Raw genomic sequence first — 72089 nt, forward strand, 5'->3', positions numbered from 1 at the left:
CATACTCTCCAATCCATTATCCCAGTCACTAATGAAAATATTGAATAGTACTGACCCAAGACAGACTCCTGTGGGACAGCACTAGATATGTTTCCCCAGTTTGACGGCGAACCACTGATAACTATTATTTGAGCATGCTAGTTTTGCACCAACCTTATAGCAATTGAATCTAGACTGCATTTCCGTAGTTTGCTTATGAGAATGTCATGTGGGACTCAGAGTAGCAGTCGTGTTAGTCTGTATTTGCAAAAAAGAAAAGGAGTACTTGTGGTACCTTAGAGACTAACAAATTTATTTGAGCATAAGCTTTCGTGAGCTACTGCTCACTTCATCAGATACATTTGGTGGAAAGGTGCCACAAGTACTCCTTTTCTTTCATGTGGGACTGTGTCAAAAGCCTTACTAAAATCACGATAGATCACATTTACAGCGTGGCCTGTCCCTCCCCACTGCCCATCCACTTGGACAGTAATCCTGCCGAAGAAGAAAATTAGGTTGGGTTTGACATGATTTTTTTGACAATTCCATGCTGGCTATTCTTTATAACCCTATTATCTCCTAGGTGCTTACAAACTGATTGTTTAATGATTTGTTCCAGTATCTTTCCTGGTCTCAAAGCTAAGCTGACTGGTCTATAGTTCTCCAGTTCCTCTTTGTTCCCCTCTTTAAAATAGGTACTGTCTTTGACCTTCTTCAGTCCCATTGAGTTCTCACCCATCTTTCATGACTTCTCAAAGATAATTGCTAATGGTTTCAAGATCGTTTCAGCTGGTTCCTTATGTACCTTAGGATGAATGTCATCAGGCCCTGCCAACTTGAATATATCTAAATATTTTCTAACCTGGGTTTCTTTATTCTTCCATACCTCTGTGAGGTAATGTCAGATTATATTAATTAATGTCTGTGAGGTGCTCAGGCACTGTGGAGATGAATATTATTGAAAAGTCAGTAAATGAGATTGTAGTCTCCTTTTCAATTTGTTTTTTCGGAGAGCCATACTTTAGGGAATATAAAGGTATTTGGATGTGTTTCTTTTTGTATTCTGCAAGTTACTTTTCTGCACCTTCATTTTTCTACAAATAATAGGTGAACTTCTCTCCTTGGATGCATACATGGAGTTCAAGTGGTGCTCTGTGAACATGTCCAGAAACAGTGTTTAGCCCATCATGTGCATAGGATCAAGAGTTATGATGTCTGAGTTATCTCAGAGGAGTGATGTCTCTTTCTTCTCAGACAAGTTCTTATTTACACTGGTATGAAACCAGGGTAATGCCATCTATGTTGTTGGAGCTAGTCCAGTTTCTCATCTTTGTGAGAGCATGTCATACTCCAGATTTCTTATTTTATTTTGAGTGACGCACCTGTTTACTTTTCCCTAGCTTGCTACATTAAGGCCTGATCTTGCATCCTTTATATTGTTTTCAGAACTGGTCTTTCCCTGAATATCTGGAGGCAACATGAGAGGCTGTTAGGCCCAGATTTTTAAAGATATGTAGGTCTTACTTTGCTCAGCATTTCAAGGCCTACATTTCAAGGCCCACTTTCAAAAGTGACAGATACTTTAGAGACTGATTTTTTTTATTTTACATATAAATATATGAAATTATATGAAAATATAAAAATACAGGAATGACGACACTGTTGGACAAGTAATGGTGAGATCACATAACTAGCTGAAATTTGTTTTATGACTGATTACCAAAATGTCATAGTTTCCATTGAACAGATACAAAAAATTACACCTATCTCTTCTGACTCAGTTCTGTTAAACTTGATTTTTTATTAAATTTATTTTGAGTGGGGAGGGAGAAAACCAGAATGAAGCATTTTTGTTATGTTGAAATGACCTGTTTTTGACACTTTTTGGAACAGAATGCTTCCATTTCAAAATGCCTCTTTGAAAGAACACATATTGGTACTTTATATAAAAAATTGAAGTTTTAAAAGATAGAAATCAAAACAAAATAATTCCATGCTTTCAAACAAAAATATTTTAATTGACCACCCTGCCTCAAACTTAGTTTAGTGGAAACTTCTTTTTGTTGTTGTTGTTTTTTTTATTGCAGAAAAGAAAGCTGAACAAGAACCAGAAATTCTGTGATTTCAGAATATTCTATCTATAGTAAAATTATGCTCACTGTACATTCATTTATGTAAAAGCACTTTCTATTTCCCCATGGTATTTTCTCACTATTACTCTATCTGTTGGATTTCACTCTATGTTGTGCATTCTTCTATATCATGTTCTGCTGAAACTTTTTTCCTGCTTTTTTCCCCCCCTTTTTTCTCACATTTTATGCAAAAAGTCATTTTCTATATTAATAGATCTATTTAATGATTGACCCCTTACACATTTATGTCCAGGCACTGTAGTTGGGTAAGAACCTTTGCACAGAAAATTACTTTTCTCCCCGCTGACTTTTTGCTAGCTCCCTTGAAGGACTAAAATGACTAACTTTTCACCTGAAGAATTACATTACTGTGACTTAATTTTTTTAAAGCTGGAAGTTGTATTTTATGAACTTCACTTCTAGTAGAGTTGACTGTGAGTTGCAACATTCTCATCTGGATATCATCCCTCTCTCTCTACTCCAAAGGGGCATTTGGATCCAGTTATGATTGACTCCGTCAATAATCATCACAAGAGTTGTGAAACAAATATCCCTCTCTTCTTCTCCAGGGTCCCCCACTGCCTCTCTCTCTCCATTCTCATCTTATCAACCTCTCATTAGGTTCCCATCCCCTTCAAATTTCTTTATTTTTCCACCATGCCCCTCTTTTTGTTCCTCCCCATGGCAACATCATCACTCTCCTTCATCCCCTTAGTTGAAAACTTTTATTTGTTTTCTGCATCCCAGTTTCTCTATTCCCAAACTGTCATTAGAAGGTCATTTCCACCATGCATGCGTACGCTGGGTGGTAGGGGAATTGTCTCCTTTGTATGGACTCTGTACAGCTCATCAGATTTTACTTTAAGTGGAGTCTGACAAAATGAAAAACGCTCATTCAATCACATGTGTTGCATTGCCCTAAAACCAGCACGGATGGGGAGCTGGAAAATAAAAACTCATTTGGTGAATTTTTTGAAACAAAGGAGGAAAATAGGAACCAAGGCCACAAAGGACATAGAATTGCTGACTCTCTCTGAAGAGAACAGGCGTCTGGGAATGCTAAATTCTCTTAAGTCCTTCTGCTCTCCCACAATGGTGATGTCACACTTGTAGGGAAAGCAGAACCACCATCAATAGACCTGATGTGTGGACCAGAGTAAAAGTTAGCCCATAAGCCCCAATCCTGCTAAGAACTCTGAATAGGTGTTTGAAGAACATGACAGGCACGTGTATTAATTTTTATGAAGGTTATTTCTCTGTGGACTTTCAGTTATTGTATCGCTGGTTAAAAGGTAGCTAAGAGTTATCCTGAAGGAATGGCTGTAACACTGTAATGAAACATTGCCTGTAGACAGAGCCCAATTCCTTGCGCCTCCAATAGGCCACTCTGGGAATGAAAACTTTCTCCTGCCCCCTCTGGAGAAATGTGTAAATCAGTTTGCTCAGGTTCAGGAGTCCTGTTTGAAATCTCAGGAGATCTTTGGGGGGAGACTGCCAAGCAAAGGATCTTTGACATGATAAAAGACAGCCTGTGTCCTGAGGGGGAGACTGACTGGGGGAAACGTCCCTCAGAGAGGCAGAGGCTGCAGCCTGCTTCACTCAGCCCCAATGCATAGGAGGTTCCTGGGTCAAATGGGATCTTTTTAAACTGGCAAGGGATGATAAGATGATTTGCATTTAGATTTTTGTTATTTTTAACCCTTTTGTCTCTGCTTGTGGTGTACATAAATAAATTATAGTCTGATTTGAACAAGCTATTCTCTTACTGAATTCTTCAGCCTGTCCTAGTTCCCAGAGAGGATTCTGAATCATAGGTCCAAACCCAGTTGGAGCTGCAGGAGGTAATGCAGATGGGGAAATGGGAAATGTTATAACCTGGTGATCCAGTCAAGAGTGGGGTTTATTGCTGGACTTCACTCGGAGACAATTTCAGGTATAGGCCTGTCACTTGTAAATGGCCAAAGATAGACTGAGGTACAGGTACAGCTTATCTTCTCAACTGTAACATGATGGGAACCAACTGAAGTCACTGCAGGACTGAGGATTTGATTCCTAATTAGTACACCTGTGGTGCTCATAATGGATGAAAAAGTATATCCTTATCACAGTGCACTTAGTACCAGCTACCTGTTAATAAAATGAGATTATTTTATATCATTGCAATCACATGAAAATAAACAATTTCCATCTTTCCAATAAGCAAGAAGCAGATTTTTTAAATGTAAACTTTTATATACAAAATTGCTCGCACAAGTTCATTTAATAATAGAATCACATTTTATAACAGTAACAAAATCACAATATCTATATATATTTTTCTGCATTAACAATTAACTCTAGATAATAAAAATATATTACAACATTTGATATGTATTCACAAAGCACAAGCCGCTGTGAACAGAACAGACAGCAGAGGCCTCTTGTTCAAAAATATGTAAGTAAGTTAATTACATTGCTCTTTAATCTTTTTTTTTTTAATTCAAGGTATTATTGTAACAGAGTTAGGATGTCTGTCAATCTGTCTTTACACAAATGATTCAGTACATCTGAAACATAAATAGGACAAAATGAAAAAAGGAGTACATCATTTAGCCTACCGGGAAAATTGGTGTTCTTATGTACCTAGCAGTCTTGTTCTGTTTTGTCGCTCGACATTTATATTGATGTAAATTTTCTCAGTGAAATTTAGAAATATTTTATTTATTTAGCTATTTTTCTGAATAAATAGTCCCTATAAACACACAGTATTATTGATGAAAAAGGAGTTTAAAGAAGTCCAAATATAAATTTAAATGATATGGCACATTTTAATGCTGAAGTAGTCAATATATTCTACAGGTACAGTAGCTGTTAACTGTATTTCAGAACTAACTTACATCAAACTTGCTAGGTACCAGTAGACATGGAAATAATCATCTTTTATATTTATTGAAACATAAAGGCCCGGTCCTTCAAACCTTTAGTCAAGTGGCTGAATCTTATGCATCCAAGTAGTCCCACTGGGTCTTACGTAAGGGTTTGTCTGATCGGTCCCATAATCATTGTTGATGATTGTTTGGCAAAAAATCTAATCCTGAGGAAAAATTTTTTTTTACTGAACTGCATCTGGAAACATTGGCAATATGTTACATTCCTTTAAGAATTCAGAAGTGATTCACTAGTGACTGCCAAGTCTATGAGATTTTGTTTTCTAAAATGATCTTAAGAAAATAAAAACATAGTGGAAAAAATCTGATATTTAGAAAAATGCCCTGTATCTAAATAAAGGTAAATCAAGGCACCTTTTAGTTATATATTTCTCTTTTCCAAGGCAATTTGTGATACTGAATTTTCAAATATCTGCTCTGGGGAAGCCCCCTTGATTCTCTTTAGTATAGCAGCTCCATTTTCACACTTTCTGGTTAGAAGGTTTACTGGGATGAGCTTGGGGTTGGGAGTTAGCATACCTGGGTTCTGTTTCTGCCACTGCCACTGATCTGCTGTGTAACCTTGGGCAAATCACTTAATTTTGTTTTGTAACAAGTGACCATCCATTGCTCTGGATCCTTTCACAGTTTAACATCCCTGGGCCTCAGTTATCACATCTGCAAAGCAAGGATAATAATACTTTGTAAAAAGCTTTGAGATCTGAAGATAAGAAAGCTCTATAAGAACCTGATACAAAGACCATTGAAAGCAACAGGAGTCTTTAAATTGACTTCAATGGGCTTTGGATCAGGATCCATAAGAGCAAAGCAATTAAAGTAATGGGACTATCTGTAGTGTAAACAGAATCAGGCTCTATGTTAGTATTCTTATTATTAGGGTTGTGTTTGCATTTTCCTTGTAAAGCACTATTTTAGTTTTTCTCTAGGAATTCTGACTGGGCTGAAACCAAAGAAGTGGTTGGTGGTTTTCTAGTATTCATATTATTTTTAAAAATGCCGGATTTTTTTAAGCTCTAAGTATACAAATAACTGGAAGATAGTTTTCCAGCATTTAACAATAATTACAACATTAACATTTTTTTCAAATACAGCTTCTGTAGAGCATTAGTCAATTATGTGGACTTGTGCCTTTTGGGTACATTGAAACCATGTGCGATAACACTTCTTAAACAAAGTTTCATATTTTTACTACACAGAATTACTGCACATGTATGGTGTAGTACACATGATATATTACCAACCATGTATTCGCTTTTCAATACACACATTCTTGACAGTGCAATTAGTCTATCCAGCCAATCATCTTCATTATAAATATAGATATATATGATAAACCATAACAACCATTAGCAGTTTGTTAAATCAATATGCCTCATTTAGAAAAAGTAAACCCTAAATACATATTTAAATGATACACAACAATGACTTTGGAGGCCAGTAGTAAACATTTTGTACAGACCTTAACAGCTCTTTCTACCATGTGAACTCTTATACATCTCCTTGAGGGACATCTTTCTTTTTTTAGCAGTAGATTTTAATCAAAAGTTCACACACAAGGACTAAAAATATCATCAGTGGCCTGACATAAACCATAAAAAGTAATTTAAAAAAGAATTAAGGCTAACACTTTATCCTTAGCTCACTCCTATGGGTCTGAGTATTGGAGAGATTGCTAAAGATGTAGGCCTTGATTTTGCAAACACTTAAGCACATGGCTAGTCCCTATTAAAATACATGCATAAGTATTTCAAGAATCAGGGCCTTACTTGAGCTTTTGTATTGTATTACATGCTCAGTAATAGTGATGGTGGGGTGAATGGAGTCTCTAGCTTTTTTTCAAAAGTTTTGTTAGATTATCTGAATTTAATTTTGGCTGATGATTCCAGTACTGAGTGGGCAGCAAACAACCTCCAAGAAGTTGTGTTCAATACACGCATTATGCAAGTTGAAAGTGTATAGGACTAGATATTCAAAACCTTGGATGCTTGTCATACTTAAAACTTGTGTAGTAAATTAGTGGGAGGAACAACAAGAGTTTGGAGGTTGAGTTTTAGATAAATGTTTGGCTGTTTAATCAGACTGTCCTAGCCACTTGGGTTTAAAGAATTAGTCTGAAAATCTCTGGAGAACAGATTCTCACAAGACCAAAATGTTTCTGATCCTCAAAAGAGGGCTTGGTTTGGCATGTGAGAATAGTTTTGGTGGAAACTTAAACTCACCTGAAAACATGGGCCACTTGGGTCCTCCCAAACTCCCTTTATATAAATATTCTATGGACTTGAATCAATACTGTTTACACAGCCTGTGTCTTCTCCATGTACTCTTCACTAGATGGATATTCAGGTCAGGACCTCCTACATTTACTATTAGACAATCTTTTGAGGGTTGAGGAGTGGGTTGTGAATGACCTCTTCCAGGTTTCAATAGGGAGACGAGGTGACACTGTCCTATTGCAGATATTGGGAGCACTGCCAGGAAGGATCACTTTCAGAGAACTTTTTTTAATATCTAGTTCCAAAAAAGTTGGGAACTGCAGCCTCTCATAGCAGGTCTGATCTGGGACCACTGAAATTAGAGGAACCTTTCTCATTTTACTCTGTGGGCCCAGAAACAGACCCTACATACCTAGGGCCAGATTTTTTTAAAGTATTTAGACCTTAAAGATGCAGATAGATACCTAGTGGGATTTTCAGAAGAACCTAGATACTTATCAATGGAATTAGGTGCCTAGAAACTTCTGGAAATGCCACTAGGTGTCTATCTGAATTTTTCAGCACCTAAACACCTTTAAAAATCTGTCCACAAGAAATTTTATGGTTGGGTTAAATAATATCTAACCAATCATAAACAGGGCCAGATCCTTACCTGATATAAATCAGCATAGCTCTATGGAAATGAATAAAAATATGATGATGGTTATGCCAGCTGAAGATCTGGTCTTTTTATTCACTGGAATGGTCAGTTTCAATCTCTTATTGTTTTTCGCATTATTAACCCAAATACACCCATTTATATGCTATAAGTGTCCGTCAAAGGACAATGAACATAAAAGAAGCTCATGCTTTTAAAAGGTTACATACCATATTGGGCTAAATTTTCATAAATAGCCACCCAAGTTCTGTCTGCAAAACACAGAGTTGCACATGGGAAGATAGGTAATTGGACATGCATGTGGAAAATGGATATAGAATATTGAATTGCGAATTTAAAAAGCAAACTGTATATTGTAAAGGCAGTTATGCAACTTTTGTAGATGTAATACAAGGTTTACTGAGCACATTTTATGCACACTTTAAAAAAAATATTTATATAGTTTAAAATAATAACTGTACATAAAACTTACATACACAGTTGCGCTTCCAACAGGAAGACTGCAATTCTGCTTCATGGTGAGAGATAAAGTATTGTGCATTCCATTTGCCATCATTATTCTAACTCACTGGAGCGAAAGTATCATATAGTGTATGTGATAATAGACACATAGTAACTTGCATGTACATTCATCACTCAGGCACATATTTTAGAAAACTTTGCCCATTGCCTACAAGAATTTCTCTTAATATCTAGAACTTAATGAGCCACTGAATCATATTTCTAGCATCTTATAAAATATCAGCAAAATGTTCAGATATTACTTTTATTTTCTATATTGAATCAGTTTATTGAGCACCAGCATTTATAGCTCTAGCTTGTATCCTGTGCTAGAAATATGGTAATGTGTCAGATATCTGTATCAAGTTTAAAAAAATGCAAGTATGAGAAAATTAAATTTGCTTCTCTTATAAGGTTAATTGTAGAAGAAAGGCACCATGAAAGAAAGATAAATTGCTACTCAACATAAAGGGGGAGAGATTTATTGCTCATGATGACACATGAATCAACCAAGGACTGAGTGTGACAGTTGTAATAAAACAAACCTGTCTATATTCTTCTCCATCTTTTACTAGCCACCTTAATAGTTCTAGTAAAAGTTGGCTCGGAAGTCATCTCACTCTTTTTGAATGATTGCTCTTTTTAAAAAGTTAATCTCTATGGGGACAGTATTGAATATTTAACCAGTCCTATGGTGGTTCTGCATGCAAACCTCCTATTGACTTCAATAGCAATCCCATGCACAGACTAACAACAGGAACAGGCCTTAAGACAGCGAGTTGCAATTTACTTAAACAAATGTGATCACTGTGGAACATACAATTATCTATATTATGCCCTTTACAATTTTTAAACTGACTATCAGCCGTTAGTCATTCTCCCCAACTCTTGTCAGAAATACAATCAGGCCATTAAAATAAGTCCTTAAGAAAGAAATATTGAACAGGATGTTTCTACTTATTTCAACTGAGAAAATCATGTTAAGCCAGAAAAAACAAATTATTAAGATGAGGTAGACAATTTAATTTGGGGGGAAGGGGCTAAACTTGGGGTGTTGGATCAGAGGAAATTTATTTAAATTCCCTAACATCCGATGAAGTGAGCTGTAGTTCATGAAAGCTTCTGCTCAAATAAATTTGTTAGTTTCTAAGGTGCCACAAGTACTCCTTTTCTTTTTGCGAATACAGACTAACATGGCTGCTACTCTGAAACCTAACTTTTTATGTAGTGATACAATTGATTTGACTACTATTAATAGTTAACATGAGAATTGATAGCTACACTGTAAATAAATATCTCCCTTGTTTAATATTTCATTTTTAAAGTATGTGAATGTTTGTTTATGTACATTTCACTATAGAAGAGAGACCTTTATAGAGCAATGGCTAAATTCACCATGGTTCTTTGCAGGCAAATACCCACATGGATACATGGGGCCTGATCCAAGACCAATTGGAATTAGTGAAAAGATTCCCATTGACTTCAATGGGCTTTGGATCAGGCTTTTGCTAAAGCTTCAACAATAGACATTCTTCCAAGATGCAGGAGATTGAAGAAAGCAGCTAGAACCTCCCTTGTCTGGGTGGGACAGCTGTAAGGGACCAGTGTTTCCAAAAAGTGGACAAAGCTGCTTGGTAAATGTGTATGGCCATACCACCTGGGACAATACCTTTAGCCTATCAGCCTCTGCTAATGGAGCCAATAGATAGGAATAAAGTTCCCCTCACATAGCAGAAATATAAGGGAGAGCAGTACCATTGCCTACCTTACTCCAAGAATGAATTTGAGACCTCCAGTGCAGAGGGCCTCATCAGCTCAATATGGCCCTCAGTTTCATATTTATCTGCAGAATATGAACAGAGCAAAACAATTTCAATCTCATCAAGGACTTGAACCATTATTGGAAGATGCCAATCGTAGAGAGACGTCAGTCATATGAATGACGGTATCTCACTATATTCATTCAATTCCAGGTGTATTCTGGGCACAAATCTGCAATCATACCATCACCAAAACATTCAGCTGGTTTTGTGGAGCAGACTACTTTAGACTGAACACTATCCAAATCTATTTCTTGACAATTTTTGTTGTGATGTAATTATGCCTTTGTATTAAGTTTCTGAACTGTAAATCACTTTCTGGAGATAAGTGTGCAGATCTGAGGCAGAATTTTGTCTCTTTATCAGAAAAATTGACTAAAATCCACCAAGAAGTATTATCTCAGTATCAGAACACTTTGGTTACTGGCACAAAGAGTGAGTTTATAAAAATCTTTTTGATATATTTAACAAACATATATACCATGTTAAGTTTTTGAAACCAACTGTGCTTGACTTAAAATTAATCTTGTGTCATAATGAGGACATCATGTGCTACCAATTAACTTTAAAATTACAGTATCAAAAATGAGGATTGATTGATCATTGTTCTTGTTTTTGTTTTTTACATATCAGTTAACTGGCAAAACATTTGGAATGTACAGAAATAATCTTATGTCACCTTGATTTTCATTGAATCAAAAGGACAATTGCTGAAAAGCTGATAAGATTCAAAATGATCAATGAATATAATTCTGAATGAATGGCTGGATGATGGTTTCAGGGTCAGATATGTATGTGTCACTTAATTATGAAGTCATCTACTGACTGTTATAATTAAAGGATAAAGTCAACTGAATAATACTTACAAAACGGAATTGTGTTGCCCTGAACTATGATTCTCATGCTAAGTACTGAACCAAATGTAACATACAGAATGAAGTCCCCATAGAAATATTGTACACAGGATTATCTTAATTTTGTCTGAATGTTTTGCCAATTTGCATATCTGCATTAACAGCTGACTGAATTGAAAATGCAGTGATTGCTAATGACAGAGCTGTTCATTAATAAAAGACTGAGAAGAAACATACCTCTAAAAGAGAAATGGGATTAGATTCAAATCTGGGTTCAGACTGAAGTCTGCAGATTGAATCCAGCTCTATAAGGGGCTAAATCTAATACCCTGAAATTTGGGAAGTTCCGATCTTGATCCAGAGTTTGGACCGCAAATTAGGTAGAATTGGATCCATGATATTTGGCTAAATCCATTTCAGTTTTGGGCCTATCTCTACTTCAAACAACCTCCTACTTCTCCCCAAAAACAATTAACCATCAAAACTATAACAATTTAAAGCTTTTCATGATTAATAAAGTTTCAGTGAAGAAAATAATTAGACACTCTAAAAACTTTCTGGGAAATGAGTCCAGTCCTGAAGTCATTGGGTAAAATCTTCCATATCCCTATACAGTTCAGACATGTAGGAAAGGGAGTTGGGGGAAAGGGACATAAGTATCCTGACCTCTTATCCCTGTATACCCTTTGGAAAAGTCCTCTAGAATTTCTTGGGAAGGAAACCAAGAAGGTTCTATAGAAATTACTCTGAGGACCTACAGGATTAAATAAGGAATGATGGCCTTAACTGAGCCATCCTCTAGCATTCTATAGAAGACATCATTCTCTATTCAGTTCTACAGGATAGTTCAAAAAAGCATATAGAAAAAGGACCTCAGATACTACAGCAAAGGGGCTATATAGGTAAACAGACAGATAATTTTCTATTAAGCTTTAACAAGATTTTCAATAGGAACCTACTCAAGCAGCCAGGTTAGAGTCATTCTGTAGTTCTAGCAAGGGGGATCAGGTGGAGCATCATATAGAGCCAGCAACATGTGCAAGCCAGGGATGCACACTGCAGCTTTTTAGAGTCATTTTAAAATGGACCCTGCAATGTTTTGCTCCTGCCACTTCTATGGCTCCCTCAGATAAGGACAGGGTTTGACCTGTTATGGGTGCATCACCCTGCATTGAAGTCAATGGGGTATTTGTTTTTGGAGAGCCGGCAGGTTCAGGTATAAATTACAACACTTCATGTGAAAAGAAGGACATATGAAGCAGCCAGCTTCACTCTGAAAGTTGTTACATGGGCTGCTGATGAGGTGCAAGCTAGACTGTGAGCTTCAGTGAATAACATTCATGACCATTGCTAGTTAATGATAGCTACATGTTACTCTCCCCCAACCCCTTTGTATTCTTCCATCTTTCGTGGAGATTCTGTGCCAGCTTCCTCATTCAGTCATTTGCAATATATTCTGATTGTGCGATTCGCTTGTGAGGGCTGAGGAATTTATGGAGCTTCTTTTAAGAATCTTGTTTATTATGTCCTTCCATGTCTTCTTGTACTGGTGTCGTAATAAAGAGTACACAAAAGGGTCTGAAACAGCTTTGCTGTAAGCCAAGCACTTGGAAATGACTCCCCAGTGAGAATTGATGGGGACTACAGATGATAATTCTACCAGTCTGCCAAGAAACAGGGAAAAGTGTTACTGAGAGAGAGACATAACAGTACAGATGGAAACAGAGCAAAATGCTAGTGGTACACCAGCTGGATCAGGGAGGGGAATTTTCTTTGTATTGTTCAGTTCTTATCAGAGCAAGGGACTACAATTTCAACATATTACATTGGTTCTACATACAGCTGCCTTTATTATAAATGGAAGTTACATGCCTACCTCCGTGTGCAGGTTATTAGAGGACTATAACTGGATGACCAGTTCTGTGCACAACAAAACAAACCAACACAGACCAAGTACCAGCTGTACTGGTTTTTATGCAGTGGTTCTTTATTGTGAAAACCACATTCTACACACAAGCCATTACAGCTGACTTCTTGGGATCTTGAAATTACTGAATGATAGCATCAACAAGGGAAAAAAGCATGAGCCCACCTCCCCAAGATTTTTAAACTAAATGCAGAGGCCAAATTCTCATGTTTTACTCAGTCCTTTCTCAGATAAGCCTGCATTTAGTGTAGTCTGAAATCCTGAGGAATCATCTCTGGATCTGACCTGAGCAGAAATGTTTACTATATTGGGCCACATACAGCCAGCTGTAAGTAAATGCATTCTACTGGCTTCAGTGCAGTTGCGTCCACTTGCAGCAAGGCTATGTTTACTATTCAGGCTTGATTTTTGGAACTATTGATATGAACATGACTTTACTTGTATGAGCTCTCCCATGTCTTTTCTAGTAACAATGAGAAAAGAAAACAAAGAAGGTACTTCCTGTTGACTTAGAGCAGGTCCCATTCAGCGTGGGTCTCAGACTGAGCATTTAGGGACCTCACACAAGTCTTATGATACATACCAGATATTTAACAATTATTCTTTGACTTGCTAGGCCATATCCTATCTGTATGCCCCTCCTGAGAAGGTGTAATGCTTTCTTTGATCTCTACTGGGATGCTTATCCCTATAAGGTCTTGGTCTAGTAAAGGAAAGCATGAATTTACACTTGACTTTTTTTCAGAAATTATTTTGAATAGTGGTGTATCATCAGGTTCATGTTTATTATTTGTTTTGCTTAGTCACAAATTAATTAATTAAATGAATACAGTCTTTACTGAAAATTTCCTATTAAATATCATGCTATTATCACACAATCACTTGTGCGCAATAAATTAATCTCAACTATTCAAGAACCTTTTTCCAAATTGTATAAAATAATTTTCTAAATATTGTCCTAAAACCTTTTTTAGTGTGCTCGAGTTCAACACCGAGAGGCGTGCCATTGCTCAGGCTAATGGATTGCATGTGCAGAATATTAGCCATACATCTACACTGCAAAACAAAAACAACCGCCCCCCCCAACACAAAGAACTACTGCAGCGAGTCCGAGCCCAGCTAAACTAACTGGGGCTTGAACTATGGGTCTAAAAATATCAGTGTATAGGTTCCTGCTCAGACTGAAGCCCAGATTCTGAGACCCTCCCTGCTCGATGGGTGTTAAGACTAAGGCTCCAGCCCAAGTGGGAATGTTTACCGTGCTATATTTAGCCCTCTAGTACAAGCCTCATGAACCTGAGTCAGTTGACCCAGGCTCTGAAACTTGCTGCTGCAGGGTTTGTTTTTGCAGTGTAGATGTATCCTAGATCTTGAAGGATGGTAGCTTCTGTAATGTTCTTGATAACTTTTGAATATTAGACATTTTGGAAATCTTCCTGTTGTCACAGAGGAACCATATACCTCTTCCTGTTCATCTGGACCAACTCTTGAGCAGCCTGGCTAATGACCCTAGATGGTAGCAAGTATCATGAGTGTTATCTGGCTCTAAAATAATCGATGACCCATCCAATTTCTATTAAATCTAATGGAAAGATTCCAATTGTCTTCATTCAACATTTGATCTGTCTCTAAGAAAAGGGGGCAATGTAGGAAAATTCATCACTGAGAGATCATCTGGAAGCTAATATTAGAGAGATGTTCTGAATTAATAAATAGTCATTTAATGGAATAAAATATACATTTGCAATATAGCAATGCAAATTTTTCAAAGCAGCAGTAAAAAAGAATTTCTCAGCTAAGTTACTTCAGTTTGTGCTGATTCAAATACAGATACTTCATTTTGTGATATTTCAGGCAATGTTGACAAGACAATATTGACTATAGTGCAAGCTTTTGTCTTGCAATGTCTTTGAGAAGCACTGAAGGGCAGTTCTGCTCAACATGTGTCCAAAATTGTTGAAAAACAATTGATTTTTCCAGAACAGTGTTTCAAAAGATGCATGTACTGCTATGTGAGAATAAAATGCCTTGATTTGCACTGGGAAATTAAATCTTTGCTGAAAGTTTTCAGCAGCAGGTCCCCCTGAACATGAACAGCAAATGGGTTTATTGCTAGTGTTCCTGCAGGGGAAAAAAATGTCAGTACCGTTTCAGAGAGTGTGACTGAGTCGCAGTTTATGAAGCAATATTAAAAGTAGCTTTGTCTGACTCAATCATCTTACAAATGTGTATGTCTTCTCCCTTGATTTCTTAATATTTTGCTTAATTCCTCTCTGAATCATGCTTTTTGAAGGAGAATTGAGAAGCGGCATGGGCCAAAGTTTACGGCACTGCACTGGGACTAAGGAGACCTCGGTTCCTTAATTGGCTCCGCAACGAGCCTTGGGCAAGTCACTTCACCTCTCTGTGTTTCTCTTTCCTTTCCCACCCTTTGTTTGTCCTGTCTACTTACACTGTAAACTCTTTGGCTCAGGAGCTGTCACTTAATGTGCCCTGGTATACACTATAAAATCCACACCCCATAGCGATGTAATTATACATACCTAATCCCCGCTGTAGACAGTGCTGTGTTGATGGGAGAGCTTCTCCCATTGGCATAGCTACCTCCTCTCAGGGAGGAGGAGTACCTATGCCGATGAGAGAAGCTCCAGATAGGCGTCTTCACGAAGCATGACAGAGGCACCATTGCAATGCTGTAAGTGTCGACAAGCCCTGTTTGTTTGTACAGCACCTAGTTCAGAATCATAGAAATGTGGGGCTTGAAGGGACTTCGAGAGGCCACCTCTGTGCTTAGGCAGGACCAAGTATACCTAGACTATCCCTGACAACCATTCAACCTGTTCTTAAAAACCTCCAGTGACAGGGATTCCACAGTGTCCCTAGGAAGCCTAACTGCAAACCTAACAGAGCCTAATGACCTTTACAGAAAGATTTTTCTAATATCTAACCTCAACCTTCCTTGCTACAGATTAAGCCCATTACCACTTCTCCTATCTCCAGTGGACATGGAGAACAACTGACCATTGGCCTCTTTATAACAGCCCTTAATGTATTTGAAGACTGTTATCTGATCCCCTCTCAGTCTTCTTTCCACAGTGCTAAACTTGCCCAGGTTTTTTAACGTTTACTCATAGGTCAGTTTCTAAACCTTTTTTCATGTTTGTTGCTCTACTCTGAACTCTCTCCAATTTATCCACTCCTTTCCAAAAGAGTGGCGCTCAGAATTGAACCTAGTTCTTCACCAGAGGCCTTGCCAGTGCCAAGTAGAGCAGGGCAATTACCTCCTATGTCTTACATGTGACTTTCCTGCTAATATATCCGAGAATAGTAGTTTTTTTCGCAACTGCATCACATTGTTGACTTATATTCAATTTATTTTCCACTATACCCCCTACATCCTTTTTGGAAGTGCTAGCATCTAGCCAGATATCTCCCATTTTGGAGTTGTGTATTTGACTTTTCTTTCCTAAGTGCAGTACTTTGCATTTGTCTTTATTGAATTTCATCTTGTTGATTTCAGAACAATTCTCCAATTTGTCAAAGTCATTTTGAGGCTGTATAATGGAGCCACGATCTCACTTGGGGCCTGTAGACATTACTGTAATGTAGATTTAAATGAAGAAGTTCTATGTCTTTTACACTAGCATTTAAATACTATTTTGTATGGGTGGGGTGTGTTTGTTTGTATGAATGGTAAAGTTTCTTAGTGTGATCTTAGATGTGGCAGGAACTGTGAAAGAAAGGGAATTAAGGAGTGACACAGCAGAAAGGTGGACCCCATGATAGAAATTCAGGTAATCCATAGCTGGTCATCATGAATTCAAGTGAAATGTTCCCAAAATCAAACTTTACATGTGTGTTAGCTGTACTCTCCAACATGCCAATTTTCATATTTTTTATTTGCTGTGAAAACCACTTTTGCTCTCATAGTTTCCCAGTCAATATCATGATGATAAACCTTTCATAAACCACAGGGGGACTTTTCATTTTAAAATCACTTGACAAACATGCCTTCAATGTCTGCGCATTGCACAGTGTAATTACTTGCATTCTGTGAGCTGTTACTATCACCTGTTGCCAATACCATGAATGTTTAGATTTTTATGAATTAAGACTTAAATTAAATTAAATTAAATTAAATGGAATCATTGTTCACGGACAGCAAGTGAACACAATGTTTGGCTATTGAGTTTAAACCAAAAAGTGCTGTACTGTAGATTAGTTTCCCTTTCAAATAATTGCATATTGGCTATTGCAAGTTTCAAATGGAGTTTTCTTTCCATCACACATAACCAGGACCCCTTCATGTTGAAGATTCCCATTAACAAAATTCTGTTCAGGTTCTCTAATCTTTTCTTCATATAGCCCTTCTAAAATTGTTTGGTAACAGGCTGTATACTTCTCTATCAGACAGAGGAAATGCACTAAAATGTGGACAGAAGTCAAGAGATCATATAGGAGGAGAATGAATTCAAACTCTAGTAACTACAGAATACTTTACTGGGTGAGACATTTCATATTCTGATAGAGTTTGATGGAACTTCATTAAATTCAGCGGATGCCTTCAATAACCAAGATGTGAACTTTGTATTTGACCCTGTGTCAATCAATTCCATGAATTATAATCAATCTTCCCTAAATGCACATCAAGTAGACAGCTGGAGGAAGCAATCCAAGATTCTCTGCTTTTTTTCCTTCAATGATTGAGACCTATTAGAAATCCCTCACTTTTATCAACAGAATTTTAGTAGTTTATTAAATTATATGTAAGTGTCCTTGAAACTTACAATTTGCATAATACATAGCACATTATTTTTGACAACTATATATATATATATATATTTCTATGCCTGTGGTTTTATTACAGATGTAACATATGTAATAAAATCCCAGGCATAGAAATGTACACAGAGCCCAATGCTGAATGTTGTACAATGCACAGACAATTCCATGATGGATATTCAAGGCATATTGTATTTGTCATCATCTTTGAAGGAAGATTTTGTTTCCCATTGATGAGGGACATTCTATGCATCCAGTTTCAATTTTCATGACACATTAGAGCCCCAAAGTGACATTTTCAGTGAAGTAGCATTAATATTTTAGTGTCATCTATAAATTAAATTCCACAGCATCATCTACATAATTCCAAATGCCTTAATGCTTCAAAGCTGTAAAGCTGTATTTCTTGTAATATTTTGTTAATATTTTAGAATTTTATAATTATTAGAAAGGATGTCATGTAGATAATAAACCTTTTAACTTGACATCCAGTAAACAGGAGATAATGTTTGTTTAGTTTGAGAATTAAGACATTAATCTCTTAGGCACTCTAATGAAACCCCTTTGTATTAAAGTCAAGTCAGTGCATGCCTCTGTGTCTAAACATTTGTTGTAGTGAAAGCTTTTACTACAAACACACTAAAGAAGCTTAGACAGTGATGTAGTTCCAACATACTTGTTTTTCAGTGCTGTAATTTGAGAACAGTTATAGGAAAAACACAGTATAGAACAGATAGTCTCAAACATTTTATCATTAAACAGTGAGACAAAACAGACATTTTCTGGGTCTTAGATGATCATATCAGAACAAATCCATTCATTTTCCAGAAATTTGGTTAAGACTTTCTCTAGTGTATTACCTCCATTTAGCCTGAATTCTTATTGTTTTAGTATACGTAGAAGTACTAAGGGCCAATTTCTGCTCTCAGATATTTGCACACAACACCCATTGACATCAGAATTTGACCTGAATAGTTTCTGATTAAATATATTATACTGACGAGATCTTTATTTTCAAGGCTTTATCAGAGAGTTTTGGTGCTACATGTTGATTTCTGTGTTAATTGTTGTAAAGCAGCTCTGGGCACACAGCTCTTCACCTTGTTGTTTGGTAAAATGGGAGTCTGTTAGCATGATGACCTCCTTTTGACAAAGTGCTGTTTTAATAGCCACTGCACTGGATAACCTCCAAAAGCATGAAAATGACTGCTTCTTAGTGATTGTGAGCAGTCTTATTAACAGTCAGTCTTGCTTCTTCACTGTGTTTATGTATCATGACCTGCCATGTTCTCCAAGGAATCAGAGTGACGTGAATTCCTATAACCTGACCTGTGAGCCCCAGAAGCCATTTTTTCTAGCCATTGTCATATCTCCACTTCACATCAACTAAGGCTTTCAACTGAGACTAGAAGGCTGTTTTTTTTTCAAAACTGGCCACCCAAAATTGATTATAAAAATCACATTTATATGCACAAACTAGCAAGTGGGAACCCCTCAATGGAATTCTGTACCCAACTACTCATTTGTACAAACAGGATTTTGTGTGCAAAGATCAGACAAGCAGGTTTGAAAAATGTGGCATTGTTTGTTTGTCAAATGTTTCATGATGACATAAGCGAATTCTTACCTTTTTTGTTTGAGGATTTGAGGATTAATTTGTTAGGGCTAGTTTTTGCTGATATTATGGGATAATTTATTAATTTGGGGTCTGATTATGGACACAGAATTTACTCACATGAGTAAATGTTGAATATTATGTAATAATATGAAGGGCCTAGAGTCTGCAATAGGTGCCAAAAATTGAAATAAAAATATTTTTATTTTCCTATTTAAAAGCTACATAGAGAAAATAAAGGGATGTGTGAGAACATTATCTCACTAATTTTTTTTAATAGGCATCAGGTTTAATACAAACAAGGGGAAGTACTTTTTCCACACAATGGCAAGTTAAACTGTGGAACTCATTGCCACGGGATGTTGATGGCCAAAAAGTATAACTGGGTTCAGTGAAGAAAGAGATAAAGGACGGTATAGCTAGATATCTAAATATAAAGATATAAGGAACGGAAGCATGAACTAGCAGCATTATTGCAAATCAAAGTATATTAGTATATAAATTAGAAAGGTACAGCTATCATATTATTACATTAGTAACTCTAAAAATGCAGACCAAAGTCCTTCAGAAACAAGGAGTATTGGTACATGTCAGTGACTGGAGCTAACGAGGTTTGTTATAAATTAAAGGGGCTTATTCTTAATAAGCATTTAATCACGTTTCTACTTCAGAGCTAAAAACAAACAGTTGCCTCCAGTACTGGTTTGAATCACTGAATGTACTGGTTTTTAACTCCAGTTAGATAAGCTTTTACCCGGCTAAACCAAAGAGTTACTTTGAGATCACCTTATTCTAAACCCAGATTAATCATCACATCTCATGATTTACAGTTTCGTGGCCTCAATTCAGCAAAGCATTAACCCACATGCTCCATCCCTACACAGCATAGCACGTAAGCACATATGTAATTGAAGCATGTGGTTAAGTGATTTGCTGAATTAGGAACAGATTGCTGAAAGAGGGCCTGAGTGATTAACTTTCTCTTTCCCTGCATACCTTATATTCACTCTTTGTTTAGAAAAATGAGTGGGCGCTCAATCCTGACAAGTGTTCAGAACTCTGTTCCCAATCCAGGAAAATACTTGGATATCTGCCTAACTTTGAGCACTCGATAGACCCATTGACTTCAACAGGATTACTCACATGCTTAAAGTTAAGTATGTACCTAATGAGCTTTGCTGGATTTAGGACAGACTGGTCAGCACCTTGCAAGATTGAGCCATAGGCAACTATGGAGAAGAAACTTAAAAATCACCTTTCGTCCTTAAGTGCAAAGCTCTAGTGTAAAATGAAGTTAGCGTCTTAGATTCATAGATTCATAGATACTAAGGTCAGAAGGGACCATTCTGATCATCTAGTCCGACCTCCTGCACAGCGCAGGCCACAGAATCTCACCCACCCACTCCTACAAAAAACCTCACCTATGTCTGAGCTATTGAAGTCCTTAAATCATGGTTTAAGGACTTCAAGGAGCAGAGAAGCCTCCCTCAAGTCACCCATGCCCCATGCTACAGAGGAAGGCGAAAAAGCTCCAGGGCCTCTCCAATCTGCCCTGGAGTTAAATTCCTTCCCGACCCCAAATATGGCGATCAGCTAAACCCTGAGCATATGGGCAAGATTCACCAGCCAGATACCCAGGAAAGAATTTTCTGTAGTAACTCAGATCCCATCCATCTAATATCCCATCTCAGGGGATTAGTCCTATTTACCCTGAATATTTAAAGATCAATTACTTACCAAAATCCCATTATCCCATCTCCTCCATAAACTTATCGAGTAGAATCTTAAAACCAGATAGATCTTTTGCCCCCACTGCTTCCCTGGGAAGGCTATTCCAAAACTTCACTCCTCTGATGGTTAGAAACCTTCGTCTAATTTCAAGTCTAAACTTCCTGGTGGCCAGTTTATACCCATTTGTTCTTGTGTCCACATTGGTGCTGAGCTGAAATAATTCCTCTCCCTCTCCTGTATTGAAATCAAATACTCTAGTGCTGACATTGTAAAGCATGAGACTGAAGGCTAAGTGATTGTAATAATCTAAAAAGTGTCACAATGTGTTGCCTAGAAGATCTTATTACTGTTATTAAATGGAATTTATCAATAAATACAGTCACTAATTCTGTCACAAATAAACACCATGTATTTAATGGTCATTATTGTCATGGGCATAACATCATGAATGACACTCAAACCTCCAGTTCTGCAAGAGATTTTAAGCCTTTTTTTTAAAAAAATATCAAATATCATAAATATGCCAAAAAATTAACTTAACCTTTTAGGCTATGCCCACATATGTTGGGTCTGACTGTCCAATAATTTATTTTCACTAGAACAACATTAAGTAATATTCAGGAAAATATTTCTCTCTCCAGTTCTGCACCAGAATTTTTCTGGAGTCCTTTAATAAAGAATGCAAGCTGTACATTCCTTTCCAATATGTGTGACTTCAGAATGTTTATCTGGGTTACATGCTTTAACATTTTTTATCTTATAGGATTAATTTTGTGCTTCCTATAGGACCATTTTCAAAGATAAGATAGCAGATGGAAAATGGCATCTGATCGTAAATCACAAGAATTTTTGTTTTAGCTCTGAGCCACGAAAGGTTTGATATTCTGTTTATGACTAAGAGCTTTATCCAGTCAGACAAAATTCCCATTTAAGTCTGTCGGCCAGATTCTGATCTCATTTGACCAGATTCTGATAGCTTTACTAAGGCTGTGTAGTACTTTACTCTGTAAGGCGTCCCACTGAAATCAGTGGGACAATTTGTGAAGTGAACTAAGTATTAATAAGGACAGCAGACCCATCTGACCCACTGACTTCCGTGGAGTTACTCCTGATTTACTCTGATGTGTATGAGATAAGAATCCTGGTCTACTTGGACTTTGAAATCAAAGTCTGGCCTGTTGCCTGACTGAGAATTGGCCAGAATAAGAACTATAAAATATGTACAATACCATTAGTACAGTAAATGCAACCTCTGTCATAACAGTGGAAATGTTTGACAAAAATTTTGAAGAGAGTAGGAGACTTGTGGATTAATATTCTGTTTTCTGATTCATTGATCTAACTTTTCTGAGTTAGTGCATATGGAATTTCAGTAGGTAGGTTTGAACTTACCTTGTAATTACATAAGGTGCAAAACAAAGTATAAAAGTACCAATAAAGGTACTGATTTTCTTCGTTGCTCGTTGCCTCCGTCTCTTTTGTTCTTCTAGACAACGCTCTCGTACACTGTGTAACATTTAACACAAACAATAACATGAATCACAATACCAAATAGCAAATTTTAATGGTTTTACTCCTGGAATGATTTATAAAAGCCTTCCCAGAAAACATTCTAGTCATACAGGACACTACTATCTATTAATTCATTGTATCCCTTAACTTATATTTCTCCCCACCCCAACAATAATTACTGTAAGAATTTTTTTCTTTTCTTTTATAATGAGATTGGGTCAAATTCAGTTCTGGTGAAAGTAGCTATAACTCTCATTGGAATCAGTGGAAGTTGTACCTGCTTACTTCAGGCCTGAATTTGGCCCTTTCTGTTCAACAGAATTTGGAAAAAAACCAAAATGGTACATATGGAACACTAGTCTATAGAAAGAACGTTTTAAACAACATATTACTGGGAAGGAGAAAAAAGGAGATTTGAACTTCCCAAAGCGATAACCAATAAATATTTAGTATATTAATACCTTAGTTAAAAGCAATAAAAATGTAACTGGAAAAATACAACATACTGTGAAAGTTTTGTGTGACATTAGAAAGATCATTCTATCACATAGATATGAATTGTATGGCCATACGCTTTGTAATTACTTGTAAATTTCTGTGCATAATACTAAAAAAAAGTTGATGTAACTTTGCAAAACAGACAATTAAATATCATGTCTAAATAGCTATAACATCCTTAACCCTGGACTGAAACCTGCAAGCTTGTTTATACGGACTGACTAGACAAATAGAAAGAAATTAACTATATATTTACTTCAGTATAATATTTGCCATTTTAGCACATGAACTGCTCCTTAAAACTCACATTGGGCCGGATCTGGAGGTGTTTTCTGAAATCTTGGTTCTATGAGCCACCTATGAGTTGCTAAGGAGCTCGACTCAGATTGAAATTAATGTGAGTGAGGATCCTCAGCACTTTCTGAAGTGGGCCCTCCATTTTACTTGGCAAAACTTCCACTGAACTCAATATCAATTTACCTAAATTAGGAGTGAGTGTATTTAGGATCCAGTTGAGGCCCATTCTGCACATCTATACATGGAGAGAAGAGCACTTTCTCAGGGCTGTTACATCTGCACTGTGCATGTGGGTTGAAAGGGGCAGGGAAAATGCCCCATCTCCCTCACTGTCCCAACTAGCATGACTACATATGCTACAGCAGGTACAGGGCTGGCAAAGGTACGTTCCCTCTTGAGCAAGGGAAACCAGGAGGCAGACTGGGGCTCCGAGTCAGTCTGTTCCCTCTGTGCTCCTGGGGCAGCAACTGGAAGCTGTTCCATGCACAGGACTAATGGCAGAGCCACCATTGATCCTAAGTTAGGACCTCACAGTCTGAGCCAGGAGCAGCATTTCTGTAATTATTGTTTATTAATAATTTTATTGGTTTCAGAGTAGCAGCCGTGTTAATCTGTATTCGCAAAAAGAAAAGGAGTACTTGTGGCACCTTAGAGACTAACAAATTTATTAGAGCATAAGCTTTCGTGAGCTACAGTCCAAATGCATCCGATGAAGTGAGCTGTAGCTCACAAAAGCTTATGCTCTAATAAATTTGTTAGTCTCTAAGGTGCCACAAGTACTCCTTTTCTTTTTGCAAATAATTTTATTGTAAATGCATTACTGGTTCTCAGTTCCAAACATGTATACAGTAACAGGCATAGGGCCTACTACCATCTCCTCATTCTGATATCTCTTAAGTCTAATGGAACCACAAAGATTTTCATTATCATCTAAGTGTCTAATTCTTTTTTGAATCCTACTAAATTGTGTGCTTCATTGCTACCTTGTGGCAATGAGTTCCAATGCTTGTCATGGGTTTTGTTAGAGAAAAAAGATTTCCTTTTATCCGTTGGAAATGTATCCTTATATTGTCAGCTCCCTGGGCATCTTCAGTCACTGTTTTTAAAACAAACATACCAAAAAAAGGTATCTTCCTCCCCTGAAATATGTGATCCCCACCCCTATTCCTCGAAAAAATAGTCCTGCTCAGAATGGGGAGAATCATATCTCAACAATGCCCCATGTTCAAATTCTCTTTTTGTTTTATTTTTTGTTTCTGTTTTTCCATCTCTCCAAGGGTAGAAGTTGAATTTTTATACCTTTGGGAAAAGGTTCCACTGGAACCTAGGATTTGCTTTCAGTCCTGAAGGAACTGGGAAATTGGATTTTAAATATGTGGCTTTTTAGATATAGACTATCCATTTTAGGTTTGTAGAAGTTTTTGCTTCCTCTTTCCCCTGTACAGCTGGACTCATGGCAACTGAGCCACCTGGCTTTATAGGTGAAGGGACATAATCCAAAAAACCACAATTCCCATCAATTTTTTTAACTCTCTAAAATATTTTTTCTCTGTGCTATGTCGCATATTTGGAAGATTTAGTATTCAGGTTTTATTAGCACTCAACTGGGACACTGCATATCTCACTCAAGACTTCCACACTGGTGAGTAACACAACCATCCCAAAAGCATGTGATAAACACATCACATAATATATTTTCTTTCACTCTTTTTCTTAGACACATATACATGTATTTATGTGTATATGTATATTTCCATATGAAAATACACTTATATGTATATTAGGGCTGTCAAGTGATTAAAAAAATTAATCAAGATTAATCACACAATTAAAAAAAGTAATTGTGATTAATCGCGCTCTTAATAATAGAATGCCATTTATTTAAATATTTTAGATGTTTTCTACATTTTCAAGTATATTGATATCAATTACAATTCAGAATGCAAAGTCTACACTGCTCACTTTATATTATTTATATTATTTTTATTACAAATATTTGCACTGTAAAAAACAAAAGAAATAGTATTTTTCAATTCACCTAAAACAAATACTGAAGTACAATATCTTTATCATGAAAGTTGAACTTACATTAAATATAAAAATGTAAATTTTTAGAGCCTGCAATTCCACCCAATCCATTTCTTGTTCAGCCAATCACTCAGACAAACAAGTTTGTTTACATTTGTAGGAGATAATGCTGCCCACTTCTTGTTTATAATGTCACCTGAAAGTGAGAACAGGCGTTGTAGCCGGCATTGAAAAATATTCATGTGCCAGATGTGCTAAAGATTCATATGTCCCCACATGCTTCAACCACCATTCTAGGCAACATTCATCCATGCTGATGACAGGTTCTTCTCGATAACCATCCAAAGCGGTGTGGACTGACGCATGTTCATTTTAATTATCTGAGTCAGATGCCACCAGCAGAAGGTTGATTTTCTTTTTCAGTGATTCAGGTTCCATAGTTTCCACATCGGAGTGTTGCTCTTTTAAGAGTTTTGAAAACATGCTCCACACCTCATGCCTCTCAGATTTTGGAAGGGACTTCAGATTCTTAAACGTTGGGTCGAGTGCTATAGCTATCTTTAGAAATCTCAAACTGATAACTTTTTTGTGTTTTGTCAAATCTGCAGCAAAAGTGTTCTTAAAATGAACATGTGCTGGGTCATCATCCAAGACTGTTATAACATGAAATATATGGCAGAATGCAGGTAAAACAGAGCAGGAGACATACAATTCTTCCCCAAATAGTGCAGTCACAAATGTAATTAACACTTTTTTTTAATGAGAGTCATCAGCATGGAAGCATGTCCTCTGGAATGGCAGCTGAAGCATGAAGGGGTATACGAATGTTTAGCATAGCTGGCATGTAAGTCCTTGCAATACCGGCTACAAAAATGCCATGTGAATGCCTGTTCTCACTTTCAGGTAACATTGTAAATAAGAAGTGGGCAGCATTATCTCCTGCAAATGTAAACAAACTTGTTTGTCTTAGTGACTGGCTGAACAAGAAGTAGGACTGAGTGGACTTGTAGTCTCTGAAGCTTTACATTGTTTTGTTTTTGAGTGCAATTATGCAACAAAAAAATCTACATTTGTAAATTGCACTTTCAGGACAAAATGATTGCACTATAGTATTTGTATGAGATGAATTGAAAAATACTATTGCTTTTGTTTATCACTTTTACAGTGCAAATATGTATAACAAAATAATATACATTTTGATTTCAATTACAATACAGAGTACCAGATATATGAAAATGTAGAAAAAAATCCAAAATATTTAATAAATTTCAATTGGTATTCTATTGAGTGTGATTAAAACTGTGATTAATTATGATTCATTTTTTTAATCGTGATTAATTTTCTTGAGTTAATCGCGTGAGTTAACTGCGATTAATCAACAGCCCTAATGTGTGTGTGTACACACATATACATATGTTTTGATAATGATAATAGAACTGCACTCATAACCTACCTTTCATTAATGTTTCTTCAGATCACTGAGATAATTAATTAAGGAAATATCACAACTATGCTATACTATGTTGGAAAGCTGGTATAAAGCACTTCATTCTAGAGTGGAAAGTTTATGAGATACTGGACTTTCAAATAATCACAATGTGATATATAGAAGCTAATTTGTGGGGTAAGGGAGGAGAGAGAGATTTCTAAATTTTCTAGCCATCTACTCTGGCATATAAGGCAACATGGCTTTATGAGTAGAGAGATGAAAAACAATAGTAATAAAAAATTTAAAACATTTTAAAGGTGTGCCCTAAACAAACATATGATCATGTGAGGTGTTTTAAAAGTTTTTTTGGCACTCATTTTGGATGATCTTCAAAGATTACCTGTTGCTTTACAATTCAGGAATAATGTGACCATCCTTTCCAGCATTATACACCCTTGCATGTACAGCTATATATATTGGTACATAAGGTCCCGATCCTGAATTATGAACCACAGGGGGATGTGCGGACATATTTCTCAATGCAGGATTGTGGCCTAAATATATTCCATCCAAAAAGAGGAATTGGGCACCGGCAAGTCAGGAAATGCTAAGTAAAGGACAGACTCTCAGCTTGAACTTTGCATCCCCATTCACATTCCTTAAGATATAGTCTCAGATAATGCAATAAAAACTGGGCTTTTGTATAAATCTCATATGCAGGCCATATACTCTACCATATTGTACTGCTGTATAACACAGATGGTCCAAGATTTTGGGAAAAGGATCGAGTGGGAAGAACCCCTTTGTATGCTGGGGTTCACCATCATTTTCAGTACAAAAAATTAACATTTATAGACCAGATTAAGGAGGCAGAGGGGAAAATGAATATTTGTTATGGAGAATGAGAGGTAGACAGAAAGGGAGGGGGACAGAGAGGGACTGTGGGTAAGGAGAAAGAAACTGGAGGACAGACATTATGGGGAAAACGTAGGTAGAAAAGGGGTGATTGGGAGCATGGAGGATGGAGAGTAACTGGTTGAATCAAATGAAGATTGAGAGATGTTGGGGTTACAGTATTAAAAAAAACTGAAAGGACTCTGTGTGTAATGATTAAGCCTTGTATTGTGCCTACATTGTAGCTGTCTGGAGCTCATACTGTCTTTTTGTTAGTAGTTTGTACAGTGCCTCATAATGGTCTCTTGAGTATGTTGGATGTTTGAAATGACTGTATTTTCCATATGTAGTGAGCAACAGGTGAATTATTCAGGTCTTGCCAAACAAGTGGCAACTAAATATAAAGACTAGATGACACCATTAAATCTTTGTGCCTCCTATTTAACATCTTTTAATAATTTCTAAGGAACTTCCTTTCTGTGGTGGGGGAGTTCTTGCTTTTCTTTCCTTCTCTGTCTTTATTCCCTTTTGTTGTCTCATTCAATTGTCTTCTCAGATCCAGGTATTTCCCACTTTTATATTCCTGCTATATTTTTTCATTTCCCAATTTCTGTATATTGTTTTTTTCTCTTCCTTACTTGCTCTACATATCTGTTTCACCATACATGTGTTGTTGCTGTTAATAGAATTATTACTGTTATTAATATTGAGCCTAGGACCCATAACCAGGGATTCTTGAAGTTTATAGGTGTTACAGTAAGAATAATAAATGCGTTATCTAGTGAATGAGGATTAGCTGGAGATACACAGTATATTCAGGACAAATTCAGAATAATATTATAGGAGTGAAAAGTAGTTCATGGTTATGTGTGTTATAATTTGGTGATGTATCAGATATAATTGGTTTCTAACTTGGTTTCTAACTGTGGACCCAGAATCCTATGTTAAAAACTGCAGTTCAAAAGAGTTCATTAAATATATGATGTATTTATATTGTTTTATTCCAAAAAGGGTATTTCCTACCTCTGAACCTTTTTTAAACTGTTAGAAAATAACTACCATATATTATTTTTAGTTCACCACTGCATAAACTGTCAGAATATAACTGCTATATTCTGTATTTTGTTTTTCAATTTTCTTAACCAACTAAATAGCACTATTTTGAGGAGAGTAAATAATAGTGCTGTCCCTTAAAAATTGCAGATTGCTTTAGATAACTGTAAAGTAGTTGCAGTATTCAAGATATTTCCCACAATAAATATCAGAAAGCACAAGGGAATATGGCTGATACTAAGGTAACACTGTCCAATTATCTTGTTAGAACTGGAAGATTTTGGGGATTTGGAATTCTAACTCCCACAGACTCCTTTAAAATCCCATCCTACTTTCTTAGGTCTTGATCCACAAGATAAATCAATAAGAGAACTTATGTATTTAAAGTTATGCATCTGCTGACGTGCTTTGCTGGACTACCATTTTATAGACATATGCAGAGATAAGAGGGTTTTTTTTATAGGCTTCATATCATAGGAGCTGTTCCAGTGTATAACTGATTCATATACAGTAATTCCATCCATTTGTTACAGCAGTGCTGGACAGCACAGCTACAGATCAAAGTCAGCCAATGTTTCTGTTATTTGCAACAGGATTTTTTCTATGCAATGTTCAGGAATTTGATATAATGAATGGATTATAATTATCACTAATGGACATGATGTTCTCCATGTTATCTTATCAGTTTGCAAGATAAGGTGTGTAACATGAACAACCACTTTGGATCAACCCCTGGTAACTAGAAACCATTGTTTCAATGTTTTAGTGCAGAAACATCCTCAAGTTAACCTAGGCTAGAGAAAATCACAATAAGTTGTATTAGCAATGAGAAAATTTTTCACAAAACAGAAAATGCTTTGTTTAGACACTTATTTTTTTTGTCTTCTAAATATTGTAGAAACTATTTTAGGGCCCAATACTGCCAAAAGAGTCAAGAACAGCGATGACTATTTTAATTGGTCCCAATGTTGACTACGGCACTGCTTATGGACGTAACCATTACATCTGATAGTGTTTGCAAGAAATAATACAAAGAACTATTTGGCTATTTTTTAATTAACGAAATGGCACATATGGTAGGGGAATCCTTATTCATAGAATCATAGACTTTAAGGTCAGAAGGGACCATTATGATCATCTAGTCTGACCTCCTGCACAACGCAGGCTACAGAATCTCACCCACCCACTCCACCCATAAACCCCTAACCTATGTCTGAGTTATTGAAGTCCTCACATCATGGTTTAAAGACTTCAAGGAGCAAAGAATCCTCCAGCAAGTGACCCGTGCCCTATGCTGCAGAGGAAGGCGAAAACCTCCCAGGGCCTCTGCCAATCTTCCCTGAGGAAAATTCCTTCTTGACCCCAAATATGGCAACCAGCTAAACCCTGAGCATGTGGGCAACACTCACCAGCCAGACACCCAAGAAAGAATTCTCTGTAGTAACTCAGAACCCACCCCACCTAACATCTCATCACAGACCATTGGGAATATTTACCGCTAATAGTCAAAGATCAATTAATTGCCAAAATTAGGCTATCCCATCATACCATCCCCTCCACAAACGTATCAAGCTTAGTCTTGAAGCCAGACATGTCTTTTCCCCACTACTCCCCTTGGAAGGCTATTCCAGAACTTCACTCCTCTGATGGTTAGAAACCTTCATTTAATTACAAGTCTAAACTTCCTGATGGCCAGTTTATATCCATCTGTTCTTGTGTCCACATTGGAACTGAGCTTAAATAATTCCTCTCTCTCCCTGGTATTTATCCCTCTGATATATTTATAGAGAGCAACCATATCTCCCCTCAGCCTTCTTTTGGTTAGGCTAAACAAGCCAGGCTCTTTGAGTCTCCTTTCATAAGATAGATATTCCATTCCTTGGATCATTCTAGTAGCCCTTCTCTGTACCTGTTCCAGTTTGAATTCATCCTTCTTAAACATGGGAGACCAGAACTGCATGCAATATTCCAGATGAGGAATATTGCTATGAAGCTATGGATAAGGGAGTGATTTATGCCTGAGAGTCTCATTAAGGTCAGCAGGAGATACTCCCTTATCTGCCCTACATCCTTAGTTGAAAACAACCCTAAATTGTTACTTAAATGGAAAAAGAAAAGATTTTCTGAACTAAAGTTTCCATTTCTCTCTCATCTAAGTCAACTGCAACTAAAGCAGGCACTAAAGATGGGTGAAATCCTACCCCTTCATCCCTTTGGTGCTTGGGGACCCACGGCTCAGCAGTACCAGAAATATGACTCATGTTCTTGTCCCCATGAAGGGAGGATCTTCACCAGTGGGAGGAAGCTGTCTTGTCCGTCTGGAGCTCAGCTGCTAGCTAGCTGCAAGCTGAATATCCTCTCAGCAGGGGGAGCCCTGATGTTTGTCTTTTCGGGATAGAGGCTGAGGATGATCAATATCAAAGAATGTCACTGCAGATGACTGGACTGGAATGGAATGAAACCCTTTTTCCATCCCACCCAGAGCTCCCCATCCAGACCTCTTCACCCCCAGCCAGCTCTTGTCTCCTCCAACATGTTCCCAGACTGATGACTTCAATTCAACCCACTCATAGCCAGGTCTCCCAGAAAGATCTCTTCCTTTCCACCCCACTCCCAGCTCCTCTCTTTGTCCACCTCCAGCCAGACTCCCAGTCAGACCTCCTTTCCTCACCCCAGCCCCAGTCAGACCATTTTCTTCCTTCCCCCAGTCAAATGTAGCTCTAGACAGACCTGTTCCCCTTCAATCACTTACTGCAAATAGCCAGACACACTTCTGCTAGATCCCCCAAGCCAGACCAGTTCCTCTCGCCCCCCCAGCCCAATCAGCCAGACCCATTCCTCCCTACTTTTCCCCTTGCCAGAACTCACCCCTCCATCCATTCCCACTCTCCTCAGCCACCCCACTCAACCAGACCTTCTCCCCAGCCCCAACTAGCTGGACTCCCTACATCCTAAACTAGGACACTCTCAGCCAGACCTGTTCCCTTCCACCTCCACCCACCAGACCCGTCTCCCCATGAGGGTCCCCAGATAGACTTGAATACCTGTCCCCCTCAAGCAGATCACTCTAGCCTGACCTGCTCTCTTCCATCTCTCCAGCCCCACACCTATCCAGCTCCAGCCAGACCTGGATTCCTCAAGAATTTGGTCCTCTCTCTTCCATCCTGTCTGCCTCCTCTAGCTACATCTGTTCCCCTCCAAAACCTCTCCCTCTCTGCTCCCACGGCCAGGCATCTGCCCCTCCGCCAGACACACTCAGCCAACCAGCCTCATTCCTTTCCTGACTATTGGCCATGGGCTTCTTCCAACTAGGCTTCCTCTCCGCCAGCCTCCACTACCCCCTCCCCTCCCTTTCTTACGGACCCGGGAAGAACCCCCAGCAAAATCTGCTTCTCTCCAGACTTCTCTACCCGGCCAGATCCACCCCCTACCATCCCCTCACAGATCCCCCCTGAACTACTGCTTCCTCACACGCTGCAACTACCCTCGTCTGAACCTCTCCCCCCCCACACACACCCCCACTCCTTCAACCCCCCCATGCTCATCTAAGAATCGTTCGTCCCATACCTAGGCAGGGTGGGCTGATGGAAGGTCTCTGGGGCAGATTTAACTCACGTTCCCTTTGTTGGCCAGATGAAGGCTGGCACTGAATGCTCTCGTGTGTGGATTTGCACCCAGGTATTCACTCGTGTTTAGTGGGTGCCTACAACTGCCTGAGCATCTTCCTTCGAGAAGGATAAAGTTACTGACTCCGCGCTGTCAATGCAAGGCTCGAGCAAAGGAATGACATTCGGGGCAGAAGTTTCTCGCTGTACATTGCCAAAGTTAAAGGGCCGGCTGATTTTCAGTTTAATCCACCTCCGGTGGTCCCCAGGCACGTTTTAGACTGTCGATAGCAAAGCATCGGCACGTGCTCGTCGCTAAGTCCGTTTTCGGAGCCAAAAGGGCGACATTCAAAGTACTCTTTGCAGTGAAAGTGCCGCCCTAGCCAAAGCCCGCTACTCCTGTTTACTCCACCCCAATGCAATTCCCTGGACATAACAGCACCAGGGGCGTTAAATGACATTGCTTGCCATTACCTCATCTCAGGGTTTGTTGGCAGTGAATTTAACAGCAAATGTGCGCGCAACGCAAACAAGCATGCTGATTGTAAGCAGACCAGAGCTATATTTTAGAGATCCTCCTTCTGTCCTCTCCTCCCCAATACCCTCCTTGCCTTCCTTGTGATACAGATCGGATCCTATTTACGATGCTGAACCCAGTCCTGCACCTGATCTGGCTTCCTTTTCATTGCGACCGCCTCATTCACTGAGCATACAGGCCATCTCCTTACCTGGGATGGATGTCCACCAGCAGCACCAGTGTCTGCATAGTAATCACGTCAATCCTTTTACAGTGAAACCGTGCCACCTTCAGCACTTTTAGATAGGTGAAACACAACACTATGAGGGAGAGGAGGAAGCTGAGGATGTGAAAGATCCCAGTGAAAATCCCAAACTGTGTCCTCTCCTCTGATTTCTTGTTCCACAGGGTGCAGGAGGCATAAAGGTGATGGAAACCCACCCAGGAGAGAGAAGCTGCCACTATGGGGAAGGACACAGAGTGTAGCCACGTGTAGCTCAGTATCAGAGCAGCATCTTTGTAACGCATTTTGGAATGGTAACTGAGAGGGAAGACCACAGCTATCCATCTGTCTATGCTCAGCGCTGCCATGCTTAGCATGGAGTTCGTGGTCAAGAAAGTCTCCAGGAATCCCACCGTGTGGCAAAACCGATCTCCCCCCGGTTGATTCTTGTAAATGATCCCAGCCAGGGTCAGGGGCATGTTCAAGACGGTCATCAACAAGTTGGAGAAGGTCAGGTTGAGGATAAACAATCCCGGGACCTGCTTGCGGATGTCGGCGCTGTACAAGAAGCAGATCAGCACCAACACGTTGGACAGCAATGACACGAGGATCAGGACCACAACCAGGAAAGCCAGGATCACTTCCCAAATGCTCATGGTGCGTCCATTCACAGGAGAAACGTTTCCCAAACTGCACCCAGCGGGCACCCAGACAACATGGTGCGAGGTACTCTCACCTCCGCCTGCTCACACTCCGGCATGCCCTCGGTATTTTTAGAGGAACTGCAATTCCCCCACCCCACCTCCGCTGCTTCTTTCCACGTCAAAGCTTTCAGCGGCGCGCACAAAAGCACTGGGAATGTCCGTCAAACGGCGAGGAGGGCTTAAAAAAACCCATCAGCAGACTGAACCACTGTCTCCACTCCTTCCCTCCAAAAAGGGGCAGGTTGTTCTGAGAAACGGTTCTCCTGAGATCCCTAATTATTAGTCCCAACAATTCACCGAGTGCATCTAGAGCCTCCCTCTCCCCCGCGCCGACCCCTTTCAGGCTGAAGCTAACGTGCTTTTAGGATCACAGGTAAAACCCCGATTCGTTGACTAAAGCATGCACACTGCTGGTGCTTCGCAGACATTAATGGGTCTCTCGTCCCCGCCCCCCACCCCCGCCTCGCCCCTTAGAAAGCTGCAAGAGTGACTAGACTTTCCTCAGGAAAAATCCCATGCTTCTATGTAATCGATTTAGCCATTAATTTACAAACAACAGACACTTAACTGGGTTCCTAAACTCCAACATTTTTCATGAATTTCACTGCATCTGTTTGCACAATCACTAGTGCTCGGCTAAGGCACAGGATGGATTAGTTGTGCTCAAAAGGAGGGTCAGGATAATGTATTTTATTACTATTCTTACCGTGTGATAGGGATACAATAATAATTCTATAGCTTATACTTCTTTTCATTCATGGATGTTTGAGCAGTGTGTACCTTTTTGTCCCCTTTTTAGAAAGGGGGAAATCAAGACACAGAAGGGTAAAGTAACTTGCCTCAGTGTCACAGAGCAGGTCAGTGGCAGAGGAACAGGATCCAGGTCTCCTGACTCCCTATGCAAAAAGAAAAGGAGTACTTGTGGCACCTTAGAGACTAACAAATTTATTAGAGCATAAGCTTTCGTGAGCTACAGCTCACTTCATCGGTAGCTCACGAAAGCTTATGCTCTAATAAATTTGTTAGTCTCTAAGGTGCCACAAGTACTCCTTTTCTTTTTGCGAATACAGACTAACACGGCTGCTACTCTGAAACCTGTGACTCCCTATGATAACATTTGCTTCATCTTAATCGTCACCAGCCCCCTGTAATAAAAGGTGAATGACTCCTGTGTGCGTGTAAACAAGATGCAGCCTGGCAAAGACAAATGGAACCTGGTAGGAACTATATGCAATTAATTGTTAAAATTAAACCTGTTTTGTGTCCTGATTTTTAAATGGAAGGAATTAAAAGAATTTTCTGGGTAGAGGTTTCCTTTCCTATCACTTTAAAATTGTTCTAATTAAAATGCTTAAATGTTGCAAGCAAGCAATGCTGCATTCTGAACAAGGCAGTCAATTCTCAATACTCCTGCTATAAGAATTCAAAATATACCCTGCTGCAGGTTTATGGTGGCTTAATAAGTGCATAGTACAATACAGTGTGCAGGGACTACATTTTTAAAAGGATTTTTTACTGCTTACTTCTATCACATGCACAGTACAGTTCATGGTTGATTTACAGTGTCTATTCATTTTAAAAATACCCAACCTCTAATTCACACAGTAAAAGAGCTGTCACCATCCACTGTATCAACGGCTTGTGTATTAGTAAAGGGCCCCATATTCTTCCATCCAGATGTTTCTTGCTTAATACAGATCTAACAAAGAGAGAGGAAATTAACCTACTAAGCCACGTGAACATGCCATTAAAGTTCTTGGACTCATTTACCTCTAATATTGGTCAGCGGACACAGGCCCTTTACCTAAACAAAAGGAAAACTGGGAATCAAATGGTCCAGAGTGTAAAGAGGCCCTAATTTCAAAGTGGTCTCCTGCACACCAGGACAAAAGTTAAGCATCCTTGTCACAGGGTGAACTGTGCCTGTAAGGGAGTAAGACTCTAATTTCAGGTCTGTGGCTGAGTCAGCTGAGCAACGGTCATGTGACAACAGCCTGTGGGTAGTGCCTCCTGTCAGGGGGACTTTTGCTCAGTTAGGGGAATAGTAGGGACTGGTGAAGACCTGGCATAGATGTCTCCACTGGGACCAGGGTGGGACCAGCATACCTCCCTGCCTGGCTGAAGCAGGAGAATAGGAATAGACTGATGGAGTATGACAGCAAGAGACCCAAGATGAGCAGCACATTCCAGAGTGTCTCCATAAAGAGACCTGGAGAGACTCCTGGTGTGAGAAACCGTGTGTCTGAAGCTGGGGCATTCAAGGTAGCTGTAGTGCCTTGGGAAAGGGGCCAAATGGCCTGGGGATGTGCTGTTACCAGGCTGACTGGGAAGGAGTTAAAGAATGTGGGAATACATTCAATTGCTTCCTCCCCAAGTCAGCTGCTCATCCACCTGCCACGTGTGTTCCAGGATTAGTACTGCAGGGCAACTCCATGAAGCAGTGTCCTCCACTTCTCTGCCTCAGCGGCTGCAATTCCCCTTTGTTTCAGAGAGCTGTGGCAGGTGGGTTGATTTCAGCACTGAAGGAGGAGGAGGGGTGGGACGGTAATGGGATTCTGTGGAGCAGAGGGAGGATACCACAGGAAAGGGGGTCTTTCTGAGAGTGATAGAAATGGGAAGATAATGTGTTGGGGCTACATGAGAGACAGAAGAGGGACATCAGGATCAGGTCTGGTGGGAAGGCCTGGATGCGAGCAGGTCTGGCTTGACTGGAGAAAGATGTTGCGTCAGTCTGTCAGGAGAGGCTGAGTGGGGGAGTGGGTTTGGATGAAGGAGACAGAAAAAGAAAAGAGACTTGGGTGGTGATGGTGGGGAGGATGCATCAGTCAGGGTAGGGTGGGCTGGCAGTGGTAGGGAACAGTAGGTCTGCAGTAAGAGTGGGGTTGGAGTTTGAAGTAGGGTTTTTCTTTTCAGAGATTATGTCCTCAAATTTTGGACCAGATACACTGTTTCATACCAGGAACAAAGATTGAATGCTTGCTTTAATTGCAAAATAGAACCCAGCCTTAACTGTGGAATCACTGCTGCTGCTCCTAATGTATTCTGCAAGAAAGAAACAGAATTCCTAACAGCTTCTAGGAGCTATTAATATTAAACAGGGTACTGCAGTGTTGGAGGGACAACCTTTGGATGAGACATTAAATGAAGCTGTCTGTGTAGGTGCTACCTATATGGCATGGGTTATAAAGTGCAGAGGAGAAACCCACTGACCTGCTGACATTCCCTCTGCTGGTAGGGTATGTTCTAATGTCCAAGGAAGCGTAGGCCATTACTACTATTTAACTTGACAATTCAGCTAATAAAGGTTAGTGAGCACTTCAGGAGTAACTTAGGGTGAGGTAAATCCTACTCCCACATCAGCAGACCAACGTGTAGAGGAAGCATGATGCAGGGAGTTCACCTGCAATGGGGGTAGTGCAAAGTGGATTGATGACTATAGGCATCCACTAGCCAACCTCACCCCGTGTACTGGGAGCACAGAAGCCATGTGGGCTATTGAAGCTGAGAGGCTTCTAAAGCAGGTGTGGATTGGCTCTGTGGCCTTTCTCTGGCATGGAGGGGAAAAGCACGTCATTCCCCAACCAACCAGAATAGCCTCATTTATAGCACACTTCTGAGTTCATATTTACTTTCTGCTGGCACCCTCAGAGGTGCGAGACAATCCAAATGGGCGAGGAGAGGGTGGGATAAGGGCCTCATCTCTCTCTGCACCAGCTGACAGACCCGACCACCAGCAGAAGATGAGTGCATGTTAAGTGGTGTGGTAGCAGGCTCATTCCTCCTTCATGCCCAAGAGTTCTTGGGGGTGTTGTCTATAAGGATTCTTGGGATCAGAACCTGGGTCTGCAAAGCCTGGGAGAGCTGACATTCCCACATCACTACTAAGAGGCCTTGCAGTGCTACCTCCAAGGGGCACTGTGGCGCTTAGGTGCTGCACAAAGTACTGCCCAAAGGGTCTGGAGGGACAGCACCCTGCGGCCCTCTGAATGGCCATGCTCGCTACTGAACCCTGGAGGATGCCGCAGGAAGTTGCCTGGGTAATCATGCAGATTTCCGGCAGCCTGACACTCCAGACCTCATCTTTTTCTGATCTCCAGCCTCTGACCCCAACCTGACTTGGATCCTGACTCTTGCATCTGGATTCCAGCCTAGTAACAATCTCTGATCTCTGGCCTCTGACCCCAGCCTCACTCTGACCCTGACTCGTCCTTAACCGTCCTAGCTTTAGTGATTACTATGATCACTACTTGCTGACTACTGCTTTGCGACCATCCTTGACTTGTGGACACCAGCCCAGATGTGACTGCTAGGTCAGGCTGCCTGTGCACCTGTCCCTTACATTGTGTCTCTGATGTGTCCTAATGAGGTAGTTCATCTCTGTGTCTACCCACTAGGGCTGGACTTATCAAGCACAAAAAAAGCCCTCTGTGTCTTATCTTCTTTATGCTATGCTCATTACTATGGTATCTGAGCTTCTTATTACAAACCCTAAGTGATATGGATCCCTGATTCTCTTTCCCTACCTCTCCCCATTAGTAAGTTGTTACTGCTATTATTATTATTATTGTGGGAAAGCTGTTGTGTGAGTTTTGCATTTTGTCTGAAAGCGGTGAGGTAAACATTCCCTCATGTGAAGCATTCCTAGGTTTACTACTTCAAAATCTATTGAATTCACAAACACATTCTTTGTTATAGCAGATTAATTGTTTAGTTCCAGAGTAAAGAAACCATCCTTATGTGTAAGGTCTAAATGATATATATTTACAGCAAAGCTATTGTACTCCAATTGAAAGTAGAGATTTCAACAAAGAGCTGAGGTTTGCTGTCTATAGTTCACTCAAATTCCAATACATATGATAAATTGCTGAAGCCCAGATACTGTGCATACTTGTTCTCCCTTTTAGGTATCTCTGCAGCTGTGGGCTTATTATTTACTGTCTTTGGATTTAGCAGTTTATTGCTAAGAGGCAGCGATAGTATTCACAAAAAAGTTTATATTACATGTAGAAGGGAAAACTGTGCTGTGACTATCCTGTTATTGCAGAGGCAATAATGTGCTGTAAGACATGATTGTAAGTTCCTTAGGGAAGAGACTGTACCTTTTATTCATCTGCAATATATCCATGCTGCCATAAAAATATTATGAATATCTAGAACTATAAGTCAACTATTTACCAGTGACATCTGAAAACATGGTAGATCTTGATTGAGGGGATCAACAATTCATTGGCATTTAATATATTATAATAACATTATAATAATAGAACAATGTCTGCAGCTATGTGTTTGTGCACCGTGAGGGTCTGATCTCAGTTGGAGCCACTAGATGCTATTATAATATCAATAATAACTAATCATTAATGTGCAACTGTACACCACATATTTTTTCTTGTGATTGGCATATAATTAATACCTTTGCTATGTGACAATATATCATAATTATTTTGAGGGTCCCACATTCTTTACCTAGACATCACCTTAGCTATATAGCAGAACCACTGTAGTATTTTGAAACTTGCCTGGGCAAGAGGTTAACTTCTCACTCTTCACAAAACCATTTCCATAACATTTTTGTCTATATTAGGCACTGGTCTAAGGCATGAGGCTAATTAAATCTGTGTTATTTAGGGTTCATTACTGGAGTTTAAATGTTCTTTGATCTTCAAAAGCCTTTGGGGGGGAAATGTAATTGGATTATATCACTGGTAAATAAGTTGCTCAATGCAAATTAGTGAATTTGGGTCCTTAATAGTACAATTTAGGAGACTCTTTTTTTGAAAATGTGGCCCTAACTGATTAAAACCTCTAAGCCACTTCTTCTACAAGAAACTAATGTTAAGTGTCTAAACAATTGAAAAAAAACAAATTAAGGCTCTCCACTGAAGAGTTCATTAAGATTAGATGTATTTCAGTAGGAATGAATATTGCAACTTGGAAGTTCCTTTTTTGGTCCCACTTTCATGTTCCAAATGCATTTTGCCCCACCACTTCTCCTCCTCCGCTAACAATGTCAGAAACTTTACAAACAGGTACCTTTATATTTTGATGAACATAGGCAATTGCTCACTTTATAGCAGCAGCAGTATCTTTGCCAGTTCAAATTTCGCCAGCGTCTCTCAGACATCAGAATATCTGGAGATGGTGTATGGGCATTTCCTCTGGCCTCCATTTATGATCAATTAAACTGCACTTGTTGTCAAGTATCAGGGGGTAGCCATATTAGTCTGTAATTTTCACTCCACGCATCTGAAGAAGTGGGTTTTTTACCCATGGAAGCTTATGCCCAAATAAATCTGTTAGTCTTTAAGGTGCCACTGGACTCCTCATTGTTTTTGTAAACTGTACTTGAGTTACAGTTTCATTATTCTGATCATATAATATCAGATGATGTGTATTAACTCTTTTCAAATGAGCTGAGTAAGATCCTGATTCTGTTGAGACAATGGTAAATTCCCATTAACTTCAATAGGGGCAGAATTTTCACCTTGGTAGTATATCTACAACAGATAACGAGTACTGATTTTCATGTTGCCTCCATCTTGCTTGGTGATGAATAGATTTAATGGGGCAGAGAGCACAGATGAATATTCCTTTTCTCAGATGAAAGGGTCAGAAGCAATGGAGAACGCTTCCTCCTCTGTTTGTGCAAGGACTTACATGCTGGGGTACTACAATAGTGGAAGTGCTGTGAATCTTCTGAAAAGCACTGGCAAGTGTGGGAGAGGAAAAGGCAAAAGGAACCTCCTCTCTTTGTATGCTCTTTTCAGCTTGACACTACACAAAACCTACTTAGCAGGTAGCCTCTTCAATGGGGATGGAAAGGTGAAGAAGACATGGTTCCTTGATTCCCCTACTACTATGACCAGCATAGCTAACATGGGGCAGAGGTGAATGAATATTGCACCTTCTTCAAGTGTGTTGTACTGGCCACAGTCCCTCATACTTCCCCAACTGATAACTTTATAAACTGAAATATGTGTCTTAAAAAGAGATGCATGACTATTGAGTAGAATGATTTCCATCCTATTTCCCCTTCTCCTGTGTACTGCATTGTTCTGAGAATATCACTTGTGGACTATAGCCTGCATTTGAAATTAATTTTTAAGTTATCAGAAGCCACTGCTTTCTCAGAAGCCATTGCTTTCTGAAACTACATAGAGAACCCTTTCTGTTTTTCACTACCCAGCTCTATACTTGCACGATTTGAGACATGCTAGTGCAGTGACAATTACTACAATGTTATTTACTAAAGCTCTTCTACTGAATGATTAATGCTCAGATTGTCACTAACTAATAGTTTGCTTCATGGAATTAAAAAAAAAACCCATCAAGTCTTCAGGCACATGGATGCTGCTTCTGGCTGCTGTATAGATTTTTTTTTAAGGGCTCTTACGGTAGACCAGGCAATCTATCAATCCTACAGCAACCCACATGAATCTTTGACTCAGGAACTTTCTGTGGGTAGATGTACGTGTGTGTGTGGAAGGTACTGCTCTTTCTGTGGTCTGTTTTTGAATAATTTCTGAGCTTTATTCCCTATAACCATGTCAGTGGCTGAATTGTGCTCAATTCCTCAGTATGCCTATGGCAATAAATGTAGCGGTCTTTCATTATCTATGTAAATATGAGAGATGATACTGATACAGAGTTTTGTAGCATCAATGCAATATTTAGTTTTTAAATTCTACTTTTTAAATCTCATGGATACAGTATTGTCAGTAGCGTAAATATTGCCAAGTCATACCTCTGCTTTATTTCAAAAGTGCATTGTACACAATTATTGCAATTTTTGATATTTTGTTTCAAGAGTGAACTGCATTCTGTTATTTCTTTGAACGTTAAATTCCATTTTAACATATTTTAAATTAGATGATGTAGCAAGTATGACTGGCTTATCCTCAAATATAATGTACTGTTGAGAGATGGTTGAAATTTTCTGACCATATTTTTTTTCATTGAAAAAATTAGTTTTGTCAAAATTGAAAATGTATTAGTATTAATTTTTCACTTTCTGCCTAAATTATTATGAAGATGAGAACAAATGCCAATGTTTGTTTAAAGGAGGGTTGGTGAGGGTCTGAGGTACATTCCCCATGAGGAAAGATAGTGAGCATGAAATATTGAAGTTGACTCTACAGTAGTGTTGGAATTCAGCTGCCAGACATGGTGCAGGTGCACCTTCATTTTGTCAGGCCTGCCACTCCTGTAATGCATTGGGGGGCTCTAGGTGACGTGTAGCACTTTCATGTAAATTGATCTAACAACATGAGCTGTATTAAGGCTTTATTTTGAACTTCAGGGACTCAATCCTGGCACAATTCCTACTCCATTTTGTGTTTGCTAAATGTGAGCACTGATGTTATTGTTAGCATGCTATTACAGTAGTGGGAGAGGCCCCAAATAAGATCAGATCCCATTGTACCAGGCACTTTATATACTGTGACAGAGTTCCAACCTTGTCCCCATGGTCCCATACTTCCAGGCAGTTTAGGCTAGCTTCAGAGGCTCACTGCAACCCTCCACATAGCCCTTCTCTCCCTAGGGCCAGGAATACAGTCTACTGAGCCCTTTTCATCATAAGCTAGCAATGGAGGTCACTGAAAGAATTCCCACAATCTCTGTTGCTCCAATGGCCTCATGCCAAAACAGTTTAGCTTCCTGTCCTAACAGGGGCCTGTTTTCCCCTCCCAGGAAGTGTTTCTGTAGTGGTGGGTTGGGGGAACCCAGGCCTGCCCTCTGCTTTGGATTCCAGCCCAGGGACCCTAATGGTAGCAGCTGTTGGCAGCCAACCTTTTACTGCCAGAGTTACATTTCCCTGTGCTACTTCCCACAGCTCTCCTACTTCTCCCTTACCTTAGGGCTCCCCTACCAATGACTTGAGAGTGTCTTCATTAACCAGCCCTTCAGCTGCATTCCACTCCTCTCTACCTGATTGGAGGAAGCCCTTTCATATTATCAGAAGGGCCTTAATTAGAGTCAGGTGGTCACATTAGCTTAATGGCCTGACTTGACTCTTTGCAGGTTAATGGGACTCAGGTGTTCTCATTAGCCTGGAGCAGCCCTTGCTCTGGTCAGTCAGGGAACAAAAACCTGTTCATCCAGTGGCTAGACCTGCCTTTTGCTCCTCTGCTGAACCCAACTGGCCTGGAGGAAGGAGAGAGACTGCTGCTCCTGCTCCTGGGCCTTGGGCTTTTGCTGCTGCTACCGCTCCAGCTGCTCCCCTGGCTTGGCCAGACACCGCCCACCCCACTTCTCTGCTACCTGGTTGCTGGACCCCCCCATCCTTGGGTGCTGCTACTGCTCCAACTACAGCCCCCTGGGGGGGAGGGGGCTGGTGGCCTGCTCCCCAGATGGGGGGAGTGAGAGACCCCTACCCTAGCCGTTGCTACTGCTGCTGTGGACACCACCAGCAGCTGTGAGGGTTCCTCTCTGCCTGCCTGGTTCCCAGGCTGCTGCCTGGAGCTGCTGGACCCTGCAGGAGGAGGGGAAGAGGCCATCTGCTGTTGGGGGAGCGCACAGGGACTCTGCAGACCACTGTGGAGGGGGCCTTAAGACTGAGTGACTTCTGAACTGTGCTCTTGTGGTGGGGGTTTTGACTGTGTTTGTGGGGACATGGGGAGTGTGGTGTGGAGTCTGCCCCTGGTGCATCTGTGTGTGTCCCCCCAACCCCCCACCACCACTGTCATCGCTGACCCCTCCACCACCCCCAGTGGATGCTTACCATCTACCTCCAGCTCCTGCCTCTGGGACTGCGCTGCTTGCTTGGCCTGCCGCACCCTTTCACTACCTTTTGGACCTGAAGCAGCAGCCAGCCCATACTGACCTTTTTGTGCAGGCACATGTGGGCGCATGTGCCCCCCCTTGGACTGACTCCCTTCAGCAAGCCCCCAGCTTTGTCGCTTACTACGTGCCCCATTTTGCCCCTTGCAACCTTTTACCCCAGCACCTTGCTAGCTTCAGTTTGTTTGCCTACCCCGCCCTTTTCCCCTCCAGCTCTTGTTTGTTTGCCCCACCCCGGCTTCTGAAGCTAGCTACTTGGTTCCCTGTCCTGCCTCCAGCCTGGTTCTCCCCCTTCCCCACGTGGTTCCCCTGCCCAGATTAGCCCCTAACTCAGTGCGCCCATGCCCCTTCCCATGCGCTTGTGCTCTTCCCCTGTTTGAGTTTGCCCCTATCTCACTGCACCCCCCCCCCCCACGTTGTTATGACCTCCCTCCCCTAGTGCAGCTAGAGGAGCCGGATTTCTATACTGAGTCGGTGACTGCCCCCCACGAGTGCTTGATTGTCTGTCTCGCTGTCCAGCCCACCCCTTTTGGTGCCCTCCTCCCCTGCCTGCCGCCTAGCAGGAAGGAGTGGTTGACCTGCCTCCCCTTTCCACTCCTCTCTCTGGTGTTTTCCCCTCCCTCGCTGCTCAGGGGACAGGGTGAGTGGAGCCCCTCCAGCAGCCCCAGCTGCCCCTCCCCAGCCTGCCCCTCTGTCACCCCCCCCAGCCTCTACCTCAACTGCTGCTGCCAAACCACCTGCCACCGCCCCTGCTAGGGCGCCAGCAGGGGCGGGCACCAGGGTGACCTCGCTGCTGCCACATTCCTTGCCCCCCTCAGATTCGGGGGGAGGCCCCCAGCCGGCAGGAAAGGCCAGGGTAAGAAGGGGAAGGGCCCCACCAAAAAGACCAGGCCCTCCATGCAAGGGGCTGTCCCCACTGCTGCGGCCCCACCACCGGCCACGGCGTCCCTCCCCGTTGTTCCCTCTGCCAGTTCTGCGGGTTCCCCTCCCCTGGCCCCCAGGGTGTACGCCCAGGTGGCGGCAGCCCCCCCACCTGCCGCTACGTCATCTCTCCCGCCCACCGCCTCCGCTACCATCTATAGCGGCCAGGGCCCCTTTCCCACCGTGACCAGGAAGCACGGCGTCCGTTGCCTCCTGGTGCCTGCCTCGCCCCATGTGGAAACCTACGTGTGGGCATTGGCGAGGGTGGTGGGGCCCATGGCCATTGTGCCTCCAAAATGTATGGCAAGGTCATCTTCTTCCTGGGATCAGAGGCTGCTGCCTAGGAAGTGGTGGAGAAGGGCCTGGCAGTGGGGGGTGGTGTTCATCCCCCTAGAGCTGCTAGAGGACCTCGGAGTCCGCCTGGTCGTGACCTCCGTCCCTCTCTTTCTTCCCAATGCTGCCCGTTACCCACTCTCTCCACCCTGGGGAAACCCATCTCTGTCATCAGCCCTCTCCCATTGGGCTGCAAAGACCCCACCCTCCGTCACGTCCTCTCGTTCTGCTGGCAAGTGCAGCTTCAACTGCCACCAGTGGCGCGTGATGGAGAGGCACTCACGGGGTCATTCTTGGTCCCCTACCAGGGGGCCCATTACCAATGCATTATTCCACGGGGGAGGCCCGGTGCTACCTCTGCCAGGTGATGGGGCATGGCTGGAGGGACTGCCCCTTGGCCTGGCAAGGAGGGGCATCCGGGATCCCTGAGCCCTGGCAGGGGGCCGGCCCCGTCATCGCCGGCACCCCTGGCTGCCTGGTGCCTGGGGCCGCCCCTTCTCCTCCTCCTCCTCAGTCCACCAGCTCCCACTCGGGCCCAAGGGGTACTTCCCCCAGTATGCCCAAATGAGCGAGAGAGCCCCGCTTCTGCTGCCTGTAATCTGGCGGGGCCCTGAGAGGAGGGGGCGGCAGGGATACCGCCAAGCATGGGAGAGGGCCTGCCCCAGGGAGAATCTTCCCTCCCTCATGCTGCCCCACTGCTGCCTCCCACAGTCCCTGAGTCATTGCCCCTGCCCCTCGACCCGACCCCTGCTAGCCAGCCCCTGGATGATGCCATGGAGGGATGGGCCCTAGTCCAGGGGAAGTGGGGCAAGCATAAGGCTCAAGCTCCACTCCTTTCCACCGATGCGGAAGCCACCTGGAAGATCAGAAAGGGGGGCACTGATGCCGAGCCTTCTGCCTTGCCCGCGGGTGCGTTCCATCCACCGGTACCGGCTGGGGAATACGTGGCAGCATAGGAGGGCAGTACCACCCCTCCATTGGAGTCATTTCCCTCCAAGGCCCCCGATGGAGCCCCTCCTGCCCCATTACCATGTGGAGCCCCTGTGAGCCCCGAGGCGAGTGTCGCCTTGGGCACTGGTGGGAAGAATTCCGGGGTGGTGGAAGGAGAGCTCCCTTTCATCTATGAGGAGATCGAGGCCCTGGGTCTGACCCTGGTCACGCAGGGGGAGGATGACCCTCTGCCAGCGGGCCTTGATCTGAGCGACCTCACCCTGGCCCCCCCTTCTCCATGCTCCCTCTCCCTAACTGCTACTTCCGCTCCCGCCTCCGAGAGTTCCCTGGGCTCCTCTATCTGCACCCTGCTGATGGCCTCCAAGCCTACTGAGGCAATGGCTGGTGCCATGCGGCTGGGACCCGAGCCCCATGGGATATTCCTCGTGGGCGTGGGGCAATCTACCTCCTTCCCGGGTGGGGGACCCCACTGAAGGCTGTCCACCTTTTGATGCCGTGGCTACTACGCTGACCGTGGAGCCAGAGCCCGGCATCACGGAGGGTCCCCTTCCTCTCCCTCCCACCAGATCCTGAGCTTGACTGAGAGGGGCCATTTCCCAGTGGCCTGGCTACTGGGGACCAGGATCCTGCATTTGCCCCTCTCCCTGACTCTGCTCCCGACCTCTGCCCTGCTCCTACTCTGGATCCCTGCCCTACCCCAGATGCCAACTCCATCCCTGTCGCCTCCACTTCCCATGGTACCATTGCCGCCCCGGGGCCGTCATCTCCTCACTCCCAGAGGATAGCCCTCAGGGAGTGGCCTCTGTATTTCCCTGTCCCGACTCACCAGGGGCTGCTATTTTCCTTCCGCCACCCCCAATTGAGCCGGGATTTGAGGGGGGCCGCGTGGCGCCAGCTCATCGGGCGTCCGCCTCTTGCCTGCCCGTTTTGGCGGGCCACAGGGCTGTGTCAGTGGTCCCTCCAGAGGAAAGCCGGGGATAGTGACCCCAGCCCACCATATGCTGCAAAAGGAGCTGCGGGAGTTCCTTGAGGACGTCCATGGCTCCCGTAACAAGGTGCAGCTCGCTCTTCAGCAATGGGGGGACTTCCATCAAATCCTCCGGGCCATGAGGGCCCTCATGGGGGAGGGTAAAAGGACCAGGAAGCAGGCTGCTGTGGCCTACCAGCGGGTCTGCCTCTTCTGTGACTTCTTACTCACCTACAGGGTAGGTCACGGATTGTTGCGTGGCCTGTTGGGAGCCGCGAGCTACCTGCTGGTGAGGATCCCCCCCAGCCCTCCTAATGGCATCTCTCACCATCGCAACGTTGAACACTCGAGGCTGTAGGATGGGTCTCCGCAGGTCCCAGGTGCACTCCTTCCTTCGGGAGGGGGGATCTCTTGCAGGAAAACCACAGAGTACCATATGGATCCGGCCACCAAAGACAGCTGGCCGCTGGAAAGTGGGGACAGGGTCTACTTTAGCCATCTCACAGTTCATACAGCTGGAGTGGTGACCCTGTTCTCCCCCAATCTACGGTCCGAGGTGCTGGGGGTCACTGAGGCTGTGCCGGGCCACCTGCTGCACCTCCGGGTCTCTATGGAGGGGCTCGTGGTCAACCTTGTTAATGTCTATGCCCCAACATTGGGCCAGGAGCGGCTGCATTTCTTTCAGCAGGCGTCCGCCTTCCTCAGCACCTTGGATCCTCACGAGTGCCTGGTCCTGGGCGGGGACTTTAATGCTACCCTCGAGGAGCGGGACTGCTTGGGGACCGAGCAGTGCCCGGCCGCCGCAGATGTCATCCGGGAGATAGTCGACCATCACTCCCTGGTGGACGTCTGGCGCGACCACCAGCCGGACGACGTCTCAATGTTCACTTTTGTCTGAGTGGAGGCCCATCGGTCATGCCACTCCCGGTTGGACCGCATCTACTTATCATGTTTCCACTTTTCACGGGCCCACTCCTCCAGCATCTGGCCTGCCCCGTTCTCCGATCATCGTTTAGCCACCGTGATGGCCAATCTCTGCGCAGAGAGGCCGGGGCCGGCCTATTCGCATTTTAACAACAGCTTGTTGGAGGATGTGGGCTTTGTGGCATCCTTGCAGGAGTTCTGGCTGGCCTGGCGAGGGCAGCGGCGTGCCTTTCCCTCGGTGCGGTGGTGGTGGGACCTGGGGAAGGTGTGTGCCCAGCTCTTCTGCCATGACTACACCTGGGGCGCCAGTCGATGGAGGGATGTGACAATAGGGCAGTTGGAACGGGAGGTCTTAGAGCTGGAGAGGTGTCTGGCTGCTAGCCCCAAGGATCCATCCCTCTGCGGGGCATGCTGGGAGAAGTGGGAGGAGCTCCGGACTCTCGAGGACCATCGGGCCCGGTGTGCCTTTGTTCGATCCCGCATCTGCTTCCTTTGGGAGATGGATTGTGGCTCCTGCTTCTTCTACACCCTGGAGGAAAAGATGGGGACCAAGAAGCACATCACCTGTCTCCTAGCAGAGGACGGCACCCGCCTCACGGATCTGGCGGAGATGTGTGGGAGGGCCAGGGCCTTCTACGCAGGCCTTTTCTCCCCAGATCCGACCGATTCTAACGCTTGCAGAGTGCTCTGGGACGAACTCCCAATGGTCAGCGTGGGTGACCGAGACTGGCTAGAGCTGCCTCTCACTCTGGCCGAGTTCTCGGAAGCCTTCCACCGCATGCCCGCCAATAAATCTCTGGGCATGGACGGGCTGATCGTGGAGTTCTATCATGTGTTCTGGGACATCCTCGGCCCAGACCTAGTCACCGTCTGAGCCAAGTCTTTGCAGAGGGGGGTCCTCCCTCTTTCGTGCAGGCGAGCCATGCTCGCCTCATCGCCAAAGGAGGGGGACCTCCGCGATTTACAAAATTGGCATCATGTCTCGCTCCTCAGCATGGACTACAAAGTCATAGTGAAAGCCATCTCACTGTGGCTAGGGTCCTTGATGGTGGACGTGGTCCATCCAGACTAGACCTACATTGCCCCGGACTGCACCATCTTCAACAACCTGTATCTGGTCCAGGACCTCTTGGAACTCAGGTGTCGGGATGGTCTGTCGTTCGCCCTCCTGTCCCTGGATCAGGAGAAAACGTTTCACAGAGTGGACCCACGGATATCTCCTGAGCACTCTGTGAGTGTTTGGCTTCAGACCCCGATTTGTGGTTTTTCTCCAGGTGCTGTATGCCTCCACAGAGTGTCTGGTCAGGCTCAACTGGATGCTGACAGAACTGGTCAGCTTCAGGCGAGGAGTACGGCAGGGGTACCCCCTCTCAGGCCAACTGTACGCTCTGGCGATCAAGCCCTTCCTCTGTCTCCTCCGTAGGAGGTTGATGGGGTTGGTGCTGTGGGAGCCGGAGCTGCAGCTGGTGCTGTCAGCGTACCCTGACTATGTGCTCCTCATGGTCCAGGACCCGGGTGACTTGGCACGGGTGGAGGCTTACCAGGCCATTTATTCGGCAGCCTCCTCCACCAGGGTCAATTGGATCAAGAGCTCTGGCTTGGTGGTAGGGGACCAGTGGCAGGCAAGCTCCCTCGCATCTGCGCTTCAGGCCATCCGGTGGAGTGCAGGTCCGCTGCTCTATCTCGGTGTTTACCTTTCTGCCACACATCCTTCTCTGCCGGCGAACTGGCACGGTTTAGAGGGCAGGGTGATAGAGCGGCTCCAGAAATGGACAGGACTACTCCGGTGCCTCTCCCTTTGAGGGAGAGTACTGGTGCTTAATCAACTAGCCCTGTTCACGCTCTGGTACTGGCTCAACACCCTGGTCCTGGCCCCGGGATTCCTGGCCAATCTCCGGACATCGATTCTGGCGTTCTTTTGGTCAGGACTGCACTGCGTCTCTGCAGAGGTTCTCCATCTATCCCTGGAGGAGGGAGGGCAGGGCCTGAAGTGTCTCCATACTGAGGTCCATGTCTTCCGCCTCCAGGCCCTGCAGAGGCTCTTTTATGGTGCAGGTAGTCCGGCGTGGAGCATACTGGCGCACGCCTTCCTGCGCCACTTCCGAGGGCTTCGATATGACCGGCAGCTCCTTTATCTCCATCCGAGAGGTCTTCCGCAAGACCTCTCCAGGCTGCCAGTCTTCTACCAGGACCTCCTCTGGACCTGGAAATGGTTCTCAGCGACCAGGTCCATGGCAGCCACTGTGGGGGCAGATCTCCTCACGGAGTCCCTGCTACACAATCCCCAGCTCTGTGTTCAGGTGGCAGAGTCCCCCTCGGTGCGCCAGAGCTTGGTCCTGGCAGAAGTCACCAGAGTCAGAGACCTCCTGGACTACGACCGGGGAGACTGGCTGGATCCCCTGATGCTTGCTCAGCGCATTGGGTTCTCCGGGCCTCGTACTCCTCGGCGCAAACTTCAGGAGGTGAGGGCTGCTTTGCCGCCCGCTGCTCGGGTTTACCTCAACCGGATCCTGCACGAGGGCGCGTCCTGCCCAACCTCCACCCCAGGCCCTCCGAACCATTTCATTGGGCCCTTGCCCCGTGGACCTGACCAACCCTCCCCCCCCGCACTTCATCATTAGCCAGATGTACGATTTGCAGCCGCGCCAAGGAAACATCTATACACGCTTGTGCCCCACACACTTCACATCCTCATCCTTGCCTTCTGCCCCGATACAAAATGGCGGGACCTCCTGCCATCTCTAGAGGGTGAGGAACCCCGGTGGGCCAGCCTATATTCCACCTTGGTCCCGAGGCCTGCTGGGGATATCAGTTGGCAGCTCCTTCACGGGGCCATGAGCATGGGCGTGTACTTGGCGCGTTCTCCCCTATCCCAGACACCTGCCCCTTTTGCGCGTGAAGGAAACCCTGGCGCACATATACCTGGAGTGTGCCAGGCTGCAGCCCCTGTTCTGACTCCTCACAAACCTTTTGTTAAGATTTTGGTTGCACTCTTCCCTTCACCTCCTTATCTGTGCACTCCCTATCCATGGCCCCACTAAGTCACAGGACCTCCTGGTCAACCTCCTCCTGGCCCTGGCTAAAGTGGCCATCTATAAAACCAGGGTGAGGAGGTTGGCTGATGGAGTCTCCTGTGACTGTGGGACCTATTTCCAATCCTCCATCCATTCACGTCTCCGGGCAGAGTTCCTCTGGGCAGCATCTACTGACTCCCTTGATTCCTTTGAGGAGCAGTGGGCGTTGTCCGTGATTCTCTGCTCGGTGCCCCATCTGGTTCCCTTCATTTGACCGCACTCCTGTCCCTGCTCTTTCAATAGTTGTCCCCCGTAATTACTTGGTTTCCAGGTCCTGTGGACTCCCCTCTTAGGCTAGGGGGGATCCTTTAGCAATGGACGGATCCCAATAAGGCTACTCTGTTGTACCTAACTGGCCTGGATCTACCACAATACATATATTACCAGGCAGTCTTTGTCCTGCATGGAGGGAGAGGGGATTTTCAGAGGCATCTGAGAGGTTTAGGAGTACAAGTCCCATTGAAAGTCTGTGCATAAGGAAATGTTTACTTTCAATGTGTAATATGCTCTTAAATACCTTAAGTACTTTTAAAAAACCTCTCCTTAAGTAGACAGAGTCCTGTCCAACATGACACAGTATGTTATTGGCAGACGCAGGATTAGAACACAGGTCTCCTGACTCCCATGCCAGTGCACTGTCGACTAGATCATGCTGTTTACTAAATATCAGTAACTTTGAGATTCAGGTTATCCACAGAAAGGAGGGTTTGCTATTTTGTGGGAGGGGGAATGTAATAGGTAAGAAAAAAACACTATCTATAGAAAGATCCAGCAACTGAAAAATGGTACAAATAGACAGATAAGGCCAAATTCATATCTGAAGTGAATGGATGAATTTGGAACATGATTGCCAAGTATTATTTTATATCACTTCCAGTTTCTGATAACAAAGTAGTATCTGTCACATCCATATTTCTTGAGTCGGAATCCATGTATTCCTGTTTGCCCTATAGTTCTTCAAGATGTTACAGCATAAATCACATCTGTCATCCTTGTCCTTTATACAAGCGTTTCTGGTATCTCTATTTAGGCTTATTTTATACTGGGAATGCTTTCTGCCAATCAGAAGGGCTAAAATGGAGGCCCACAACAAAAAGTCTTTAAAAATGATGCCTAGATTATGTGCATTTCTTTATGCAAACTACTACATAAAGTACCCACACCTATAGACCTTTCCTTGTCTATTATCTTTTTACTTTCTTTTTAACACCTCTATCAGACTATTTCTAACTGAATGTTCATATGTATCTACCTGTATAGCTATCTTACATTTTCATTATAACATTGGAGACAGGAATTATTTTGTGATTTAGCTAGGTAACTTTGGATTTTACTTATTTGTTGCTATGTTAATTGGGACTGTTTGGAATACAATTTTTGTTACAAGTTCATGGTGTGTGTGTGTGTGTGTGTGTGTGTGTGTTGGGGGAGGAATACTTTAGCTGTACAGTGCACCTGCTTTAAGACAGGATAGGGTGTAGGAGACCTTGGACTCACAAAGTTTGCATACATGATGGGACCTCATGACAAGATAGTGCCACTTTTTTTTACTGCTGCTATTCATTGAGCAAAGGGTTTTCACTTATCTGTCAACAATGACTAGTTCAGATTATTCTTTCCAATGTGGTTTGGTTTGTACTTGTCATGCTGTCCACTCCCCTAGCTTTCTTTGGTCTCCTCTGAACTTCAGGATTCAAATAATTGTGTGCCGCTTGCAAATTCTGCCACCTGTTTTAGCTCTCTTCCATTAATATACAATATAAGTAATATCAGTTCTTTTAGAGAAATTTTCCATTTACTTTTACCATGTTGTCTCTTTAAACCAGTTTATAATCCATATAATCCATTACCTCTAACCCTGTCACTGCTTAGTTTCCTTAAATAGCTCGTTGTGAGGGACTTTGTCAAAGGCTTTTACAAAGTCCAAATAAATGTTACCTTTTTTCTCTATTTTGGATTATTCTCCTGTATTTTAGATAAAGAATTCAAATAGATTAAAGAAGCACAATTTATCTTTGCAGTAGCCATGCTGGTTAGCCCCTCTCATACCATGATCTTCTAGATGTTTTATAATTCTATTTGTGGTTATTGTTTCACCCAGTTTGCCTTGTACTGAAATAAGCCTTTACTACTCTGTAATTCCCAGGATCAGCCCTACTCCCTTTTAAAAATAGGTAAAATATTTGCTTCTCTCTGGCGTAATAAGTGATTTTAATGAGAAATTTCATATTTTTATCAACTCAGCCATTTTATACTTAAATTATATGTATATATTATTTGGATGTTGAAAGGTGATCAGTTTGAACCAAGCAGTTCTCTTGCATTGAAAATTGAGCATTTTTTTACAGAGTGTTTTATTTTTACATCTTGGGATACTAAGCTAGTTCTGAGCAAGTAATTGTCCATCGTCTGCAATCAGCAGATTCTGGGACTGAACTACAACTGTCACATTGTATTACAATACCTGCAGCTGCTCCTGCTTTTGTAAAAGGAAATGCAACACTGAGACTTGTTGAAGAAAGATCTTTTTTTTTTCAGGTGGCAAAATTTCAAGACTAAAATAACCCCTAAGGTCCAATTCATTCACCCTTATTGATGTTGAACAGAACCTTAATGCTGTTAATAGTCCCCTTTTCTTCAGTGGAACTTCTCTACAATGGAATGAGTAGAGGGAGCAACACCAAGACAGTATTATGATTTGTATGTATTTATATTATTGTAATGCATGAAGGTCCCTACCAGGGATTGGGGGCCCATTGTGCTACTGAACACACCCATAATGAAACATGGTCAGTACCCCCAAAAATTTATCAACAAATACAACTAATCCCTTCACTTCTCCTGCTTTAATTTTTTTCTGAAACATTGTGTAGGGCTAGGCTGTTAAACTGTTGTCTTGTTCACTTTGTGGAACCACAGTACTTTAAGGTATTTCTAGTCTGATTAATTTCCCTATATAGCATTCCTTTTCTGCCCTAAACCACAGCTTCCCTGTAAGAAAGAAACCAGAAGTAAAAGAAAAATAAATAGTACCTTTAGACCCTTTCCTGTTTTACATAGAGAATGTGTTCCAGAAAAAGAATTGAAATTAACTGGAGAGCAACTGAGGGTACAAAACCTGAAATATTCAGATGCTATGATCTGGCTCAGGGAAAAGTAACCATATCTGACCTATAAGCACTGATGAAGGAGTTGGAGTATAAAAGTCAGAAAGCATTGTGGCACTGAAAATGAATTAAAGCAAAATCAAAATCATTGGGCAATAGAAATGCCGGTGGCATATCAGCCTAGATGGGAATATCACTGAGCAATTAGGAGAGTGCCCCTTGGACTTCTTTGACAAAGCAAACACAAAAGGCAACCTCTAAAGTTGATCTGAATATACTAAACAAAAAGTTACAGATCAAGCATTAATTTAAACTGCCTGAAGGCTATTGTCTACCAAGGAATACGATAATGGCATCAGAGTAATTTCTTTAAATTCATTTTGCTTAGCTTCCTTTGGTTTGAGAGAAATCAGTTATGTACCCATTTGAGAAAGGGGATAAAGTTATCAATTATTCATATGTTTTTACCATGTTAACTGATGTTCTCAAAAAACACACAACAACGCAGGAAGCTTTTCAATTATTAGCTCTAATCTTAAGGACTGCCCTGCGGGGCCAACCGCCTGTTGGGGAATTTGAAATCCTCCTTTCTTCTTGGACCTCATGATGTCCCAAAGACACAGACTGATACTCAAGGATCTGAGCCATTGGCACCACCTATTCTTAGCATGGGTCTCAGTCATGAAAATTCAGGGTGGGTCTAAATCCCTCTTTTACTGAAGTCAGTGACAAAACTCTCACTAACTTGAGAGAGTCAAGTTAGTTCGTGGTATTCCTGAAGACGCACGGGTTTTTAGAGGAGAGAAAAGAGACCAAGAACAATGCACGGAGACAAACAAAGGGTAGAACTTACTCCCCCTTTTTCAAGGAGGCATATGGGGAGGGGAGCATCGTTCCCTTTGTGCTAGTAGGCGTACACTAGACATAGGCTTACATACCTCTTACACTACAAACTAGGGCTGTGATTCCCCTGCTCATGTGCATGTGTTCGCTCCAGCTCTCATCAAGCTAGTGTGAGTATAAATAGCCGGTATCAGGGATGGCAGCTGCAGACACATAACTTAGCTGGGTCAAGGACATACAAACTTGCCTGAAACTCCTGGGTACTTGGGAGAGCTAAGCCGGGACTCTGTTGCCACGCCCCGTGCTACTGCGGCTACACTACTGTTAGCACCTTTTGCCGAGCTGGGCCAGCTAACTGACAGCAAGTATGGAGCACAACCTCCTTCTGATAACTCAGGCTACGGCTACACTACAGAGCTTACAGTAGCGCAGCTGCATTAGTACATCTGCACCACTGTAGCGCTGCTAGTGCAGATGATAAGCCAATGGGAGAGAGCTCTACTGTCAACTTACTAGCTCCAGTCCCTGCGAGCAGCAGTCGCTATGTCAGCTGGAGAAACTCTGGGGTGCCTTAGGTCATTGTAATTTACATTGCTCAGAGGGGTGGCTTATTCACACCCCTGAGTGACATAATTTATACTGACGTAAGCTGAAGTGTGTACATAGCCTCAGTAATGCATCCCCCCAGACATGGATGGCAGGTGGAAGCCCCCAGCTCTGCCCTTTCTGCTCACACCCCTCCCCCTTATGGCTGGACCCTGTCACCCACTGCTCTCCTTACGGCCAGAGCTACGAGCCCCATCCTGCCCAGAGTATTCCTGAGTCCCCTCCCTTGGCCAGAGGAGCCCCATGCCAGCTGGAGCCCTGAACATCCTGCCCCTCCCACCCGTGGCTAGAGGAGCCCTGGGCCAGCCAGAGATCCCCAGGGTGCCCCACACCTCCCCAGACCCCAAGCCACCTTGTGGGAAAACTCTTGTTTCTTCTCTTCTGGGAGAAGAACCTGAGCTTTGCTATCCCCCATGCAGGTTCCGGGGTGGCTGAGGAGGTGGTATGTGTTTCTCAGCTTCCCAGGTTCATCAGGAATCTCCCTGGAGTCCAGGAAGCTGAATAGCAGATACCACCTCCTTGGCTGGCCTGGAACTTGCATGGGGAATAATAATATGCAAAAACTTCACCAGCCAAACCTGGCAGCTGCAACTGTGCCAGGGCAGACTTGGGGCTTTGTCTACATTACCCGCAGGATCGTCAGGTAGCAATCGAGCCAGCGGGGGTCCATTTATCGCGTCTAGTCTAGACGTGATAAATCGGTGGCTGAGCGCTCTCCCCTTGACTCCGGTACTCCACTGGAGCAAGAGGCACAGTTGGAGTCGACGGGGGAGCGTCAGCTGTTGACTCACAGCAGTGAAGACATTAAGCGAAGATCTAAGTAGGTCAACTTCAGCTACATTATTCATGTAGCTGACAGTGCGTAACTTAGGTCGATCTCCCCCAAATCATGTAAACCAGGCCTCAGCCTTTCCTGGCCTATTATACCTCCCGGAAGGCTTTAATACTGACAATGTCTCTGATACATGGCCAGGAGGGGCCATCTCTGGAGTGAGATGATATTTCACCTTCCATGCCTGTATAGTGCTTGCCCTCTCTACTGTGCTGCTAGTTGTGGTGGCTTTGGTGATGTGGATGCCTGCTCACTGCTCGCTGTTTATACTGAAATTGTCAAACTCGTTTCACACAGGTCATCCATTTACAGATATCTGTGAGTGGATAGCATTGCACTCTGGGAAGCAGAGCTCTGAAGATTTACTTTCACTGCATGAAATAAGGCTAGTAGACATCCTTAGTAAGTTGGGAATGGGAATTCTGAATGTTAGTTTCATTAATACATGGGAAATAAAAAAGGCACAATTGCTAAACCTGAGCCAGCATAAGGAGGAATGGGAAAGCTTCCTATCAAATTTGAAATGGAAAGCTTGAGGCTGCAATGGACAGTGAGGCTCATCTTACATTTCTTTTATTAAAGATCAAAGGCCAAATTAATCCCTGGTGTAACTCCCCTAATTTCAGCTCAGTGAGGTTACACCAGGGATACATTTAACGCAACAGGTACAACATACAGCAATTTACAAGAAGGCTCCTTTGGGGAAAATTTGCACTTCACAAAGCTGAGTAGTGCCCTTTTTAATACAAAAACTTTAAATGTTGCCTTACATACTATTCTGCAAATATTTTCCATGTGACAAACTACTAATGCACATTAAAGTAGAACAACATAAATCTCAAGTTTCTATCATTTATGGTGACCTCTAAAGCTTGAAATATCAGGTAATGAGAAAAATGTTAGCTGCTATGGTTTTTCTATACACAAGGCAATGACATACTTTCAGTCAGAGGACTTTTAAATTAAGGAACATAATCAGACAAGAAAGAACAAAGATAAAGTCTCCACAGTTAAGCACAATGTGTATGACTTATTCCAAAACAGCAGTCATCTTGACTTGAAAGGGCCCTCCGAAATGGAGGGCCTCACATCTGGACCATTACAAACTTATGCAGCATGAAATAACGGACTCAGCAGATACAGTATATAGCTTACATGCCACACTACCATTCTAACCAAACTAGTTTGGGAAATATCCCCTTGGTGCAGCCTTTCCCTTATTATGTAGCTTATCCAAAAATGTGCTGGAAATAACATCTTTGATGCACTGCATCAGATTTATTCAAAATTCTTAGCTGCCCCTGCTGTCTCAGTCACTGTTCCCTCTCAGCTGTGTGTGTGCATCTGCACGCACACAGATCCTAAACCCTGCACACGGCAAAACACCACACACACAAAAATTTGCACAGAAGCACAACAATTTGCACAGAAGACATTTTTTGCGCACATGGCCTGTCAAAAATTTGCACAGAAGAATTTTTTTGCGCACTCAGCCTATCAAAAATTAGAGGGAATATTGGACTCTCGGTTTAATAAATTGACATGGTTCCTCTACCTCCCTTTTCATATTCATGTAAAAAAAGTGGATGGAAAATACAAACTGTCATATGATCTTGGCAGTTAGCCAGTGTTCCACTAAGCTATTAAATATAATCTCACTTGTTCTTGAATTCTTTTTTTAAACATAGAAACAATTTAAAATAATTACAAGGGACGAAATAACAAACAAAATGAACAGCAAAGGAAGTAAGTGTCTACTTAAATGAACAGCATCAGGGAGTGAGACATTTCTAAACATTGTGTTTTCAGCCCTAAAATACTAAGTAAGAATTGCCAAAAACTAAATGAAAATTACTTCAACATTATGCAAAGACCCAGACCAGCCACCACAGTGGTAAAATAGATCACCTGCGGAGCAATTTGGAGAGTGATACGGTTCATAGGAGCACTGGAGAATCATTAGTTCCCTAAGACTGCTCTGAATAGTTTGGGGTAGCCTCAGTTTATTTTCCCTATGGATATGTTGCTACACATAAGAATATTCTCCTGGAGTGAAAAGAACAGGAGAATTTGTGGCACTTTAGAAATTAACACATTTATTTGAGCACAAGCTTTCGTGAGCTACAGCTCACTTCATCGGATGGTGTTCCAACCTTTCTACAGTTACTGCAATGACAGAGATTTTACTCCATAGTCAATTAAACTGTTTCTGTGTCTAGTGGCTACTATGTTTAACCTTTGTATGGAATAACTAGTCTCTCCTGAGAGGGAGAGAGGCTTAAGGCACCAGTGGAAAGAGTGTTTTTTTTTAAAAGAGAGAGAGGGAGAGGGACGATTTCAGCTCTGTGGAAGGGGTATATGAGGACAAAATCTCTGGCATGAACAGCGATGCTCTTTATATCACAGTAGCCTGCAACAGCCTTAACTTTTTAGTGTTAACTGTCTTGTCTTTTCAAATATTTAATTTCCCCTGACAGTTGACAATCTAGCTCTAAAATCAGATGATAAAAAAGTAAGAAAATGAAAAAGTTTTGTTTCCTTACTCACTGATTGAGTTTTGTCACCCTGAGGAACAGTAAACATTTTCTGTGGATAATGATTCAACTTCAGCAGTATATATCAGGGAAGCCTTCGTATTCACAAATGACCATGACTCCAAACAGCCCAAGAGCTATCTTCTTCAACAACAGAAAATGGAGTCCAAAGTTGTGGTGGTGTTCAATGCTTCTAGAAGGGGTTGGTGGCTCCCTTGGTAACCTCTATAACAGTACTCTGGCATGTGTTAGCAGAATTCATGCAGAGACCTCCTCTGCTATCTTGTATGTCAAAGGTCTGAGGACTTTGGGGAAAGGAGGAGGCAGGGAGCCTGTGAGTTGCTGAATACTTTCTGCAAAATGGTAAGAATCCTCAGCTCTCAATGAAGCTCTCATCTGGAAAACTGGGGGTTTGACAATGAAAATTTTCACAGAAAGTGTCTGCTTTTCCATTTTTTTAAAAAAATCTTTTGTTGGAAAACCAAACTTTAAAAAAATGGGGCTTTGGTCTAAAACAAACAAAAAAATTGTTTGGGGTTTGATACAAAGTTGAAATTTTCCTCTGGGGGAAAAAGATTTCTGCCCTCTCTTTCCTAACAGTCTGACAACCACTACAATCCATTGACTTTAATGGAATTATTCCTGCTTCACTTCTAGGCCAATGGGAGATAAGGGAGATCAGCAATCCTCAGGAAGTGTTCAACGCCTGCCAGGATCAAGCCAGTGGCCCCAGTCACTGAATTCAGATGGAAAGGAAGTACTTAACTATGTTTCCCTCTCTTTGGAGTTCACTTTCTGCAAAATGAAAAAAAATATCTTTTTAAAAAAATCTTTACAATGGGAATCACCAGAAATTCTTTGTGATGAGTAATTTTGATTGAAATAAAACCTTATTTGCAGGGACTGTTGCCATTTTAGAGTTCTTACTAACCTCCTTAATTTGGTACCAACATGTAACTTCATGCTGGTTTCTATAACTTTTTTTCCTAACATGCCCTGCACTTTAGTGGAGGAAAACAATTAAGGGTGACCTCTGATAATTCTTGTCTTTTGCTTGAATAGAATTTTTACAGTCTAAGAATCTGTCTCCTCTTCAATATTATCTCTAAGGAAGCAAACAATATTAAAAATGAGTTGAGCTGGAGAACATATGGTAAGAATAGAAGCTCAATCCAATTAGTATAAATTACATGTGCTGTGCTCAGAAAATTTTTTAACATACACTGTCAGTGCATAGAATCAAGTGTCAGTGTCTTGACTGTCACTGACTGTCTTAAAGAGGCAAAAGACCCTTCAAAACAGTTGTTTAGAACGAGCTGCTGTATTGCACACTAAACACTCTAGACCAGATGATATTGACTCACATTTTTATTTGCTCTTTTATAGGAAGGTATTTCGTTGAAAGACTTTGAACAAGAGCCACCATTTTGAGAATGGTTCTTATTCAAGTTTGACAGTGCAGAAGTGTGGCAACAGTGTCCAGAGCACACTGATATTTGGGATAATCTCTTAAGGCATCTCAGGCTCTCAACCAAGAGAGCTCAGGTGCATGTGGCTCACGTGGACACATGGAGTATGTATTTGCGTGATAAATTCTGCCAGATGATTCACAAAGCAGTACTGATGCTAACCTAAGAGGAAGCACATGAGGTGGAATCTGCTGATTTACGTGTATGAAAGAAGTTGTCCTCTGGTGTCTGGCACACAGAAGATTTACTACTGTGACCAACTAATGATCTTGTTTAAGGTTTACAGGAGGCAATTACACCACTCAGAGCTCACTGGACTACAGCTGCACTCTGGACATCACCCTGACATGCCCCCTCTGCCGGAAGAATCCTCAGCTGTCAGCTATGGCCCTTTGCATTGTGAGCCCTTTGCATTGTGAGCACAGAAAAGAGACTCCGTTGGGAGCCAGGATCTGGCCCATACCGTGTAGGGGGGATGTTATTTATATCACACATTTTAGTTGTCTTAATTCACATGTCAAGCCTGGAGATCATGTTTAGTAATATCTGTCTTAGAAGACATGTAATTATGCTAATGACTTGGACTCTGTCTAGCAGTTGAAGATTTATAGCAGCTACACTACATGCGTGTATATTGTGACAGGGTCGGGCCAGATAGCTGCAGGAGAGTAATCCTATTGGGATCTGGGAAGTGGATGGGAGAAGCCCATCCATTGCTAAAGGATCCCCCCAGCCTAAAAGGGGGATCCACAGGACCTAAATACCAAAAAATTCCGGGGGGACAACTAATGAAATAACAGGGACAGGAATGTGGTCAAAGGGTCAAACGAAGGGAACCAGACAGGGACACCAAGCAGAGAACCCCAGACAGCACCCACTGCTCCTCAAAGGCGTCAAGGGAGTCAGAGGACGCCACCCAGAGGAACTCTGCCTGGATACATGAACGGACCGAGGATCGGAAATAGGCCCCACAGTCACAGGAGACTCCATCGGTCAACCTCCTCACTCTGGTTTTATAGATGGCCATTTTAGCTAGGGCCAGGAGGAGGTTGACTAGAAGATCCTGTGACATTGTGGGGCCACGGATAGGGAGTGCGTAGATAAGAAGGTGAGGGGAAAAGTGCAACCAAAAGTGTAATAGAATATTGGTGAGGAGCTGGAATAGGGGCTGCAGCCTGGCACACTCCAGGTATGTGTATGTCAGGGTTTCCCTCATGCCTCAAAAGGGGCAGGTGTCTGGGATTGAGGTGAACCGCGCCAACAACACGCCCGTGCTCACGACTCCGTGAAGGAGCCGCCAACTGACATCACCACCGGGCCTCGGGACTAAGGTGGAATATAGGCTGGCCCACCGGGCTCCTCACCCTCCAAAGGTGGCAGGAGGTCCCGCCATTTTGTATTGGGGCGGGACACGAGGGTGAGGGCATGAAGGGTGTGGAGTGTGAGTGTATATAGATGTTTTCTTGGCACGGTTTGAAAGCAGACTGGCTGCATCTCGTGCAGCCGGCTTACAGTGAAGGGGTGAGCGAGTCGGTTGGGTCCACGGGGCAGGGGTCCAATTAAAAGGTCCGGTGGGCCTGGGGTAGAGGGTGGGTGGGGCGTGCCTTCATGCAGGACCCGGTCGAGATAAACCTGAGCAGCAGGCAGCAAAGCGGCCTTCACCTTCTGAAGTATGTGCCGGGGAGTACAAGGTCTGGAGAGCCCCATGCACTAAGCGAGCATCAGGGGATCCAGCCAGTCTCCCCGCTCATAGTCCAGGAGGTCTCCAACTCTTGTGACTTCTGCCAGGACCAACCTCTGGCGCACTGAGCGGGACTTCGCCACCTACGCACGGAGCTGGGGGTTGTGTAGCAGGGGCTCCACGAGGAAATCTGCCCCCTCGGTGGCCGCCACAGACATGGCTGTTGAAAAGAGTTTCCAGGTCCGGAGAAGGTCCTGGTAGAAGACCGGCAGCCCGGAGCGGTATCGTGGAAGACCTCTAGGATGGAGATAAAGGAGCTGCCGGTCATATCGGAGCCCTCGGAAGCGGCGCAGGAAGGCGTGCGCCAGTATGTTCCATGCTGGACTACCTGTAGCATAAAGGAGCCTCTGCAGGCCCTGGAGGCAGAAGACATGGACCTGAGTAAGTGGACATTTCAGGCCCTGCCCTCCCTCCTCCAGGGGCAGAGGGAGAACCCCTACAGGGACCCAGTGCAGTCCTGACCAAAAGAACTCCAAAATTGATGTCTGGAGGTTGGCCAGGAAACCTGGGGCCAGGACCAGCGTGTTGAGCCGGTACCAGAGCATGGACAGGACTAGTTGATTAAGCACCAGCGCTCTCCCTCGAAGGGAGAGGCACTGGAGTAGTTCTGTCCATTTCCAGACCCACTCTATCACCCCGCCCTCTAAATTCTGTCAGTTCTCCAGCAGAGAGGGATGTGTGGCAGAAAGGTAAATGCTGAGACAGAGCAGCGGACCCACGCTCCACCGGGTGGCCTGAAGCGCGGGTGGGAGGGAGATTGCCTGCCACCAGTTCCCTACCACCAAGCCAGAGCTCTTGACCCAGTTGACCTGCACGGAAGAGGCTGCCGAATAGATGGCCTGGCAAGCCTCCAACCGCGCCAAGTCGCCCGGGTCCTGGACCACGAGAAGCACATCATCAGCGTACACTGACAGGACCAGCCGCAGCTCCGATTCCCGCAGCACCAACCTTCAGAGGAGACAGAGGAAAGGCTCGATCGCCAGAGCATACAGCTGGACTGAGATGGGGCACCCCTGCCATATTCCTCGCCTTGGTTCGGTCAGGGTCCAGTTCAGCCTGACCAGACACTCTGCGGAGGCGTATAGTGCCCAGAGAAAACCCACAAACTGGGGTCCGAAGCCAAATGCTTGCAGAGTGCTCAGGAGATACTCGTGATCCACCCTGTTGAACGTCTTCTCCTGATTTAAGGACAGGAGGGCAAATGACAGACCATCTCTACACTCGAGTTCCAAAAGGTCCCGGACCAGATATAGGTTGTTGAAAATGCTGCAGCCCGGGACGGTGTAGGTCTGGTCTGGGTGGACCGCGTCCACCAGCACAGACCCTAGCCGCAGCGAGATTGCTTTTGCCACGACTTTGTAGTCTGTGCTGAGGAGCGAGATGAGACGCCAATTTCGTAAATCGTGGAGGTCCCCCTTCTTCGGCAATAAGGCAAGCATGGCTCGCCTGCACGAAAGAGGGAGGACCCCGCTCTGCAAAGACTCAGCGCAGACGGTGACTAGGTCTGGGCCGAGGATGTCCCAGTAGAACTCCACGGATGCGGTAGAACTCCACGGTCAGCCCATCCATGCCCGGAGATTTATTGGTGGGCATGCGACGGAGGGCTTCCGAGAACTCGGCCAGAGTGAGAGGCAGCTCTAGCCGGTCTCAGTTGCCTGCGCTGACCGTAGGGAGCTCCTCCCAGAGCACTCTGCAAGCATTAGGATCGGTTGGATCCGGGGAGAAAAGGCTTGCGTAGGAGGCTCTCGCCCTCCCGCACATCTCCAGTGGATCCGTGAGGGGGGGTGCCGTCTTCTGCCAGAAGGCAGATGACATGTTTCTTGGCCCCCCTCTTTTTCTCCAGGGTGTAGAAGAAGCGGGAGCCACGATCCATCTCCCGAAGGAGACGGATGTGGGATCGAACAAAGGCACCCCGGGCCTGCTGGTCCTCGAGGGCCCGGAGCTCCTCCTGCTTCTCCTGGCATGCTACGAAGAGGGGCGGATCCTCGGGGCTGGCGGCCAGACGCCTCTCCAGCTCTAAGACCTCCTGTTCCAACTGCTCTATCGCCACATCCCTCCGTAGGCTGGTGCCCCAGGTATAGTCACGGCAGAAGAGTCGGGCGCGCACCTTCCCTAGGTCCCACCACCGCCGCGCTGAGGGAAAGGCACGCCACTGCCCTCGTCAGGCCAGCCAGAACTCCCGGAAGGACTCCACGAAGCCCGCGTCCTCCAGCAAGCTGTTGTTGAAATGCCAATAGGCCGGCCCCGGCCTCTCCGCACAGAGGGAGGCTGTCACGGTGGCTAAATTATGGTCAGAAAATGGGGCCGGCCGGATGCTGGAGGAGTGGGCTCGTGAAAGATGGAAGCGTGATAAATAAACGCGGTCCAACCGGGAGTGGCTCGTCCGATGGGCCTCCACCCAGACAAAGGTGAATGTGGAAGTGTCATCTGGGTGGTGGTCGCACCAGACGTCCACCAGGGAGTGGTGTTCGACTATCTCCTGGAGGATGGCGGTGGCGGCCGGGCTCTGCTCGGTCCCGCTCCTCCAGGGTGATGTTAAAGTCCCCTCCCAGGCACTCATGAGGATCCAAGGTGCCGAGGAAGGCAGATGCCTGCTGATAGAATTGCAGCCGCTCCGGGCTCGCTGCCAGGGCATAGATGTTAACGAGGTTGACTACGAGCCCCTACATGCAGACCTGGAGGTGCAGCAGGCGGCCCGGCACAGCCTCGGCGACCCCCAGCACCTCGGGCCATAGGTCGGGGGAGAACAGGGTCGTCACTCCAGCCATACGAACTGTGAGATGGCTAAAGTAGACCCGGTCCCCCAATCCAGCTGCCAGCTGTCTTTGGCGGTCGGATCCATATGGTTCTCCTGCAGGAAAAGCACAGAGTACCCCCCCTCCCGAAGGAAGGAGAACACCTGGGACCTGCAGAGACCCATCCTACAGCCGCGGGTGTTCCATGTTGCGATGGTAAGAGGTGCCATGAGAAGGGCGGGGACGCTGGCAGGGACGCTTGCGGTTCCCGACGGGCCGTGCAACAGTCCGTGACCTACCCCGTAGGTGAGTAAGGAGTCACGGAAGAGGCGGAGCCACTGGTAGGCTGCGGTGCCCTGCCTCCCGGTCCTTTTACCCTCCCCCACGAGGGCTCTTGTGGCCCAGAGAATTTGATGAAAGTCCCCCCACTGGAAAGCAAGCTGGACTTTGTTGCGGGAGCCACGGACATCTTCTAAAAACTCCCGCAACTCCTCTCGCAGCGCATGGGGGTCTGGGGTTATGGTCTTCTGGTTACTCCCCGACGGGGCCCTTGGTACAGCCCCGTGGCCCACTGAGACAGGCAAACAGGGTGCGGACCCCCAAGGGGCTGCAGTTGGAGCAGTAGCAGCACCCGGGGCTGGGGGTGTCTAGCAGCCGGCCAGCAACCAGTTAGCAGAGTACAGGGGGAGGGGTGGTGTCTGGCCCAGCCAGAGGAACAGCTGGAGCAGCAGTCGTACCAGGGAGAGCCCAGGGCTTAGCAGCAGCAGCAGCAGCAGCCCTCTTCCTCCTACTTCCTCCAGGCCAGAAGGATGCAGGAGTGTAATAGAAGGGGGAGATGTTGGTCCCAAGTTAAGCAGGTCCCTTTTCCCTGGGTAAGGTAACAGGGAAGGTTCCAGAACAATCAGGAACCTTCTGGAGACAATTAAGACAGGCTGATTAGAACACCTGCAGCCAATCAAGAAGCCGCTAGAATCAATTAACGCAGGCTAATCAGGTCACCTGGGTTTTAAAAAGGAGCTCACTTCAGTTTGTGGTGTGCGTGTGAGGAGCTGGGAGCAAGAGGCATTAAGAGTTGAGAGTGAGAACGCAGACTGTTGGAGGACTGAGGTGTACAAGCATTATCAGACACCAGGAGAAAGATCCTATGGTGAGGATAAAGAAGGTTTTGGGAGGAGGCCATGGGGAAGTAGCCCAGGGAGTTGTAGCTGTTGCACAGCTGTTCCAGGAAGCACTCTAGACAGCTGCATTCCACAGGGCCCTGGACTGGAACCCAGAGTAGAGGGTGGGCCTGGGTTCCCTCCAAATCCTCCCAACTCCTGGTCAGACACAGGAGGAGTCGACCTGGACTGTGGGTTCAGAAAAACGCTAAGGGCTGCCATGAAGCTCCAAGGTGAGCAAATCCGCCAATAAGCGCAAGACCCACCAAGGTAGAGGAGGAACTTTGTCACAATATATTAAAAGTATTGTATTTGAATATGCTATGAAAAGCATTATATTTCTCCTTGTCTGTATTTACTTAAAGAGAACATTCAAGTTAGCCTAGAAATCACCCACATTCCTGTGTAAAGTTGATATATCAAGTGATTTTTCTCTGCTAGTGCTTGTGTGGATTTCAGAGTGCATTGGAGACATTTTGGGAAAAATTCTCCTCTGTGCCAGAGCTCCACTCAGCACAGTGTGCTAGGGGCATTGGGAGGTTGGCTTTGATGAGCTCCCTGATTCTCCGGGCTCTGCCAGCCCAAACAATGCTTACAATTACTCCTGGGCAGCTCTAAGTTCTGTCACCAACATGCTTCCTTAATGATGGATCGCCATGGTAGAGCTCCTTCATGTCTCCTGCCTGATCCTGACACACTTGCCTCAACATACCCCCTCCCGCCACCATCACTGCAGGGAAGGGGCAGTGGAATCCAACTCAGGTGTGCTTGCAGTGAATTATCCTACATTGTGGGACTTCTCTGCTAATCATTTGTAGCTTCTTGGTGCCTCCTGAATGGCACATAGGGTTCATAAGCCAGTTTGAGAGTTTGGCCCAAGATTTATTTACACATCAATTATATTTGTTTATAATTCAAAATTAGAGGAGTGGTTTAAATAGAGTAGGGACCTGTCTGAGTGTTTGCCTGTCTCTAGAACTGAACATAAATGCTTTTGAAAGGTTTGGCAAGGTTAGAGTAAGCTCCCACCCCAGTCACATTTCTCTGTTTTGTTTTAAATTTCTGTCTGAAGAATATGGTTCCCTTTTTAGGCTTACTTTAAATTAAATCTTGAGGTTCCCATTCAATCTAAAAACCCATGGGAATTTACCTGTGGTAGGGCTATGTAAAAACTGAGTTAGACCTGACCGCTCAGGCCATTATACTGAAAGGAGATGATAAGACAAACCCATGACAAATTTGTGTGTATTACCAACAAAACAGTGTGATCGGATTAATTTACTGAGGGTGCAATTCTATAGGCAGCCTGCATCCATCAGCAGTAAGCAGATCCAAACCAAACATTCTCAGGAACCCAGAATCCTGGATACATTTACGTTTTTCCACTGAGCTATCAAGCATCTGAAACAAATATTTTCATTTTAATGACATTTTACAATAAGAGAGATACCCCATGGGCCGAATATCAAATCTCTCAGTCTTAAGAGTAATTTTTCCGACAAGAAATATGTCACTGAAAATAAGGGCTCATAACAAAAACACTGACACAACTTCGTAGCATCACAAACATGAAACTTCAGTGACAGCAACACTGAACAGAAACATGTTATTGAGACAAAGTTTTTACATGTGTGTCATTCAAAAGCAAATTAGATTTTCTTAGTGAAATCCACTAAATTTGTAATCTATAGTTTGAACAAGGGTTCTACTCTTTTTTTCAGAAAATACATAAAATGGTTTGAATTATCAATGCCTGTAATAAGCATCAGGCACAATTGGATAGAATGGGCCAGATCTTTGGTTCTTCTGCAACTGCTCTAGTCATGCAAAGGGGATTAAATACTGACTTAACTAGCTACCTGAGGATTCTACATCCCTAGGAGCGGTAGAGCTGGTATTTAGCTGTTCATCACCCTTTCTCAGATCTTGCCATGGCCAGTGCAAACCTGCACTCTGCTGATGCCCTGCTATTGGAACATCCCTTGGAGACAAAGTCAACACGGTTTAATTTCAAACAGCCCTGGGGTTGCTTTAATTTGTTTTAGGGACAAAAATCAACCAATAATTGGCCCTAGGATTGGGGAGCCAGAAGGGTAGCCTGCAGTCATTTTTTGCCTTCACCTCCATTCCAGTCCTGAGCTGAACCCCATGTGGCTGGACTAAAGATATTTGTCTTTTCCCAAATTGTACATGCTTCTTGGACCCCTCTCTTTTGTGATAAAACTCTGTTTCCTTCTTGAACATAATGATTTCCTTTGCTTCTGTGGCCTTTCTTGGTAAATTGCTCTTTTTTCCCGCCCCAAATATAGTCAGTTCCAAGGATAATACCTTTATCTTCTTATTCTCTAATGGATAAGATTACTTGCTATGAGACTTTACTAAGCACTATGTTGGATGATTTTCACCTTGGGAAGCTGTATTAGATTGTGTGTGTCGGGGGGAGAGGAAAAGAAGGCCTAGATCCTGAGAAAAAAATTGAGATGATATATTATCTAAATTGAGCTTTTAATCCTCTTTAAGAAATTCTAGTAACAAAGTACATTTTTTTCATTTCCTCAAATTTCTTATTGACACATTGGAAAATGCTGGATTTTGTATATAAAAACTTTGGGTTGCCCTTTTCTAGACAGACACTGTTGGACAAAACTACAATGGACTTTTCACTAATCATGTAGAGCAATACTGATCATTATATAATGTGATTTTTGGAAAGTAACAGCTGCTGCTAGACTCAAAGAGAGAGAATGAGCAAAGATGTAACAAAAGGAGAGCTGGGTAATTAACTTTAAATAATTTGAGATGTGATTGAAAGTCAGCTCACATGCTTATGAAGTTACATCCTCTCCCCATTGAAGTCAATGGGAGTTTTGCCATTGACTTCAGTGGGGCCAGGATTTCACCCAGGATTTTTTTTTAGCCTTGGTTTTGTGATCAAATCCTTTCAGGTCTGATGCAAAACAGGGTAAGGCTTGGTACATAGCTCAATGGAAGACCTCTAAGAAAGACTCAGGAATAATATCTAGAAGAGATATTTTCCCTCTGAGTCAGCACTGAGCCTCCAGGATCTCTGTGTTGAGGAAGGAGGGGCAATAGACCATGTGGTCTTGGAGACATTATCTTTCACATGAATCTGATTCCTGACCACTTGTCATTAAACACTCCACGGCATTTTTCAAAAGCTTAGGTGTGTTAACTCCAGACAACCAATCATATTTTGCCTATTTAAATTGCCCCTTCAATTTCAGTTGGATAAGGTGTTCTTCCTTACTGTCTGTCACAATAGTTAAACAGCTGCTAAGTTCCAAGTTTCAGAGTTGGATGAAAGATACTGCTTTGTGAGTCTTAACCAGCCTTTAAAGAAAGGCTCTATAGAAATACAAAATCCTATTTACTGCAGATAGACATGGTCTGCAAGGTTTGCAGTTGGATTTTTAAATCCCCAAAATGTTTTTTATTTTATTTTATTTTGGGGAGGGAAGTGAGAGGGTTGGATCTGGGGTTCTGATTTGGCCCACAACAGGGATGGGTCCTTCTGTGAGGTTCAGATCCAGGTCTGGATTCCAATAATCTTGAGCCCAAAGTCCAAGGATGTGCAGGTGCAAGGTTTTGATTGAGACCCATTTCTATTTACTATAGAGTGTTCTAAAGGGGATAACAGTCCCTCTGCAGGTATCAGAATACCCATGGTTCTATGGTAGTTTCATAGGTATCTTGGGTTTGTGCCCTTCTTCATACTTAAACAGACATGGTGTATCAGGATGTTTCTCACTTTACCATGTTCTGTGCAAAGCTTCCCTTGCTGTCTTTTCAATGTCAGTATTACTTTTATTCAGACGTTATTATTTTAGACTTCTCCATGTGAGGCTGTGAAGGCAGAGATGAGGAACAGAATATGGATAAAGTAACTTTTTCTTGACTTCCCTCAATTAATTCACAAGCATACCAGGTCAGGGTCAAAAATGGCAAATGAGAATGTTGAGGAAAAAGTTTGATCTGTCAAGATATGCTTCTCATAATACTAACATGCATGATTTTAAACTACTATCCATGTCAAAAATTGGTTGCCAAAATGACCAGTGAGAAGACAAAAAGAAAAGGAGTACTTGTGGAACCTTAGAGACTAACAAATTTATTTGAGCATAAGCTTTCGTGAGCTACAGCTCACTTCATCAGATGCATCTGATGAAGTGAGCTGTAGCTCACGAAAGCTTATGCTCAAATAAATTTGTTAGTCTCTAAGGTGCCACAAGTACTCCTTTTCTTTTTGCGGATACAGACTAACATGGCTGCTACTCTGAAATGAGGAGACAAGTTACTTTCAAAGCTGAAGGGCAAGGGCGGGGGGGGGGGGGGACAAAGGGTCTGTCTGTCTGTGTGAGGCTTTTGCCAGGAACAGAACAGGAATGGAATATTAGAACTTGTTAGTAAGTAATCTAGCTAGAAATGCGTTAGATTTCCTTTTGTTAAATGGCTGGTAAATAAGCTGTGCTGAATGGAATGTATATTCCTGTTTTTGTGTCTTTTTGTAATTTAAGATTTCACCTAGAGGGATTCTCTGTGGTTTGAATCTGATTACCCTGTAAGGTATTTACCATCCTGATTTTACAGAGGTGATTCTTTTACTTTTTCTTTAATTAAAATTCTTCTTTTAAGATCCTGATTGCTTTTTCATTGTTCTTAAGATCCAAGGGTTTGGGTCTGTGTTCACCTATGCAAATGGTGAGGATTTTTATCAAGCCTTCCCCAGGAAAGGGGGTGTAGGGCTTGGGGGGATATTTTGGGGGGAAGACATCTCCAAGTGGGCTCTTTCCCTCTTCTTTGTTTAACACACTTGGTGGTGGCAGCATAGGGTTCAAGTTCAAGGCAAAGTTTGTACCTTGAGGAAGTTTTTAACGTAAGCTGGTAAGAATAAGCTTAGGGGGTCTTTCATGCAGATCCCCACATCTGTACCCTAGAGTTCAAAGTGGGGAAGCAACCTTGACAGTATATTTAACATTTCTGTCTCATTTCAACCAGGAGTAAAGCCTTTTTGGATTTCTGTTAAAAATTCCAACATTGATTTCTCTGTCTATTTTGTATTTTTAATGTGGATTACAAAGAGTAGTGGGAAAAGATACTATATTTTCAATGCATAAAAGAAGAAAGGTCATTCAGTACTTTATTATATTTGGCTTGATCCTATTTCTGCTAAAATTATTTTATGCCAGTTCTGGGAGTGTTTTCTTCCTAATTCCATGACCACCACCACCACTACAAAGAACAATGACTTTTCCTGCTTGCATTCTTTCATAAAGGCAGTCAAGTACTTCTGCGGGGAAAGGGACATCATAAAAAGGAGGAATGCAAAATGTGGCTACCAGATGTGGGATATGTTTGGTGGTTTTAGGGCCTGATTCTGTCCCCCTCATCTTTACATGTGAGGTTTGTGTGGCTTCACTACACAAAGAAAAGGCTTCAGGTAGCGGAGCCAGAAGGAATGCACTCCCCATCAAAACAACTGTGATAAGAGGATGTTAAGATTGCCCAGCTAATACCCTCAGAAGTCAGGAAATGCCAAAGTTAAGGTTCATGCACAAGCCTAACCCTGCCCCCTTGTGTGTGATGCATAAAAAAAAAATAGCCATGATCACACACAGCTGGCATAAATCAGTTTAGCTACTTTGAGGTCAATGGAGCTAGGCTGATTTACACCAGGTGAGAATCCATCCCCCTATTTCTAATACAATATGTAATAGCATACTTTCTTTTTTTCTACAAGTCTAGTTACACATGTATAGCACCTTCCCCACTACTATGTATAGATTCATAGATTTTCAGAGCAAAAAGCACCATTTTGATCATCTAGCTAGTCTGACTTCTTGCCTAACACAGACCATAGATTTCAGAGTAGCAGCAGTGTAAAAAGAAAAGGAGTACTTGTGGCACCTTAGAGACTAACAAGTTTATTTGAGCATAAGCTTTTGTGAGCTACAGCTCACTTCATCAGATGCATGTAGCTCACAAAAGCTTACGCTCAAATAAAATTTTAGTCTCTAAGGTACCACAAGTTCGCCTTTTCTTTTTACAGACCATAGAATTTCCCTCAGTAATTCCTCAATCAAGTATATCCACTGTGGATCCCACACAAATAGACAAAGACAAATTCTCTACACAATCAAAACAAATAAAGGAAACATTTTACATAATTCAAAGTGAATGGTAGGTATGATTTTTCAT

At 43.3% G+C, this 72089-nt stretch overlaps 1 protein-coding gene across 2 annotated transcripts; it reads right to left on the reverse strand.

The window, feature by feature from the left end:
* Positions 1–4334: 4334 nt before the first annotated feature.
* Positions 4335–34385, reverse strand: GPR26 (G protein-coupled receptor 26). 2 transcript variants are annotated; one of them, XR_006282832.1, is made up of 4 exons: positions 33184–34385; positions 22532–22645; positions 9623–12748; positions 4335–9493 (listed from the first exon to the last, which is right to left on the reverse strand). XR_006282832.1 is itself a non-coding variant. In XM_038411046.2 (3 exons), the coding sequence occupies exons 1-3, from the start codon at positions 33849–33851 to the stop codon at positions 12517–12519; spliced, it is 1014 nt and encodes a 337-aa protein (XP_038266974.1). In that variant the 5' UTR covers positions 33852–34385; the 3' UTR covers positions 4335–12516. The 2 variants fall into 2 exon arrangements, 1 of the variants encoding a protein (XP_038266974.1); XM_038411046.2 differs by having other exon boundaries at positions 4335–12748.
* Between the last annotated feature and the right edge of the window lie 37704 nt (positions 34386–72089).

Source organism: Dermochelys coriacea, chromosome 7 (assembly GCF_009764565.3).
Source record: "Dermochelys coriacea isolate rDerCor1 chromosome 7, rDerCor1.pri.v4, whole genome shotgun sequence".
Taxonomy (NCBI): Eukaryota; Metazoa; Chordata; order Testudines; family Dermochelyidae; genus Dermochelys; species Dermochelys coriacea.

Bases quoted from the DNA above. Each gene is read 5' to 3' on its own strand.
- GPR26 (XM_038411046.2), bottom strand. From the start codon at position 33,851: ATGAGCATTTGGGAAGTGATCCTGGCTTTCCTGGTTGTGGTCCTGATC. The intron at 22,646-33,183 runs GTAAGGAGATGG...AATGTTACACAG, and splicing joins CTGGTGGACATCCATCCCAG to TGTACGAGAGCGTTGTCTAG. The intron at 12,749-22,531 runs GTAAGTTCAAAC...GTTTCTTGGCAG, and splicing joins GCACCTTATGTAATTACAAG to ACTGGTAGAATTATCATCTG.